The sequence below is a fragment of the Gymnoscopelus braueri genome (assembly GCF_963280865.1).
Source record: "Gymnoscopelus braueri genome assembly, chromosome: 3".
Lineage (NCBI taxonomy): Eukaryota > Metazoa > Chordata > Actinopteri > Myctophiformes > Myctophidae > Gymnoscopelus > Gymnoscopelus braueri.
In genome coordinates this window covers 7,785,993-7,858,081 of record NC_137612.1, presented here as the reverse complement: position 1 = coordinate 7,858,081, position 72,089 = coordinate 7,785,993, and the positions used below count along the sequence as shown (strand labels likewise).

At 41.0% G+C, this 72,089-nt stretch overlaps 2 protein-coding genes across 2 annotated transcripts in view; both read right to left on the bottom strand.

Moving 5' to 3' along the window:
- srgap3 (SLIT-ROBO Rho GTPase activating protein 3) overlaps nucleotides 1-2,922 on the bottom strand; it is a gene marked incomplete at its 3' end in the record, with an annotated part of 151,414 nt that extends 148,492 nt beyond the window's left edge. The window contains exon 1 of the mRNA XM_080423383.1: nucleotides 2,396-2,922. Within this exon, the coding sequence (XP_080279509.1) occupies nucleotides 2,396-2,459 (64 nt within the window). The 5' untranslated portion in view covers nucleotides 2,460-2,922. The remainder of the gene's footprint in view (nucleotides 1-2,395) is intronic.
- Nucleotides 2,923-30,094: 27,172 nt separating this feature from the next.
- On the bottom strand, nucleotides 30,095-60,592 carry LOC308081758 (sodium- and chloride-dependent GABA transporter 2-like; the record flags this gene model as incomplete). The annotated part of the gene is made up of 19 exons (XM_080423382.1): nucleotides 60,465-60,592; nucleotides 58,629-58,838; nucleotides 57,054-57,188; nucleotides 56,093-56,233; nucleotides 55,875-55,974; nucleotides 55,644-55,776; nucleotides 54,613-54,747; nucleotides 54,250-54,353; nucleotides 53,982-54,106; nucleotides 53,772-53,884; nucleotides 53,051-53,188; nucleotides 41,818-41,920; nucleotides 41,591-41,691; nucleotides 40,238-40,408; nucleotides 39,506-39,628; nucleotides 34,958-35,150; nucleotides 31,275-31,494; nucleotides 30,917-31,061; nucleotides 30,095-30,175 (listed from the first exon to the last, which is right to left on the bottom strand). Exons 2-19 carry the CDS (start codon nucleotides 58,834-58,836, stop codon nucleotides 30,095-30,097), a joined length of 2,469 nt encoding a protein of 822 aa, XP_080279508.1. The 5' UTR covers nucleotides 58,837-58,838; nucleotides 60,465-60,592.
- Nucleotides 60,593-72,089: the final 11,497 nt, after the last annotated feature.

Here is a 72,089-nt window from a genome sequence, read left to right as displayed (position 1 = left end):
CGCTCGTTTCCCTCCACAGAGCAGAGCAAAGTGTCATTTTCGTGGTCTCTTGGTAGCTAATTTGGGCGCCCTGCACTGCTGGAGGTCTCAGAAGTATGCAGCGTTTCCTTTTAAGCCCTGCTTTCAAGTGTTGTTTTTTTTCTCCACGGTGTTTCAACATTATCATTAATCTACTTCTACTGTTATTATGGCTCTGTAATTTAGACAGAATTGCAAAAATGCAGTTGCACACGAGATCAAATGGCACGGCTGAAATTACATCAGTCATAAGGTCATTCTAACCCAATACTGTGATAAACATGGTGAAGACATCTAGGGCAGTGGTTCTCAAACTTTATCATGTCAAGGACCCCCAAAATGTAGTGTATTTGGCCACGGACCCCAATCTCAAAATATTTTGTTACAGGGACCACCAGTAGCAAAGATTTGAGTTTAAAGCGAACAAATGTTCGCTTTAAAAATATATATATATTCAAAGATTTGAAAAAGGTTTCATGATTTTTCAAAAATAGCAGATCTGCTATTTTTGAATAGCCAAACTGTGAAATATGGTTAAAGTGGTTAAAATGATACTATATTAACTAATTTAGCTGGGGACCCCCTGGTACCCCTCCAAGGACCCCTGGGGATCCTCGGACCCCACTTTGAGAACCAAGGATCTAGGGTAATAGATATGTGCAACCACATCCATTGCCTGAAATGCCAAACTTAGGCGTGTGTCCATGCAATGAGGGTGTAGCCTCCACCATAAACCAAAACCGTGTAATGGCGTCTCATGTCAGGGTGGCTATGGCCTTAATAATAATATATATTTGTTTGTTCAGTCTCAGAGAGCAGTGCGAACCGGGATTGACACGTACAACTGTTCTCATATCATAGATGTAACAGAATAAGTTCAATAAAACAGCTCATTCTCCATCCTATGTGCCTCCCTCCTCCATGCACTTCAAAGGTTATTCCGTGCAGAGAGATCATTCTCTCTACCCAGCAACAAAACGTGCAGATTCGAGGAGCCAAAACAGCCTTAAATTCCATTATACAAGTGAAAAGTCAGAATCTAACATACAACTTCAGTCTCATTCTATAATCTCATAGCCCGTGGTTTTCACGAAAGACAAAGAGGAAAAGGAAGTATTAAGTATATTAGACCAGCGGTTCTCAACCAGTGGTCCGGGGACCACCAGTGGTCCTTGAGAGGGTTCCAGGTGGTTCCCAGTCTAAATGATGGAGAGTTGGTAACCAAATGGACCCTTATTAGATCTTTAACTCTTGACCCTTACGGGTCCATTTGGTTTCATTTTACGCTCTCAAGAGTTAAATTGTTTAACATCTGCATCACTTAATTAAATAATTGTTATTTTGATCAACGTTTTGCCTGTTATCTCTCCTATTGGTACCACAGATACAGCATGGAATTGTGGACAAAATATTATCCAACGACAACAAAATGTTCTAAGTCTTGGGTCTGAGAGGCTAAATCTCATCAAATGGTGGTTCCGCGGCTCAAATGCCGAATAAATAATGGACCTTGATATGAAAAGGGTTGAAAACCACTGTATAATAAGGCTATGTATTTGCCTTATATCTTCTCCTTGACATTGATTGACACAGCTGTACCTGTCAAATGAAGGTTAGCCAGACAGTAAAAACTCATGGATGAATGCTCAAGTGTGTCTACTGGAATCATATGTACAAACAGATTAATATTGTGTAGTATATTATGTGTAATGATTCATGATAATAATGGAGACCCAATGGTCATTCTCAGCAGCAGCAGAGACAATGCCCAGAGATCACACAACACAACTGATATCATATTCAATACCCCACCTTTGACTTGAGCCCCATATTCTACTGTAACCACGTATAAACAGACTGTATTATATGTGTAATAATGATTCATAATAATAATAAGGGAGACCCAATGGTCATTGTCAGCAGCAGCAGCAGCGACACAATGCCCAGAGATCACACACAACACGAGACACAACTGATATTATTCCTTTTCACACCCCACCTTTGACTTAAGAGAGTCTCACATTCAGCAATGATCTCTTAATAATCCTACTGAAACTATGTATACAAAACAGATTAGTATTGTGTAGTATATGTGTAATAAATGATTTATGATAATAAGGCAGACCCATTGACCCATCATGGTCATCAGCAGCAGCAGGCAATGCCCAGAGATCACACAACACCAACTGATATATATTCATAAACCCCACCTTTGACTTGAGTCTCATATCCTACTATATGTATAAACAGATTAATAATGTGTTATTGATAATAATAAGGCAGACCCATTGACCCATGGTCATTCTCAGCAGCAGAGACAATGCCCAGAGATCACACACAACACAACACAGCTGATATATATATTCATAAACCCCACCTTTGACTTGAGTCTCATATTCAGCAATGATCTCTTTATCCTTCTTGCATTTTGTAGATGACATTGTTCCAGACCCTGAGGAGTCTCTCTGCTTTGAGAGAGGGGTGATGATCCTCTGTTATAGTTGCAACGTTTTACCCTTTTTTTCCTCTCTTTTCTTTAAATGTCTGATCATGAAACAAATCCTCTGGCAGACAGACAGCAGTATAGATATAGGCCTGTTATTATTCCTTCTCTTCGACAGTTTTATTCAATAGAACCATTCACAGAAACAACAGTAGTAGTAGTCTTTCCACCTGCATTGTTTTCTGCTCTTTTCTTGCAGACTACTACTCTACTCTTTACGATAGAGGAGGGTCGTAGGTTCGGTTCGATATCCAAACTCAAAAAGCTTCTTCTGCAGGAAAAAAACGAGCTCAAAAACCTAGAACATTGCGAACAACGGTGACGGTTTAAAGAAGACTGTCTGCAGCCATTATTCCAGTTGGTCTTTTCTCCTTTCACCCTGTGCGTCCAAATGTAACGAGGGCGGCTCTCTCTCTCTCTCTCTCTCTCTCTGCTTGCTACGGACGGACCATGCATTCACAGCCTCTATAGAGGAGGACTGAACTGAACACTGAAACATAGCGCTGCAGGGAAACAGGAATTGAAACCCAGCGTTGCCAGATTGTGTGAGAGAATTAAGCAACCAGACCGGTAACGGTCAGGTGGGCAACAAAACCATCTGGCCACCAGGGATATAACTGGGCACCAAAACCATCTGGGCACTAGGGACATGTGGGGCACCTGGTCAACTGGGCACTAGGGACATGTGGGCACCTGCTCAACTGGGCACTAGGGACATGTGGGCACCTGGTCAAATGGGCACTGCTAGGGACATGTGGGCACCTGGTCAACTGGGCACTAGGGACAACTGGGCACCAAAACCATCTGGGCACTAGGGACATGTTGGCACCTGGTCAACTGGGCACTAGGGACAACTGGGCACCAAAACCATCTGGGCACTAGGGACATGTGGGCACCTGGACGAGTGGGCACTTAGGAAAACAAGCCCAAAAGAAGCGGCCACATGTCTAGCCTACGGTACTTTAAACATCGGCTATTTTAAAATAGCAGATCAACAAGCCCACACCGTGACACGATGCGACGTGCTCTGAGCTTGTAGATCTGCTGTTTTTTTTTTTTTATCTTTAAGAAAATGTGAATAATTTGGAATTTTTTTTGTAACATTTTAACAATACAAATCTTGTATGGGTCCCTGGCATAAAATGTTTTCAGATGTGGGGTCTGTGGACAAATACATATTAATTTGGGGGTCCTTGACATGAGAATGTTTGAGAGCCACATGGTTTAAACAACATTCAGGAAACAAGCCCAAATAAGCAACTACACTTTAGACAAATTCGCTTATAATAAGCAGACATGGCAACACTGATTGAAAGGAACATCACGTGAAGGAAGGCCTGGACACTTCGTCGCGCGACGGTGTGGCGCGCCAAAAACAAGCGATCTACAAGCTCACGATGCCTCGCGATGCGACGCGTCGTGCGCTTGTAGATCGGCTGTTTTCTCACAGTCTCCTCCCTTTGTCAGTCCCCGTTGGATGGGGGCCCCCCACCACCCCAAATCCCCGCCCAACACACACACACACACACACACACACACACACACACACACACACACACACACACACACACACACACACACACACACACACACACACACACACACACACACACACACACACACACACACACACACACACACACACACACACACTTAAATTTGATCATTTATGAGGTGTCTCTCACTCAGAGAGCCCCTTTGTTTTATATTATAAAAATGTAGATGGAGCTCTTTTATATGATCTACATGGCTGGCTAATCGTGGCTATTCACAGAAAGAAAACAGCATGAGCCATGCATTAATTTACGACTATAGGCTGAATCATAAGGTTACTTATTTAAAAGTATAAATCTGGCTTCATTAAGTAGGCTAATTGTTTAATTGGTTCTTGATTAACTGGTTTTCCACATGCACAATAAAGTGTTGGTCTGGACTCTGTTATAATTTATCTCATTGACAAGCCATGTAACCTATACAACACCTATCTTTTTTGCTTTAGGAAGAAACACAACTGTGCAGCAACCTTCTCTGAAGTGTATTAATCAAACCCAGTTCCATGGTGCAGTACACCAGGAATAACTTATGTAGCCTACATTAAATGTAAGAACATTTTTCTTCACGCTTTTTATACTTAGGTTAGGTTGTATATAGACCTAAGCTACTTACAATTGCTGTATTTGCAAAACGGGTATATGGGCCGATTCAAATGCGTCAGATTAGAATTTTCCTCAAATAAGGAAGCATTCACATCTCTTCCTTTGCAAATATCAACATTGCAGTGTGTTGTTTATTTTGGAAGGAAATGACAGCATGCAATATAAACTGACTAAGTTCAGTAGTACTATGCTTTATTTATTGTATTTGTGCCATGGAGTAAATTGCCAATTTACAAATGTAAAATGTGTCACAGTATTCAGAAGGCCATTGGTTCTCAAAGTGGGGTCTGGGGACCCCCAGGGGTCCTTGAGAGGGTTCCAGGGGGTCCCCAGCTAAATGAGGGATAGTTAGGAATCAAATGGACCCTTGTGGGTCTGTAACTCAGAGAGTGTACAAATGGAACCAAATGGACCCTTACGGGTCCATTTGGTTCCCTTACCCTTACGGGTCCATTTGATCCCATTTGTACACTCTCAGAGTTAAATTAACATTGATTTTACAATATAAATTGGGGTCCCAGAGATTAAAAAAAGACCATTAAATGAGGGTCCGTAGCCTAATGCATGTTTAACTGGGGGTCCTTGAAATTAAAATGGTTGAGAATCACTGCTAGAGCCGTACAAATCTTCTCTTATACTGGGGGTCCCTGGCATATATTTTCAAATGGGGGACCGTGGGCTAATAAGTGTCAATTTGGGGGTCCATTGACACTCCTTGAGTGTCAGTTAAGTTGCTACATAGCATTGCCTTTCCATTTTGGAGCATGCATGATGACAGAGGTTGCACACATGCTCTTCATTTGGCACCAAGCTTCATACAGCTCATTTACACTGCAGACTGCATGTTCTACAAAACACTACCCCCCTCTGTTGACCATCTTTGGTACATAGGCCATGAATAAAATCAGATAACTACCCTAACTATAGCATAATGTGACAAAGACTGACTTGACGAGTGTGTGTGTGTGTGTGTGTGTGTGTGTGTGTGTGTGTGTGTGTGTGTGTGTGTGTGTGTGTGTGTGTGTGTGTGTGTGTGTGTGTGTGTGTGTGTGTGTGTGTGTGCATACAGTAGTATATAGCCTACTGTGTGCGTGCGTGCGTGTGCCGTTTTCCACTCTTTTCTGTCCATTGCCATAGGAACCTCACTCACACCTTCAGTTGTTCATTACCTTTACCATGGCTACCGTTAAAGCGACGTGCCGAATAATAAGTAGTCACAGTTCCCTCCCTAAGGGAGGAACTGTATGACGGATAATGTCTGCCTCTGCTCTGTGGCCTTTGGCAATTATGTGGACAAGTTTGTTGTTGCAGAACACACACTAGATATAGCAAAGTGCTGGGACTTGTGAGTTTTTTTGTGCATACATTCTTAATATGTTTGTGAAATGATCACAGGTTTAAACCACATGGTACAAAGTGTTCCCTGACAATCACTGACATGGTTGTTCAAGTTTTGTTTTTTAAATGAATGCACGCAGTGTCGTGTTGTTTTGACATTATACCCATTCTCAGGTGATAAGATGGCATGAAACCAACAAATGCATTTATTAGATGAGTTTAAAATCACCTAAGCCTTGTTAAAAAAAAAAATCTGATCTACATAAAAGCTTAGAATGTGAGTGACGCGTTAAGCTTCTAGATCTGCTATTTTTGAAATATTTAGAAAACATTAAATGTAAATTTTTGCCTATATTGACATGCCCAAAATATAGGGACACCAGGGTGAAAGTGGTCAACGTACTGGTCACTCAGGAGTGTCTAATTTCTTTTGGTGATTACAATTTACAATTCAGGCATTTAGCAGAGCAGAGCATTAATCCAGAAAGATCTGCAGTATAAGCAAGGAAACCACAAGGTAATACATCAAACGCATAGAAATAGTGATCTAGGATAATAGGTAAACCAATAACCTATCATCAGTCTAACAGTATAATATCAAAACATCTATAATCTGTACATTGAAGCTATACACACTAGGATGCCAGGTCTACAACTGACCTGGCATCTGTCCACATAACAGATGCCACAGTAGGCTCTGCATAAGCCTGCAGGGGCTATAGGGTAAGTGCTACTACGGCCCAAGGTGGAGTCTGAAGAGGCGAGTCTTCAGATTCAGATTACACAGAGAGAACTTCTAAATCCCTTGAATAGTTATTCATGCAAACCTAAGGACACGCCTAACCTAACCTGGCCTTGATACTTTCTCTGGGAAGATTAGATGGGTTTTTCCCAGGTCCTCTATGCGGTCTGCATGTTTCTGACTGATGAACACATGCCTGAGGTGTGTGTACGTGTACGTGTGCGTGAGAGAGAGAGAGAGAGAGAGAGAGAGAGAGAGAGAGAGAGAGAGAGAGAGAGAGAATCTTACTGCAACATCCTCCACTACAGCAATCACCTAGTGCACTGGTTCTCAACATAGGGTCCGAGGACCCTATGGGCGTATCAGGGCAGGAGCCCCCAGCTGAATAATTGATAGTTATAAGAACCAAATGGGCCTTTAATACAGTGGTTCTCAACTAGCAAATAGCGATCTACAAGCTTGTTTATGAGGCGTTGTGAGCTTGTAGATCTGCTATTTTCACAATTCTTATCTGTGGAACAGAGTTAAACTAAATGTAATGCTCCTACAATTCCAAGTGCTTGTCGGGGTGGGGGGTCCCCAGTTCAAATATGATTATTTTGTGGGGTCCCCAGTTCAGATATGATTATTTTGGGGGGTCCCCAGTTAAAATATGATGGGTCCCCAGTTAACATATGATTATTTGGGGGGTCCCCAGTTAAAATATGATTATTTTAATGGGGGGTCCCCAGTTCAAATATGATTATTTTGGGGGGTCCCCAGTTCAAATATGATTATTTGGGGGGTCCCCAGTTCAAATATGATTATTTTAATGGGGGGTCCCCAGTTCAAATATGATTATTTTGGGGGGGGATCCCCAGTTTAAATATGATTATTTTGGGGGGTCCCCAGTTCAAATATGATTATTTTGGGGGGTCCCCAGTTCAACTATGATTATTTTAATGGGGGGTCCCCAGTTCAAATATGATTATTGAACTGGGGGGGTCCCCAATTCAAATATGATTATTTGGAAGGGGTCCCCAGTTTAAATATGATTATTTTGGGGGGTCCCCAGTGCAAATATGATTATTTTGGGGGGTCCCCAGTTCAATTATGATTATTTTGGGGGGTCCCCAGTTCAATTATGATTATTTTGGGGGGTCGCTGGCTGAAAAGGTTGAGAACCACTGCTTTAGTAAGCTGCCTGTCTGTGTCTCATCTTCAGGAATGGAACTCGGAGCGATGACGATGACAGATGGGACCCATGATTTACTGGTGACACTCACCAGCTGTGACAGACGGCTTAGAATCGGGTGCAGGGCAGAAATATTATAGTTTAAAACAGCCTTAAAAACTCACCTTTCAGGAGGCCAAAAGCGGAGGTAGTACCATTTCCCCTTTAGACAGATGAACCCCCCCCCCTTTTTGTACAATTATGTTTTTTGTTTTTTCTCTGCAAGTTTTTGTTTGTACATATAGTGTTATTTTTTTCTGTATTAATGTGTTGATTCTGAACTGTTTGGTTAATACTATATATGTCTATGAATTGAATACCAAGGACCCCAATGGAAACAAGACCGCAAGGACCTTTTTGGACAGACCTTTTAGACAAAGTATTATAAATGTAATTGTGCTGTTTAAATTTTTTGCCTAATACAATATTCAATCAATCAATCAAACCCCTAATCCCTTTGAAATTGTAAAGGTTACGACGTGCAATCTGGATGGAAAGAAAAGTGTATAAATAAACCGTGTTACTATTCTTTCACAATATTTGAAGTACTTGGAGATAGAGCTCTTCACGGGCTCCCCGATTCCGAAAATACCCGATAGGACCCGAGACCCGTACGGGTCTGAGTCGTGTTTTATCATGATCAGTCGGGGCCGGGGCGGAATCGGGCAGCATTACCTCGGAACTCGGGTCTGTCTTTCATTACAGTATGTGTAATACCCGAGTGGATCCGGAAAAAAACCGAAGTGTGCGTGCGACGTGTGTGTGTACTTTCTGTGCTTTTTTTTGGGCAAACTGTTAATAAAGTATTCAATCAAACAATAAATCTGTGTGTGCCGTGCGCTCTGCTCCTCGCTCTGCTTTGTGTGGCGTGCCGTGTGCACTAAACGCAGTGCTGGCTGCTGGTTAACTTGTGTGATGCTTTAGGGCTGACCTAGGATCAGGTTAGTGCAGCAGCAAGCCAGCGACATGAATGGCTGTGTAACTTGTGTGATGATTATGCTGGTTCAGGATCAGATTACTGCAATGCTACCCAATGCGCATGCGTACAATGCAAGCCAAGCCAAGCCAGGCTGATTTAAAAACACCGGCGTGCAATTTTGCAATCATGGACCCGTCCGAGATTATCCTCAGCGAGGTTAAATCAAAGCTCAAATCAAACGAATACAAGGAGGTTAAAGTTACTGGTAACTCTTCTGCGTGGTCTCACTTCATGCAAATCGTGGATAAAGACGAGAGGAAAGTAGGAGCTGTTAAATGCATTACGTGTGGCGCGCTGCTAAAATTCAACTCGGTCAAGACAGGCACATCGCATCTGCTAAAACATGTCAGGCTATGCAACAAAGCCAAATGTCAATGACATAATTTGTCAAAACGGGTTCAGTTCCGAAAAGAACAAAGGACCTTGTCTTAGAAAAATGCACAAAAGTCTGGGTGAAGGATTTAAGGGCTTTTAGAATGTTTGAGTCCCCTGCGTTCAAGGAGTTGGCTCAGACAATACTGGACACAGGAGCACAACATGGTCAGTGTGATGTGAAAGACCTTCTTCCCTCTGGTGTGACAGTGTCTCGTTTCACACAGACAAAATACGACAGTGTCAGAGCAGAGCTCCTGCCAGTGATTAAGAAAGCCTTAGCCAATGGACTGGCATGTGGAGCATCCACAGACATGTGGACAGACGATTTTAGGAAGGTCAGCTATACCTGTATCATGCTGCATTACATAGATGACAATTGGGAGTTTAATAGTAAGATGATATGTACATGCGCATTCCCACTCGGTGAAAAGAAGACGGCCGTAAACCTATAGGCGGAATTGCTCAAGCAACTGGGTGAATTTGGTCTATCCACAGAAGAGATCTTGAGACTGGTGTTTGTCAGTGACCAAGCAGCAAATATACAGTCAGCCCTCGGCCAGTGGACGCACAGCAGCTGTGTCGCACATGTGTTGAATACTGTGCTGAAGCACACATTCAAGAAGTGTGATGAGGAGGAGGAAGAAGATTTGCAGCAAGTAAGAGCCTGTATTGAGCAATGCAAGTCTCTGACAACCTTCTTTAAACACTCGGGATTACAACTCCGACTCAAACACTCTTTAAAGCAAGAATGCGAAACGAGGTGGAGATGATTGATTCTGTGCTCCGTGGATTTGATCAGATCCAGTCAATTTTGGTCGAACGGGCAGAGATGCATCGCATGAATAGTATATCCAAAGACACACTTTTTTTTTTTTTTTTTTCATTCAACCTTTATTTAAGATTCTCGGAGAGATCAATTGAGGGAGACCCTCATTTACAATGATGCCGAGATTACACACATATAAATAACATAGGAGTAACAAGAAAACAATAAAGTTGACACAAACCGTTAAAACAATTGCATGTTAACATCAATTAGTTAAAACAGTTGCATATGGGTAAGACACGGTTATTATATAGATTCCTAAAATGGCCAATAGATACTAGGGTATTCAATTTAAGCTCTTGTTGCAAGAGGTTCCAAGACTCAGGTGCACCAAAGCTGAAAGCAGCCTTTCCCTGTTCTGAATTGACAAAAGGAGCCAACAGGATTAGCCAATCGCTGGAGCGGGTTAGAATGTGATTAGGTTTCAGACGTAGCATGGATGAGATATAAGGTGGTAATTTACCAACCAGGGCTTTATAAATAAAAAGATGCCAATGACTATTGCGTCTCTCAGTCAGAGAAGACCAGCCCACTTTATCATACAAGGCACAATGATGGGTGTTGTAGCTATCACCAGTAATAAATCTCAGAGCTGAGTGGTAAACTGTGTCCAGAGGCTTGAGTGTGGAGGCGGCTGCATGACGGTAGATTATATCTCCGTAGTCTAGTACTGATAGAAATGTGGCTTCAATAATCCTTTTCCTACAGAGTATGGGGAAGCTGGCTTTATTCCTATATAGGCAGCCAATCTTTTGACAGAGTTTTACAACGAGGTTATTTATGTGATGTTTGAAATTAAGCTTGTCGTCCAGCCATATACCAAGGTATTTGTATTCTGTGACTTTTTCTATTGATGATCCATTGGTGGTGGTGATAAGGAGATTGGAGTGGTCTATGTGTTTGGATTTGGAGAAGATCATGAATTTGGTTTTATTGTCGTTAAGTGTTAGTTTAAGACTGGTAAAGGAGTGTTGTAGGGAGTTAAAGGAGAGTTGTAATTGTTCTATGGCCAATACAGGGGAGTCAGCGGTACAGTATAAAATTGTGTCGTCAGCATAGAGATGGATTTGACAGCCACATAGTGAGGAAACAATATCATTAATATATATAGTGAACAGGACAGGGCCTAGAATGGATCCCTGTGGTACGCCGGATTTAACCGGCAGGAAATCAGACTGCCCACCTCCCAACTTCACACATTGACGTCTGCCACACAGATAATTTGCGAACCAACTGCAGGCGTTCTTATCAAAGCCTGAGACGAGTAGTCTATCTAAGAGTAGGGAGTGGTGTACAGTGTCAAATGCTTTGGCAAGGTCAATAAAAATAGCTGCAGCATGTTTGTTTTTGTCTAAACCAGTAATTAAATGATCCAGGACTAGGGTAACAGCTGATGTAGTGCTATGATTTGCTCTAAAGCCAGATTGATGTGGACTTAAAATTGACTGTTGTGTGAGGAATGGTTTTAGTTGGTTATTTACAATGGATTCCAGGATTTTTGAGAGACAGGGCAGTTTTGAAATTGGCCGATAATTATTGGGATCATTACGGTCACCACCTTTGTGGAGTGGGACTACGTAAGCTGTTTTCCAGACACTGGGCACTATTCCTGATGACATAGATAAATTAAATATAAAAGCAATATGATCCGCAATAAAAGGTGCAGCTAATCTTAAAAAAAAGGGATCCAACTTATCCTCACCAACAGAGGATTTGATGTCAATGGCCTGCAGCGCTTCCAGGACAACATTAGTGGAGACAGGCTGAATAGAGAACTGTGACCCAGGGCTAACTGTATGTATACTGTCATTGTTCGTGGGGACGGTTCCTGTGTGTCTGTCCTCGAAAAGGTGAGCAGTAGCAGCAAAATGTTGGTTGAATGCTGTACAGATTTCATTTGGTCCAGAAACCATAGAACCATCTATTTTCACACTTGGGGGGAGAGGGGTGGTGGACTTTTTATTTCCAACAGCCTTCCAGAATTTGGTTGGATCTGAGTAGGAGTCTGTAACTAAGTCCAGGTAGTAAGTAGATTTGGCCGCTCTTACTGCAGCTGTACATTTATTTCTTATGCATCTAAATGATGTCCAATGTGTCTGGTCCCCAGTACGCCTGGCTAATAACCAGGCTTTATTCCTGTCCTTAAAGAGAGCTGACAGGTCTGGGGAGAACCAAGGGCTTAGCCTATTTTTTATTCTGACCTTTTTTAAGGGTGCATGTTTGTTGACAATGGGGAGAAAGGATTTTTGGAAATGTTCCAGAGCTAATTCAGTGTCTGGGATAGCTGAGGTGTAGTGGATATCACTATAAAATAAATCATTAAAAAATGCTTGTTCATTAAAATATTTAAAATTTCTCTTGGTGATTATTCGTGACTGTGTTCTTTTTTGTTTAGTGCTTCTGACACATGCTATTGGGCAGTGATCGCTGATGCCCTGTTCAAAAACACCAGCAGCAGTGATTTTATCCTCTCTGTTACAGAGAATCAAATCAATCAAAGTTGATCTGGTGATATCTTTTTTATTTGGTCTTGTACAGTCTTTAATTAATTGTGTTAAGTTAAGGTTATTGCATATATCTTTTAATTTGTCAGATACTGGAGCTTGCCAGTTCCAATTAAGATCACCTAAAACTAGGAGTTCTGTGCTTGAGAATTTAGCCATTAATTGAGCTAATTTATCTAGGGCAGAGGGGTCTGCAGAGGGAGGTCTGTACACACCTACTACTGTAATTGAGTCATTAGATCCTATATTTATTTTTAAAGCAAGGGTTTCAAGGCAAGATGGGATAGCAGCAGTATGCAATACTATGACAGGGAATTGGGTTTTTACATAAATGGCGACTCCACCTGCCCTTCCAGATCTGTCTTTCCTGAATAGGTTAAAACCACTCAGAGCTACCTCAGAGTCATTGGTAGACTTCTTCAACCAGGTTTCAGTTAGCACTAAAATGTCAGGGTCAGCCTGCTGAACTAATATTTTCAGGTGGTCTAACCTATCTGGGCAAAGTAAGCTTCTGATATTTAAGTGAAGAATCCCAAGCCCATTTCTGGATTTAAATGAGTGGGGGTTGTTAATAATATTTGGCATGGGCCGGGAATCAGGATGTTCAAGAGGTGTGGGGCATGGGGGGATTGATATTAGATTTAATGATACTACAGAACGTGTGAGGTATTTATTATTCAACCTGGGAGTGATCCTAACTGGAATATGTGTTGGACTTGGTACAGCAATTTGGGAGTGCAATTTTACCCCCGACCAGTGGGGGGTGTTGATGAGCTGAGGTGGAGAGTAGTGGTGAGCTGGTTGGCCTGAGGTGACCGGGGTAGAGCCAGTATGTCAACAGTGGACAGCGTGTTGAATGTTGTCTGCTAGAGCTTGAGAGCCCGAGAGATTGGGATGCAACCCGTCTCTTTTAAAAAAGGGCACGCGGTTCCAGAAGAGATTAAAATTATCAATGTAGCCTAGCTTGTGGACTCTACACACGGATTGTAGCCAGGTGTGGAGGTAGAGAATTCTACTGAAGCGGCCGCCTGCACCGCGGGGCAGTGGGGGGATGGGGCCAGAGAAGAGGGTTGGGATCCCGGATTGTTTTATGACTTCGAAGAGGGCTTCGAAGTCTTTTTTCGTTCTTTCTGACTCCTGCCGTGATGTTTCATTACAACCAATGTGGACTATCAGACGCTTAATGGTGGATGGGAGAGATGGTAACAACTCTTGGAGTGATTTCTGAACGATATTTACCGTGGCGCCAGGGAGGCAGATGGTGGTTGCATTAAAAAAACGCACATTTCTGATTATGGAGTCACCGATTATCAGTGTGGTGGGAGAAAAAAGTGGACGGGGGGGGTGAACGGTTCCAGAGGACGCCGGTGCCGGAGGCACTGCACCAGGACAGGGGGTAGAAGATGGCTGAGTGGATCCAGTGGGCGTCGGTGCTGCTTTCTCAGCACCAGGCTTGAGGGGAGGGGGACCCCCGACCTGTCTGTTTACAGCTGATAGCAACATTCTTCGTCGAGCAGAGGGGGGCTGTTCCCTCTGCCTAGTACCTAGTTCACAGGTGGCCTGTGCAGCCGCTGGCACCGGCACGGAACCGAGTCTGGGGGACAGAATATGCACCTGAGAGCGGAGATCAGCGACCGGGGCGGACGGGTTGGACATCAATGCGGGGTCGGGGGGTGCATGGGAAGACGAGCCCCCCGATTCTGGCGACGCAGAGGGAATATTGTGCCCAGGGAGTGTGGGAAAGTCCTGTTCGCCCAGAATGGAGTATCTATTGGAGGTGGAGATCAGTGGGAGTGGGACCTGATGGTGAGATGTATTCGATGTATTGGAGCGATGACAGACTGTTGACCAGGGGACAGGAGTGGAACACGACTGAGGTCGGGCTCTGGGCCCAGCTCCGTCCAGGGCCCGCCAGTCAGACGGCACCCCCGGGACAGTGAGGTCCAGGTCGCGCGTCGCCCTAGTTGAGGCGACTGGACCTGTGCGCACCTCCATTGGGACAGTGAGGTCGAGGTCACGCACCGCCCGGGATGATACGGTAGGACCCATGCGTACTTCGGGGTCGGACGAGTCCATTCCTGGGGCTGAGGTGACGTCATCAGTACATAGAATATCAAAGATCGTCTCGTTGTCCTTGATTTGGTGTAGTATGGAAATCCTTCCCCGAAGTTCGTCCACTATCTGGGACAGGAGGTGGCAGCTGTCGCAGTTAGATGTCGAGGTAAGTGAGGCCATCATGGCGCTAAGGGAAAAAAAAGCTTTGACCAGTAAAAGTGTAACTGCAATGTAATTAGATATAGCAGGCTAGGTGAGAAGTTGGCTGCCACGCAGCGGTGTAGCTCAGGAGACGTACCCGCAAGGGCTACACAACGGTAGCCCACAGCGAGGAGTAGACACAAAACATACAGCACAGGGGGTTCCGACCGGAACGAAACTCACCGGCAAAGGCCCAGAGACTGGGCCTATTGCGTTGAATCCGCCTAGTATGAATCAGTGCCGCGGTCTTCTTCTCGGTGGCTGGGGTGAAGTTCTCCGTGCTGCTAGACAGCTGTCAGCTGTCAGCCTAGCAGCCGGCTAGCGCCCGGTAGGCTAGCTGTCAAACTAGCCCCAGGGCTAATGCCGGTATCAGTCCAGACCGACACGGTCTGCACAAAACTACATAAAAAAGACTTGATCTGTGTATCCGATTGCCTAGATTAAAGTAAACAGATCAAACATGACTGGTAAAAAAGTGGCTAAAATTGTAGTTATAAAAAGGATTGATTTAAAATGAGCTGCCGACAGAGCAACATCGAACTTCAGATGCTTGTACGTTTTCTGCAACCTTTCAAGCAGGCTACCGAAGAGTTAAGTGGCTCAAACTATCCTACTATCAACTTGGTGGCCCTCTGGAAAACCACGCTGATCAACCGCTGCCAAATCACCCCAGCCGATCCACTACCTCTTGAGATATTGAAGCGCAGCTGAGATGTAGCCTATAATATCCCTTTTAATTTCTAACTCATTCCAAATGTATTTGTGTGTTATTTGGTTAATTCTGTCTACTCTACAGGTGTAGGACTGGGGGACTATGTGCCTATATAATTCTAATAATTCTATTATTAATAATAATAATAATTATGTTACTTCTATTCTATTCTGTAGGTGTGAGCCACTTCTGACCGGACGGATAGTTCTGGGACATCACGAAAAGCTTGGTGTGTTCCTCTGACCCGAATTCAAGCAGCTTCGGATGTTCAACTTGGCTGTGAGAGGGAAGACGTCTATCAATATGCATGCCGAGAGGCGGCCATTATGGCGTTGGTGTTTATTGTTTAAAGAGCTGGTGCCATGTTTTTGCACTTTTTCTGTTTTTCATGTGTCTATGAGGTTGATAGAACTTCATTAAGCCCCCAGGTGGTGTTTTTATGGTGTTTTATGTCTTCTCTGACTATTTGGAGTTTCTTCCTGGAGGCTGAAACCTTGAGGGTCAAACGTGCCAATAGAGAAACAGCACTTTAGTGACATCACAAAGCCCACACCCTCCCCCTCATTATCATAACACAACAGGTGTGGGCATGAGGAGGAGGAGGGACTAGGACAGGTGGGTGGTGCTAAGGTGGTGGAGGAGGTGCTAAGGTGAGAACCAGGTATACTTAATGCACTGGTGGGTGTGTCTACATAAAAACAACATTTTAACACTTACTGTACACTTTTTTTTTGTTGAAAAAAATCCTTACATAATAATAATACCTTATGATCAGGTTTTAGGGTTGAAAAATATCATGGCACTCCATCTTTAACATGTTCGAAATAAAGCATTCATTCATTCATTCATTCATTCATTCAATCATTCATTCATTCGTTCATTCAGCAAGAAGAGGACGAGGTGGCGGAGATTGCGGACGCTGGGCCAGCACCAGAAGCAGCAGCAGCACCAACCAGGGCCGCTGTTCAACCAGTGGGCTGACATTCAGGATGGCAGCATCGAAACGTCGCAAGCCGAGGTTGACCGCTATGTAAAGCACAACGCCACAATGCCGAATGATGGAGACATTCTTGACTTTTGGAAACATAACGAAAATCTGTTTCCATACATGGCACGAGTGGCACGAAAAATCCTTTGCGTGCCGGCATCAAGTATGAGCAGTGGTGGAAAAAGTACTCAAATTCTTTACTTAAGTAAAAGTACCAATACTGCAATATAAAAATACTCTGTTACAAGTAAAAGTCTAGAATTCAAAATTTACTTGAGTAAAAGTACAAAAGTATTGGCATCAAAATGTACTTCGAGTACCAAAAGTAAAAGTACTAAATATTTGAAAATAGCCGATCTACAAGCTCACAACGCGTCGCGATGCGACGCGTTGTGAGCTTGTAGATCTGCTATTTTCAAATAGCCTAGGTATAAAATAGGGTTAAAGTGGTTAATGTATGTTTCATTATATCATAGTTTATATCTGAAAAGTAACTAGTAACTAAAGTTTTCAAATAATTGTAGTAGAGTAAAAAGTACAATATTTGCCTCTGAGATGTAGTGGAGTAGAAGTAAAAGTACTGAAAATTGGAAATACTCAAGTAAAGTACAAATACCTAAAAATTGTACTTAAGTACAGTACTTAAGTAAATGTACTTAGTTACTTTCCACCACTGAGTATGAGTTGTGAATCTGCGTTTAGTACCGCTGGTCGCACGCTGGAGAATCGTCGGACCTGTCTCAGCACTTCAAGTGTGAATGCCATACTGTTCCTTAACAGCAATATGTGAATTGTGTAGCTACTATATAGGCAAACTAATGGTTTCTTAATAGTTTTTGATTTATGTAGACCTAGGGCAGGCTACATTCAAGAAGCGGTGCATGCTTTAGCCTCTCTGTAATATTTGTTTGCTTCTACTTTTTTATTTACAAATGAGGCAGTGCAAACTGCGCATTAACAGTAACTTTTGATTAAAGACAAAATATGCCCTCATTAATGAATATTATAAAGCCTCATTTGAAAAATCAAGTATACTTTATAATTCGTCACTTTATAATGTATAAAGTGACGTACCGTTTTGGCCTGTTGGGTGTTGGCTATACATGCGAAGTATGTTTTTTTTTGTAAAGATTTATTTATTGACAGAGTACATCCTTCCATTTTACATTTTTATACAAGGCAAAAAAGTCAAAGAATTAAGACTAAAAGCATGCTGATTCGTTTATTGTCTCCGCCAGGCCGAAAGGCATGGCGAGAGAGTATGTTTTACCCCCTGTCCGTCCGTTTGTGTGTCCGTCCGTCCATCTGTCTGTGAACAGCTAATCTCAGGCACCGTTGGCCCGGTCACTGTGAAACTGTGCACACACACTCCCTGGATGCCAATTCAGAACCTCTGCCCCCAAATTTTCACATGGGCCTGTTATAGCGCCACCAGGAGGCCGATTTGTGCAAAACCCTTTTACTCCTACAGATTTTATCCAAACGTCATGCAAATCGGTACACACTCAGTATCTCTATAGTCATGTGATCAACACGGATCTGTCCGATTGTCCATATTCCATCCTCATTGGCTAAGGTTGGCTTCCAAAATTAGCAGGATTGGTCCGTTTTGAACAAAATGCCTCAAATCATGAACGCAGCTTGCGCTTTCCGTACAATTTCACACGCAAATTCCCACTAGGCCGAGGAAGAAATGCCAGCCTTTTCACATTGGCCTGTTATAGCGCCACCAGCAGGTCTAATTTAGCAAAACACATTTTTGGAAAAAAATGCCTCAAATCATGAATGCAAGGTCTGATTGCCGTGAAAGGCCCAAGAAGAAATGGCACCCTTTTCACATTGGCCTATTATAGCGCCACCAGGAGACCATAATAACCTACCTAACCTGGCGGAGACCTGTGCTCCGAGGAGCACTTTTTCTAGTTGTTTTATAGTTTTTTTGTTTGTTTGTTATTAATGTTATTGTTCGTTTTTTATGTTATTGCCAGGTGTAGTTAGTTTATTGATGTTTACTGTGATTAGTTTATTGCAGAAATGCAGACAGATTGCAGACAATGGATATTTTCGTTGTGTCTCTTTTGTCATTGGGATATTTGCGACAGTATGTGCTACAATGCAAGTTTTTACAAAATGCATTATAACACGAAGTTTGACTTTGCACTTTTGTCTAAGAGAAGGCCTATTTGTTTTGTTGCTGGCCATCAATAAAATTGTCTTTGACATGAAATTGCGTGGTTTTATTTAGGGAACAACAACCGCTATATCTATGATTAACAGCACAGCCAAATCCTCTGCATATAACTCAGACTGTGTAAAATAAAATGGTCCGTTTGGCAGTGGTGGAAAGTAAGTAGGCCTACATTTTGAATTCCGGACTTTTACTTGTAACAGAGTATTTCTATAGAGTCTTGATACTTTTAACACCACTGCCGTTTGGTTAAATACCTACAAAAATGCACACTGAGGATTTAACTGCGTTAAGAGTTTCTAGCTTTATTCATGAAATGGTGATTGTTCAATAAGTCCGCTATTATTTATTAAAGTACACATTTATTTACAAAGAGAACCTTTTGTCACGCATATTAAATTGATATCTCTGCGGCCGGCTGCGCATATTTATTTATTTTTGTATCGTTTCATTGATGCGCTTTTTTGAAGTGGTGTCTACAGGGTCGGGTTTGTGAAATCTCGGAAATAATCGGGTTTCGGAACACATTTCACCGGTCCAATTACGGTCCGGGTCTGTAAAAAAATTATAATAATCGGAACGGGTCGGAATCGGACGAAAATGTCACAGGGCCACTCGGGTTTGGTTTTGTTATTTAAAAAAAAATCGGAACGGGTTGGAATCGGACGAAAATGACACGGGTCCACTCGGGTTTGGTTTTGTAATTTGAAAAAAATGTCGGAACGGGTCGGAATTGGATGAGATTTCACATTTCCATTTCGGGTTTGGTCCGTTTTTTTTTGGACCCGTGAAGAGCTCTACTTGGAGACATAAGGAATTTCAAACAGGGACATGTTGCCAGGTTGCCCTGACCAAACAGGTAACATGAGTATTGTCAGTAAAGGGAGTTCAAGTTTTTAGCTACAATAACTGGATTTTGTCATACCTACTTGAAATTCTGTTTGTAACACAATCATGTTTCATTTAATTAGGCCGTAGACAGGATCAACTGATTTCTGTTGGCACTCTGCCATCATGTGGAACAAGCAAGCTGCATTGGGATGATTGGAGATGATGAAGACAGTGTTAATTTTGACAGCAAATTTTGATTTAGTTTAGTCAGTCTTTTGAATACAATTTCTTTATTTTTTTTGTCGTATTTTAGTCATCTGAAATGTTTTAGTTTTATGAAATCTGAAAGGTTTTAGTCTAATTTTAGTCGACTAAATATCATAAGAGTTTAGTCGACTAAGGGCAGGTACACACTGCAGGATATTTGGTCCGATTATGCTGTCGGGGACCATTTTTTGGCGCTCGCCGACAAAACCTCCCGATCTGACGAAGATCGGCCTTTGATCGGCGAGATAATGCTCGCTGTGTGTGAAAGGCTCTGCGAGAGGACCTAATCATCGCGCTCTGCGATGGCTTCCCGACCGTTTCAAATATCTAGCAGGTTAGATATTCAGCTCTGTCGCAGACTGCAAATCATGCAATGTGAAAGGGGCTCCGATCAGCACTGCGAGCAGTGAGTTGTTTCAACCAATGAGAGCATAGAGTCGCTGGATCTGACCACAACAAACAGTCCCTACCGCAATATTACCGTCCAGTCCTGTATTAAGTTAAACATTATAAAACTAAATCAGAGAGTGAGCGAGCGTGCTCGAGGGGGGCTGTTTATTTTAGAGGAATTACACAGGGAGAGAGAGAGAGAGAGAGAGAGAGAGAGAGAGAGAGAGAGAGAGAGAGAGAGAGAGAGAGAGAGAGAGAGAGACAGAGAGAGAGAGAGAAAGAGACAGAGAGAGAGACTGAGAGAGCGAGAGCGAGTGTCTGTGTGTGATGCGTGTACCCGACAGCATTGCCAGATTTTGCGAGAAATAAGCAACCAGGTTTGTGAAAACAAGCCCAACAAAAGCGACTATGAGCACGCACTTTAAACCTATATACAGATACATTGGATATTTGAAAAATAGTCTACAAACTCACGCTGTAGATCGGCTATCAAAGAAAAATCTTGAAAACATTTGAAAATTGTGGCATATTTTCCAAATCCACACAGATCTTGTATGGGGGTCTATATGGCACACCATATTTTCAGAAGGGGGAGGTCTGCGGGCAAATATTAATTTGGGGGTCCTTGCCATGAAAATGTTTGAGAACAACTGGTTCAAACAACATTAGGAAACAAGACCAAATAAGCAACAACACTTTCAAGCAACAGAAAAACAATCCCAAAGTCGCTTACCGGTATAATAAGCGGACATGGCAACACTCACTGCTTCTGCGTACTTGAGGAGAGAGAGAGAGAGAGAGAGAGAGAGAGAGAGAGAGAGAGAGAGAGAGAGGAGAGGGAGAGGGAGAGAGGCATATATCACGGGAGACGTCGATTAAAATGAATTGGAATAAAACAAATGTATGTATTGGGTCTGACTCTGGATAGCATCCTAGTTAACTATCCTACAGTGTAACTGCCATAATAGGTGGTCATTTGTTATTTTTTCATTTCTCTATTGTAATATCATTTATTTGTCATGAACTTGGGTTTACCATGTATTTGTTGTACCGGAAGGTCTAATTGTCTGGATCAAGCCGGAACGCTTATAAGGTGTGGTTTCATGCAGATTCACAAGCGTGTTACACTGATACACTTCCGCTCACTAAGGAGCGTATTGTTGTTTGAGCGTGTACGGGACGGAATAAGGTACTTGTCTTTGCTTTATAAATGTGTACATTTACGTTCCTATCAAGTGTCTTCTTTATGTTGATTTGATGTATTTTGTTCCAGTTGTGCGTTGCTGTTGTCGACCATGGATTCTCACTCATTCCCTTTGGTTTATGTGCAGTCAGCGAGGTGTGTTTGTGTTTCAGTCATGTTTTCATTACATTCATGTTGTTTATACTTTAATGTTCCATTATTTATGTGCGTGTATTGTTTATGCTTTGTTTTGTACAGTTTTACGTTGTTGGATTGTTTGCCAGTAAGAGTGCAATAAATCTACCAGTATGAAGAACAACCTGAGTCGTTCTTGGGACCAAAGGCAGTGATAGTAAAACTCAATGCCAGAAGTAAAACTCGAGTGCAGGATCCACGCATTCCGAATGGACTGCAAAAGAATCCACAGCAGTCAACCTCGGCACCTGTAAATCCACGGCAGTCAAACTTGCTGCGACAAGGCAGTCAAGCAGAGCCTGCGTGGAGTCTACTCTGCAGCCACTTCGGAGCCGCGAGAAGCCGTGCCGAACGGAAGGAGTTTTGACGCGCACTCGCAGCACCCTTGGGTGTCCCCGCACGGGTGGTCCTCATCATCTCCACGCTCACTTGGTGGTTCTCTAGCAGAGGTGGACAGTAACGGAGTACATTTACTTGAGTACTGTATTTAAGTACATATTCTGAGGATCTGCACTTTACTTGAGTATTAGATTTCTTTGATACTTATTACTCTTACTCGAGTACATTTCCAAGACAAATATTTTACTTTTACTCAAGTAAATTTCAAGGAAGGCTTAAAAGTACTTGTTACTTTTAGGTAACGGGCGCACACAGCCAAACGATGGAGAGAAAAAAACGCTGAAATCTGTCGCGCACAGAAAAAAACATCCACGTGTGCTCCACTCAGTCTGTGTCAATGCAGGCAGATTGAAGGCGTGCGCACGTTCGTGCTTCGGTGCGTGACACACACACACAGACACATGCGCACGGCACACACATTCCCTCCACATTTCAATCGCTCATCTTGTAGACTGCTCACAATATTGCCTCGTTAAAAAAAAGAATCCAGCAAACAGCCCAAACAAAGTAGTCCATAGGGACAACACTTGGTGTCGAGGTAAGCACAACGTTTAGATCCCTTTAGAGAGTTTAAAACTATCAATTTCACCTGAGTTTCGGCTAGCACTAGTATTAAGCACAGCGGTTCTCAAACTATGGATCGCAACCCAAAGTGGGGTCGTGGGAGGGTGCCGTTGGGGTCGCCGGTCACGCATTGGCAACCAAAAAACAAGATATTGTTTTATCAAGGAAAAAAAAAAGTTTCGACCAACATGAAGGGGACTGTGATGAATGCAATTAGTATTCATTGAGTACACCCTTGCAGTAGACTAGTCAGGCAGGGTTGTTATATGATGTCAATATGAGCGGGTGGTATGAAAACATGGATCACGGGTCCATTTGGTTCCATCTGTATCAAGTAGTCACAGAATATTTATCTCCAGTATGATCCCCTGATGGTTGTTAATCACGGAGGGTTTCACTGTGCTACCGCAAAATCATCGCGACCTCCCGTTTGCTTGCTATACGCCGTTAGAATAACCATGTTTCATTAACATGCTACACAACATTAAAAAAAAGAAGAAAAACACAGGAGCCGAGATACAGGATTTTGAAGTAATAAGTTAACGGAATGGATGGAGCAGTAAATCTTTGGATCATGTTATCTCCTGGTTCTATGTGAAAAAAATACATTTATAATTATTCAAAAACTTGTCCAAACTCGTCGTTGGCAGTGTGGGCAACGGCAGAATTAGACGAGTTAATTCGTCCATGGCAGTCAATGAGTTAAGGACGTTGAGTTCATAAAAACAAGTGCTCCTCTTACCCAACACCCCGCTGAACGTGGAGTGGTGTTGTTGTGAATGGGTATGGTGCAGCAGCTTAATATATTAGTGTGGACACTATAGTTTAGTTCCGCATAAAAAAAAAGAAATGGGTTCTATCGGTACGGACCATCCGGTTTGGTATGGGGCCGGTACACCGGTGTGGTTTGGTACTTTACACCCCTACTAGGAAGAGTTGTTTTCTCTAGTGTGTCGAACCGGCTGAAGCTGCTGTCACACTGTTTATAGTTTTTCTCCAGTGTGGACACGCTGGTGACTTCTCAGGTGACATAACTGTCTGAAATTCTTATCGCACTGTTTACAATAGAAGGGTTTTTCTCCAGTGTGAATACGCTGGTGTATTTGCAGGGTGCCAAACTCAGTGAAACTCTTGCCACACTGTTTACAATGGAAAGGTCTTTCTCCCGTGTGGATACGCTGGTGTGTCTTCAGGGCGCCTAACTGTCTGAAACTCTTATCGCACTGTTTACAATAGAAGGGTTTTTCTCTAGTGTGGATACGCTGGTGTGTGATCAAACTGCTTAACTCAGTGAAACTCTTGCCACAGTGTTTACAATGGAAAGGCTTTTCTCCCGTGTGGATACGCTGGTGTGTCTTCAGAGCGCCTAACTGACTGAAACTCTTGCCGCACTGTTTACAATAGAAGGGTTTTTCTCCAGTGTGGACACGCTGGTGACTTTTCAGGTTACTTAACACAGTAAAACTCTTGCCACAGTGTTTACAATGGAAAGGCTTTTCTCCCGTGTGGATACGCTGGTGTGTCTTCAGGTGACCTAACTGACTGAAACTCTTGCCACACTGTTTACAATAGAAAGGTTTTTCTCCCGTGTAGATACGCTGGTGTGTCTTCAGGTGACCTAAACTAAAGCTCTTGTCACATTGTTTACAGATGTGAGTTTTCTTTCCATGTCTCTTTACTTTCGATTGCGTTAAAGTCTCTGTAGACTGTTGACTACTGTAAGGTCTTTCTTCTTCTGAGTTTCCTTTCTGCAGGCTCGTTGTCGGTAACAGTGGGTTCATCGTCAAAGTTTCAGCTATGCATGGGCTGTAATGGTCCAACTGTAACTGTAACTAATGATGTGTGACCTTATGATCCAGGATTGGATACAGGGCAATTACCAGATGAATATCAAGTGTATGGATACCCGCTAATAGCTCCTCTTGTAGGGGTTGAATGTTTCCTCGATGTCTCTCTCCATGTGTGTCATTCACACTGTGCAGTCTGGTTTTAAGCTGAGCTGATTCAAAGCTCATGTCATCATTATGTTGTCACTATGATGTCAGTCATGCCCAAATATGGAGTTCCATGTCATTTACTGAGATAAAGTTTCAGCCCAGTCAAACTTCAATTGTCTTCCAGTATGAAATGAAGTTCTAAAAAGTGATGGAAAAGATAAGCTAGAAAAGTGTGCTCCTCGGAGCGCAGCCAGGCCGGGTTGCCTACCAAGGGCGTGAAAACTTTGGAAGGCAGAGTCATAGCCAATTAGAATGGAATCTGGAAGTTCTGAGTTGTGATCAAATGACCCAAGATAGGCGCTCGGGTGGCACAGTGGTAAAGTCCCTGCAGACCACCGCAGAGGTTGTGGGTTCAAATCCACCGTGGCGCATCCGACTTTGTCGAACGTCCATTTATGAACGCAATTGGCCTGTGTTGGGGGAGGGAAGCCGGGTAAGGAGGGTTATATTTGTCTATGCACGTACTCTTATGGGCTGGGGCGGCACCTGTAAGCAGAGAGTGTTAGGCGGGGAAGAGTAGGACGGACGTAGTAGTAGTATAGTAGGTAGTACGTCCTCCCGTTGGGGGCTCCTCACTGGCAGGTGAGTCAGTAGGATACAACAGCAGAGAAAACACACACATGTGTGTGGTGAGGAATCAATTGGCATAATGACTAAATTGGGGGGGAATTGGTAAAAAGCTAAATAAATGACAGCAGATATTATGTGTAACGATATGTAGTTTTGGACATGGTCTGTAGTAGTAGCAAAAAGTGTGTTTTGAAGAAAACACTAAATTCCGTAAAATCAGCCAGTTAGGATGCTCTCAGTGGTTCCTCTTAGGATTGGGTATTGCCTACAACCTCATAATACAATACGTACAGTATCAGGATATAGAGGTCACAATATGATATATATCGCGATGCACGTTGATTTTCATTAATAACCATGGCCCACATAATTGTCTACTACAGCACTTCTTTATTACTAGAGGTTCGGGCCGCTACGCGGCCTTCACACCTATACGTTTTACTGCCGATCCGACCAATATGTCTGAGTCATAGTGTTGGGGGCTTTGTCAGAGTGTTATGGTTTTACCTCCAATGCATTGGCATGGTTCGTTCATTATCTCTCAGGGAGACAACAGAGAGTCTTCTTTAATGGCAGCTACTCAAACTGGAACACTATTAACTGTGGGGTTCCGCAAGGTAGCTGTTTAGGGCCTTTGTTATACTCCATTTTCACTAATGATTTACCGTTGTGTGTAAAGAATGTTAAAACTATTATGTATGCTGATGACACAACATTATACAGTGCCGCAACATCTGAGCAAGCTGTAACTGACTCTTTAAGAAGTGCCTTAATAGACATCTATAAATGGATTGAATGCAACAAGTTGGTGTTAAATATTTCTAAGACAAAGGCCATTGTGCTTGGATCTAGACACATGTTGGGTAAGAATCCTCTGTTAAAACTGTCAATTGGTACCACACAAATTGAACAAGTGAACACAATAAAACTTCTGGGAGTAACTATTGACAGCTCTTTATCTTGGTCTAAACAGATAAACAATATTGTCATCAAAATGGGAAGAGGAATAGGGATGACTAGGAAGTGTTCTGGTTTCATCACTCCCTCTACAATGAAATCAGTTATTCATTCTTTAGTTCTGTCCAATTTAGAATATTGCCCTGTAATCTGGTCGTCAGCTACAAAATCTGATTTGAAAAAATTACAGGTTGCTCAGAATAAAGCGGCTTGTCTGGCACTAGGATGTTCATACAGGACAAGTATAAGCTATATGCATCTGGCATCTGGCATGGCTAATGGTTGAACAGAAATTATCGGTGAGTCTTCTAATGCTACTGCGGAACATTATTAGCACCAATATGCCGCCTAGCTTGGCTAAACAGTTACACATGACTTCAGAACATGGGTACAACACCAGAGGAGCAGCTTCTGGTAATTTAAGAACAAAAACAGCACCAAAAACGAATTTTCTAAAACTCACTGGTATATATAGGTCAATAGAACTCTGGAATGCTCTGCCCCAAAACATCATGTACAATCCATAACAAAATTACTTTCAAAAAACAAATCAAGAGATACCTTGCAAGTAACTTGTCAAGTATGTAACTGTTATTTGTTCAATTTGACTGGATTGTTGGATTTGATTTTAAAATGTTAATTTGTCTTTTTGTATTCATTTTTATTTGTCTTGTTTATTTTTATTATTTTATTTTACTATTATTTGTATTTTTAGTTGTACATTTGTATCTATTTTCTTTGTTCAGGACCCCAGGAAGACAAGAGGCTCATTCATGTGACTCTAATGGGGATCCTTTAATAAACATAAACATAAACATAAATGGAGATATCTGTTAGCGATACTCGGACCCTTATTATTTCTTATTTATATCAATGACCTTGCTGCTGTATCCTCATCCTTTACGCCGATTTTGTTTGCTGATGATACGAATTTGATTTTAACTCACAAGAATTTTGATTCACTCATTAAGGAAGCTAATTCTGGCATAGCTATGCTCTCTGAATGGTTTCTTGCAAATAAGTTATCACTAAATGTAAAGAAATCCAACTTTATTGTGTTTACAAGTAAAAACAAAACATACTGTCATCATACAGCTAAGATTTCTATTGGTGGCTTGAAATTAGTCAAGTTTCATCCACCAAATTTCTAGGGGTCTTGGTGGATGAAAAATTGTCTTGGAAAGAGCACATACTTACAGTAACCTACAAAGTTTCAAGATCACTTGGTATCATCAGAAGAATCAGGGGCTTGGTTCATCAGGCTTGCCTCTTAACCCTTTATTACAGTTTAATTTATCCATATCTCATTTACTGCAATATTGTTTGGGCAAGTACATATCCATCTAATTTACACAAATTACTCATTACTCAAAAGAAATTTGTAAGAATAGCTACGACTTCTAACTATTTGGCTCCATCTGCTCCTCTGTTTAAAAAACTATATTTAATGTCTATTTATGATATTAACACAATTCAGTCCTGTTCTTTCATCTATAAATGCACCTACCTTTCAAATATGCTTCCTACACCTTTTAAAGATTATTTTAAGACCAACTCGCAAGTTCATAATTATAATACTAGACAATCTGATAATCTCCATCCTCCCTTCAGCCGTACCACCCACAGCCAGTTCTCCATTAAAGACAGAGGTTCTTTACTCTGGAATACACACATTCAACTCCTCATCTTCACTCAGTAACTTTAAACATAGACTGAGGGCCAGCCTGATGAATCAAGCCTCTTCTACTATATAACGTAGCTTTCTGCATACACAACCACACACACATGTGCAGACACGTACACACACACACACACACACACACACACACACACACACACACACACACACACACACACATACACACACACACTCAACTGCACACTAGATATTTGTTGTTTGTAATGTCTTATGTTTGATTATTATGTTTAACTTGATTATTATGTTTAACTACTTGTTTATTATTTTTTAGGTGAGAACCCTTTATAAGCCCTTTATGGGTTTCTTTTTTCTCACCTGCACTTATTTCTGTATTGTTTTTAATAATGTTACCTTTGTAATGTTTATTATTGTGCGAAAAAATAAATCAAGAAAATCAAAACCTTGTCCCTTTTGTATGCCCATATATATGGATGTTGTCACATCTTTGTGATAACTGGATAACCGAACTACTCGACGGCGAGCACCGCACTCCCTCGAGTTCTTGCCGCTGCATGCCGTGTTTTGAGTCGGTATGCACATGACTATATATGGGCATAGCGGCCGGATCTCTGTATCTGTCAGTCCTTGTCCCTTTATGCCCATATATGGAGATCGCTAATGTCATCAGTACATGCCCATACTGCATATGGGTATGCCCACTTTTGCGCCCATATATGGAGCTGAATGATTTGTTTGCGCCCTGATGCCATGACGACACATTGAGGTTAGACAACACACTCCATATTTGGGCGTAGCTGCGTATGGTTATGGCTGTGTCAGAGTGACGTCAGAGGTCCGCCCGTCTGCTAGTCGGCCCTCCCATTAGCCAATTTTAATAAAGGATTCTGTTAAACAGCAAATGCAAAGCCTTAAGTATTGAACAAATTAAAACACTTCAATCGCAGGCGCAAATAGATCTTTTTTTTCTTTTTTTTTTTTTTTCATTTTCTTGCACTTATAGTCTTAAGTTTCTTAAGTCTGTAAGTATGGCCCGTTGTTGTGCCTTCCTCACCACTTGTTCGGTGTGAACATCCCTGTGATGTGGACACCAAGCAGTGGTGGAGGAAGTACTCATAATCACAAAATGTGATCCTGATCATGTGAAGGTCATGACACCCACTAACTACATTGAAAACCTAACATCACTGCTACTGCTTAGATGAGGAGTTATTTTGTTGCATTGGAATTGCTGAGGTTTTAGACATATTTTAGTTTGTTCAAGACAGTATATTAAACAGTATATTTAAATGTAATATGTTGTGGTTATTTGGTTATTTTGTGCTGCGCCACTAGGCTATAAAGATATTAATTTAGTTTACTCGTTCTTAACCAATGCTGCTCTAATTGGACTTAAAAACCCATATAAAAAAATACAGCAATTCATTGATGCAAAAAACAAGAAATTTTCTTTTACTTTTACTTGTACTTAAGTATTTTTAAAAGCATGTACTCTTGAATACTTAAGTACATTTAAAAGCAAGTACTTTTTTACTCTTACTTGAGTAACATTTTGACTGAGCTACTTTTACTTGTAGTGGAGTAAATTTAACCAGGAGTACTCTGTACTCTTACTCAAGTACTGGGGTCAAATACTCTGTCCACCTCTGCGTAGCAACTGCTGGCCTTGTATCCCGTAAGTGGGGGGTGGGGCACCGTCGCCACTATCTCCCTCGTCCCCCATTTTAATAATAATAATAACAACTAGAAAGTACTGTTCCTGAAGAAACAGTGTGGGATCGCTAATGTTGATAGTATCACACTGGAAAGTACTGTTCCTGATTAATTCTGTCTTACCTATTTATATATTGTGATGTCACGTGAAACTTGACCAATCCGAAAACGGGCGGAATAATAATAACTAGTGAAGCTGAAGCGATCCCACAATGAAGATAACATTAGTGTGATCGCTGAAGCGATCCCACAATAATAAATAATAAAGCTTTTTTTATATAGCACCTTTCGAAACAAAGTTACAAAGTGCTTCACAGAGATAAAATACACCATACAGTAGGAGAGCACAAAAATATGAAAACATTAAAAGAAAAAAAAGAAAAAAGAAATTATGCAGCAATACAGTAGGACACAATGGGTAAAAGTCTTTAGGTAATAAAATCGACTCAATATAAGTAGGTTTTCAGGAGGGATTTGAACTGGGGCACAGACTCTGCAAGCCTGATCTCTAAGGGGAGGGCATTCCAGAGAGTCGGGGCTTTAAAAGCGAAGGCCTGATCACCTTTTGTTGTTTTATGGGAGAATGGGATTGCGCTCTGGTTTATATGGCTTGAGTAGGTCGGAGATGTATGAAGGGGCCAGACCAGAGATGGCCTTAAAGGTAATTAATACAATTTTATAATCAATTCTGAAAGTGATTGGGAGCCAATGTAGGGATGCTAGAATTGGTGAAATATGATCGTACTCTCTAGTGCCGGTCAGGACCCGGGCGGCAGCGTTCTGGACCAGTTGTAACCGTTGAATTGATTTGTTAGAAAGACAGTTAGTTACAGAAGTCAAGGCGTGAATAGATGAATGCATGAATTACTTTAGTTAAATCGGGGGTGGATAGGAAGGGCTTGATTTTCACAATGTTTCTGAGGTGGTAGAAGGATATCTGAATGACCTTTTTTACATGGCCTTCAAAATTGAGGTCAGGATCAAAGGTGACCCCCAGGTTCCTTACGGAGGGTTTCAGGTTTGGAGCTAAAGAGCCCAGGTTTAGACCCAGCAGGTCTCTTTGCTGGGGCGGGCCAAATACTAGAACCTCGGATTTAGAGTCATTCAGTTGTAGGAAATTGTCACACATCCAGAGTTGATGTCAGCTAGGCATGCGTGAAGTTTGGGTATGCTGGAGGAGTCGATTGGACAGATGGGGAGATATAATTGGGTGTCATCGGCATAGCAGTGAAATTGGATGTTGTGACTACGGATGATGGGGCCAAGGATCAAACCTTGGGGGACGCCGGAATGTAGGGGGGCTAAGGATGAGGTTGCATCACCAATGCCAATGGAAACAAATCTGCCGGGTAAGTATGATCTAAACCACTCAAGGGCGGTGCCTGAAATGCCCACCCAGTTTTCCAGCCGGCTGATCAGGACTGCGTGGTCGATCGTGTCGAAGGCCGCAGTCAAGTCCAGTAGGACAAGGATGGAACAGTTTCCTAAATCTGCGGCCATGAGGAGGTCATTGACAACTTTCAGGAGAGCCGTTTCCGTGCTATGGAGAGCACGGAAACCAGACTGAAATTTCTCGAAAAGGCAGTTTCCACTCAGATGGCCCACGAGCTGAGTGAAAACTACCTTTTCTACAACTTTGGACAGAAAGGATAGTTTGGATATAGGTCTGTAGTTATTCATGGCGGAGGGGTCAAGGTTTGCTTTTTTGAGGAGGGGAGTGACTAGTGCGGTTTTAAAATGGGTGGGAACGGACCCAGAGGACAGTGAGCTGTTCACTATTGATAGAATATTGGGACTGACGGTGGGTAGGATCTCCTTCAGAAGGCTGGTGGGAATGAGATCTAGGGGACATGAGGTGGACTTCATGTGGGGCGACGGCGTGCTCAGGACGGTGTGCTCAATTGTCCTAAAGAGAGTTCTGGAGTTTTGATAGTTCTTGGCAATGAGATTGTAATTTGCTCTGGCATCTTTAACTGAATTATTGTAAGATTTCATGAGATTTCAAGTTCTCTTTTAAGTGCGCGGGTGTGATCATTGAGCCAGGGTGAGGTGACGTTGGGTGTGTTGGTATGGGTTTTAAATGGAGCGACAAGGTCAAGGGTAGTTAGGCAGATGCTGTTAAAGTAGTTGAGCTGATTGTCAGTAGAGTGAGAGAGGGCAGGAGGAGTGGCAGAGGAAATAAACACAGAACTGAATTTGGCGGAGGTTGAAGGGTTAATGATGCGAGAGCGAATGGGAGCCCGTAATTTACTGGGGGGCGGAGCAATCAGCATATAAAAAATGATGGACCACTCCGAGGCGTTGTTTACTAGGTTGACAATGCTCATGCCAGAAGACATCACAAGGTCAAGGATGTGACCTTTAATAAACTTTATTTGTTTAGCACCTTTCATGACATGAAATGTAGCTCAAAGTGCTTTACAGAGCAAGAATACAATTACAGTTACAACCAATTTAACAATAAAGCAAAAAAAATGAAAAGCAAAAGCATAAAACAACATTAAAATAGGCAATACAGTGAGGACTTAAAAATCAACCAAAGAATCAGCTAAAAGCAAGAGTGAAGAAATAGGTCTTGAGCTGTGCTTTAAAGCTATCGACAGAGGCTGCCTGTCTTATAGTCAGGGGATATTAGCAGAATATTTTCCAATCTTGGAATAAATTCCTTACCAAAAAAAATCTTCGCCAATGTGTTTGTAAAAGTGTCTAGTAACACATCTCACAAAGACTGAAATGCAGTCCCCCTAGGAGAATTTTTGACAGCTCCTTAGGAGCATTTCACCCCTGGAAGAAACTGCAATCACTCAATGGTAATAGTATTTGTAGTAGATAACAGTAGCACAATTTAAAATTTGCACCCTATGGCCAGAAAAATAATGAAATCTGTGTGTTTGACTAGGGTTTGACTGGACTGCTGCATTACTACAATGACCATAATGCTTTGGTGCCTTGTGGCAGGGGAGGTTCCATGTGGGTGTGATCTCCAACAATAACATCCAAACAGCATGCCAGTGTCGCCATGTCTGCTTATTATAAGCGGCTTCTTTCTAAAATGTAGTTGATATTTGGGCTTGTTTCCAAATGTTTTGATTGTTGTTTAAACCAGTGGTTCTCAAACATGTTCATGTATTTTTCCACAGACCCCCATCTGAAATTATAATTTGTGCCAGGGAGCCCCTAACAAATATGTGTCAAAAATATTCCACATTTTCCCCTTATATGTTTGTATTTGTATGTTTTGTATGTTCGGTTTGTTTGTTAGTAATGTGCTAGTCTTTTCTTTTTTTGTGTATGTTTGTTTTCATGTTCTGAAAAATCCAATAAAAAGTTAAAAAAAAAAAAAAAAAAAATCCACATTTTGCACTTTTTCCCCCCTCAAGATTTTTTTGTAAATAGCAGATCTACAAGCTCACAATGGGTCGCGAAGCGTTGTGAGCTTGTAGATCGGCAATTTTCAAATATATAATATCCCATGTCTAGGTAAAGTGCTCTTGGCCTAGTTATCTTCTTTTGGGCTTGTTTTCATAGACCTGGCTGCTTATTTCTCTCACAATATCTGGCAACACTGGCTGTACTCGCGCACGTTCATCTAGTTACATATATGTCCAAGGATTCGTTAGTGATGTCATATCACTGGGACATCCTTGGTATCTTTCTGGTGTTCTACTTCCGTGTCGCATAGTATTGACATCACTGTCGAATCCTTGGTATTATGATCCTAGCCTTTGCGACGGTGTTTGTTTACCAGCGCTGCCACTCCACGCTGTATTTTTTTTTCAAGCTTGCGCTTATGAAACACTACACAGGATTATTATTTCATGTCAACATTCAAGTACAACTATCAGAAGATAACTCAGGTAAAGTAATGCCTCACTCTGCAAGGGGGTTTGCCCGCTGGCCGCGGCTAATGGGAGTGGCCGAGTGGCGAAAGAAGGTTGAACAAAGTGTTACGGGGGCTGTCGTTTGGAGCTGGTCTGACTGAGACGCGTCAAGACAACATGTAGTGCGGAAAGGAATGAGACATATCTCTCATGACGCAAATAACGTCACGAAGAATGCGAAGATTACTAGATATCTAAAAACACAGATTATTCACCAAAACAAACCCAGGATCTTGTTTCTTGACTCCTAAACTTCATTAAAAGACCGAAAACTTCTTCCAGGGGTGAAATGGCCCTTTAAAGTTGGGGTACCCACCATAACCTTGGTTAAAAAAAAACATTTAATTCTGTTTTAAGTAGCATGTGAGGGGTCAAACTAGGGTGTTTTTATGATTCTGAATCCATTGCAAGCATTTGTTTTGCACCAAAACCACTCCTTGGGCTAAAAACGGCCATAGCCATCCTTTTCCAGGTATACTTTTTGTGTAAAAAGCCCATTGAGATTGGGCCGTTTTTAGCCCAAGGAGTGGTTTTGGTGCAAAACAAATGCTTGCAATGGATTCAGAATGATAAAAACACCCTAGTTTGACACCTCACATGCTACTTAAAACAGAATTAAATTTAGATTTGTTTTTAGATTTTTTTTTAACCAAGGTTATGGTGGGTACCCCAACTTTAAGGAGCTGTCAAAAATTCTCCTAGGGGGACTGCATTTCAGTCTTTGTGAGATGTGTTACTAGACACCTTTACAAACACATTGGTGAAGATTTTTTTTGGTAAGGAACTTATTCCAAAAAATGTTTAATATCCCCTGACTATTAGGTGTAATGGGAGTTTATTCCACGCTGTCGGTCCGTAGAAGCAGAATGCTGCTTCACCGTATTTTTTATATGTCATTGTAGGCACCTCGAGCAGGTCAGCACTTGAAGACCTGAGGGGCCGGTTTGGAACATATCTCTCTAGGCAGTCATAGAGGTAGGAAGGTGCCAGACCATTTAGAGCTTTCTAAACTATTAAAATAATTGAAAAATCAATCCTAAAAACAACCGGGAGCCAGTGTAGTGAAGCTAGAACTGGAGTGATATGTTCTCTCATCCTAGTTTTAGTTAAAATTCTGGCTGCCGCATTTTGAACAAGTTGTAATCTGTCAGTTGTTTTCTTTGGCAGGCCAGAGTAGAGTGCGTTGCAGTAATCAAGCCGAGAGAAAACAAAAGCGTGGATCAACGTTTTTGCATCATCTAACGACAGATAGTCTCTAATTCGCGCAATATTTCTAAGATGAAAGAAAGCAATCTTGGTAACATGATTAATGTGTGTATTAAAATTCAATTCAGAATCGATAATAACCCCCAGGTTCTTTACTGTGGTGTTACTTTCTACAGCCAGGTTACCAAGTCTACTTATTATTGATTCTCTCTGCTCACTAGAGCCAATTATAAGTAGGGCCAGTTGGCTGAATTATAAAATCAAAAGTTTGTATTAGGGTGAGGAATTCTCTAGCCAACGGATTATTGGGGCAGCAGATATGGACGTTGTAGTCCCCGAGCAGGGTCACCCTGTCGTAGTTGGGCATGGATAGGGAAAGTGTCATTCATCTCTGCGACAGGCACCGCTGGGGCCGATCCGATGGACACCTCGGAGGCGTCCGAGACCAGTCCGGCGGCTGAGGCGATGAAGGTATCAATGAGGAGCTCGTCGTCGCGGATCTGGTGGAGCCTGGAGATTCTGCATTCCAGCTGGGATACTTTCTGGGTCATACGAAGGCAGCTGTCACAGGTTGAAGATGAGGTAGGTCATGGCGTCATTGTGGTGGGTTCTGAGGGTAAAAAACAGCTATTGTTGCATTTTGATCATTTGGTTAGTGGAGGTCGTTTGAGTCAGGGGAGGGAGGGTTGGTGGAGGTAAGTCTCAGGACCAGCTGACTGAGGCCGGCGACTCTTGCTGATGTTCTCTTCTTGGCATTTTAAGGCTTGGTGATGGTAGGTGGTTGGGTCACATTCTCTCTCTCTCTCTCTCTCTCTCTCTCTCTCTCTCTCTCTCTCTCTCTCTCTCTCTCTCTCTCTCTCTCACACACACTGTGTGTATCACACAAACACAATCACATGCCCCCCAAAAAAGATGATTGCATCAAATACTGTAAATGATAAATGTCCAGTCAAACGTTTTGAACTGAACAGAGGGAACATGTCGCTTAATCTCAGTTCTTATGACATCCAGACCGACAGAAAATGCAGTAAACAGACCAGCAGGTCTCACTTTGTTCCTCCTTGACAAACATTTCATACATCAGAGGAAGAGGCTTCAGCTGGATAAGTAACCTGCCTGAAAACCTGTACAATACAATATCAACAAAAGTCTTCTGATAGAAAATAAATCATTGGGGGAACTTATGTATTCATTGTGGTAACTAGTTTGACCCACATGTGCAAAATACCATATTATCCACTGAAGAAAAGTCCCCCACCATGGAATACACTGATAATCACCCTCTGGTGTCTGTACACTCGCTTGAAGTGCTATGTGTTATCTTGGCCAGTAGGTGGGGGTAAAAGATTGGACCCTATAATAAACTGCATTCTATCAGTTATATTGATGGCAGTGTACTTGAACAAGGAATCAACTTGGAATGAACAAGGAAGCTTACAAACTCTGGCTGAAAAGTACTTGCATCATGCAAAGTACTTGCATCATGCATTGCTAATAAGCATGACCAGATAGACAGACAGACAGACAGACAGACAGACAGACAGGCAGGCAGGCAGGCAGGCAGGCAGGCAGACAGACAGGCAGGCAGGCAGGCAGGCAGGCAGACAGGCAGGCAGGCAGGCAGGCAGACAGACAGACAGACAGGCAGGCAGGCAGGCAGGCAGGCAGGCAGGCAGGCAGGCAGGCAGGCAGACAGACAGACAGACAGACAGACAGACAGACAGACAGACAGACAGACAGACAGACAGACAGACAGAAAGGCAGGCAGGCAGGCAGACAGACAGACAGACAGGTGTCATAGCAGCAGTGAAACACAGTATAGGCATCAACTATATATATTTTCAATAACTTTTAGTTCTTCCAAATCAAAGCTAAATAATGTTCTGTTTGCCGCTGCCTTTTACTTAATTTTTTGATATAATAATTTCTTCTACACTGTAATTCTTGGTAAAAAAATAAATAATAATAATAATGTTTTACTTTCTATTTTTATTGCACCCTCTTAATGCTTCATGTTTTTTCTAAGCACTTTGAATTGTTGTTGAAATGTACATTACAAATAAACTTGTCTTTCCTTGCCTCTGCCTTACTACAGGGCAGGTAGGCTACTGCAGGAGTGTTTGCACTGCCCTCTTGTGTGCAGCCATATTACTACACTTATCACCAGTGCTTACAAGATATCAATGACAAAAACACATTTTAATTTACAGCTTCGAAGCAGTGATTGATTGTTTCATTGAATACTTTATTAATAGTTTGCACAAAAAAAAGCACAGAAAGTACAGTTTAATACAAACCCAAGAAAGCACTGACTTGTTTCCATTGGGGTCCTGTGTATTCAATTCATAGGAACATTTAGTGACAGACAAATATACAATACTATGCAAAAACATCACATAAACGAGTTGTAATCAAAAAGAAAAATATGTACAGTGTTGTCAATTTGACCAGCAATTTTATTTTCATTCTGAGAAACAAGCAGCACTTACTAATACGGACTATACTTACTAAGTAGTAGTATGTCTACTACTAACTAATTATTAGCTATACATAATTATCTAACAATTATCAACTACCTAACTATTAAGATCCAAATGAATTAATGAAATGATGTTGCAAACATAATGAAAAATACAGTGGTGGAAAGTACTTGTACTCAAGTACTGTACTTAAGTAAAATGTTGAGGTATTTTTTACTTTACTATTATTAATATATCCAATTTGCTTTTACTTCTACTCCACTACATCTCAGAGGCAAATATTGTAGTTTTACTCGACTTTAGTTAGGCCTACTAGTTACTTTGTTGATTTTGATTATTATTACAAAACACACATTAACCACTTCAGCCCTATATATACTTCTATTTGAAAATAGCCGATCTACAAGCTCACAACTTGTAGATGTGAGTTTGTAGATCTGCTATTTTAAAAAGACTTTAATACATTTTGAAAACTTATGAAATGGGGCATTCTGCATAATGAGTACTTTTACTTTTGGTACTTTAAGTACATTTTGATGCCAATTCTTTTGTTCTTTTACTCAAGTAAATTTTTAATTCAGGACTTTTACTTGTAACAGAGTATTTCTACATTGTGGTATTGGTACTTTTACTTCAGTACAAAATGTGAGGATGTTATCAAATATCAAATATCATGTTAGAAAGAGTAATCATAAATATTACTCAAAGTGAAACCATGCAAGGACACGCAGCAGCTTACAATAGTACAGAACCATGTGAATATTTTACTTTGAATTAAATGTATTTTCTTTAATATTAAAATCATGTTACATTGATGCAGATGTAGTTAAAAATTGAAATTGTACAAATAAATTATCACAAAATTACAAAACTTTATAAAAGAAAGTTGCATAAAAGAAACGTTCAATCCAAAACCACTCAACATTCAGCCCGTTATTTAAATAACAAAATAAATCCCCTTGGGTGAGGTTGGCTCTCATAAATTTGTAAACATATCATGTAAAGCTTAGAATGTATTGTAATTCCAAGAAACATAAGTGTGCACAAAAAGCACACTTCTAAAACAACACCATAATAAACAACTTGGATTCAGATGACGATAACTGTAATGCCATTTAGTTCAGTTAAATTTCCCATACATGAAAGCACTTCAGCGGTTCTATGGTAAGTGCCTCACATCCTGCTTTCCACATTGACATATGCATGTCATACACTTTACCTGTGTTTCCCCATACAGGTAGCTATCTATGCATATCAGTATCATTAGTTCTGTTTGAACAACTGGGAAAATGTTGCATGTTACTCATCATTGTTTAATGCTTATTAATCTGACAATAATATTTCCATTTGCTTTCATGCTATGACCTCTTACAGTTTTCATATTACATACAGTACAACAGATCTAAACGTTCAGCTAATTATGGGGAATGATGCTTTGACCTTTCTAAGCAATATTCTTTATAGTTTTCGAGACAGTGCATTATTTATCAGTGGAATACAGTGGAATAAACTCCCCATTGCAGTCAGAACTGCAGACTCACTAACAATTGTCCGTCGTAATCTTCAGACTCATCTCTTCCGACTCCACCTCACCTATAGCCCTTCACTCTTCCGGTACCCCTTTTTGCCACCTTCTCTCTCCATCGATGCTAACGAATGACCAAGATATGGCCACTATCAGGCATAACTTGGTCATTCGTTCTCACGTTTTGTTTCTAGGGTCTGTTTTTCTTGACCACAAATGTTAAGAATGCATTTTAGATGCACGTTCTTTAGACAGACGCCAGGTTCCTTGTGTACCTGGTATCCTACAGTATCAATTTAGATAGCGATTTAGATAGCATATTGTTTGGACAGATGCTAGGTTTCTTGAGGCACTATGTATGTGACTATTTACCTTCCTTATTGTGAGTCGCTCTTGATAAGAGCATCTGCTAAATGCCTAAATCGTAAATTATCACTTACATTTTTTTTATACCCAGCTTATTTGAGCTTTATACATTTCATTTAAAACATTATCCTATACGGTATAATTTCCATTTGGCAAGCACACGCATTTTCTCCATTAAATACTGTAGGCCAGTGGTTCTCAAACTATAGGTCGCGACCCAAAGTGGGGTCGCGTGAAGGTGCCGTTGGGGTCGCGCATTGACAAGCAAAGAAATACTTGATTTATTATCAAGAAACGGTAAAAAAAAAAAGAGATGGGGTCGCCAAAAGATTTCCCTCATAATATGGGGTCATGGTATAAAGAAGTTTGAGAACCCTTGCTGTAGGCTATATGTAACTTGTTCTAGGTTCACATACAGGCATTCTCCTGCATTTGAGACAAAGTCAAGACATGACAGAATGACTTGCTTTTCCAATACCGTCTCAGTTTATCCGTTGTCAGTTGTTCCCTGACTTCCGTTTCCTACTGGAGTTTCGCTCATGCGCAGCGTGCACATCTCTGTGAAAGTGTGGAATGCCTCAGAATTGAGTGCCTTGTTTGTTGATGGATTAGGTAGGTCCTTTGCTGGAGTGCACAGTGCTTTTACTCGCTGTCAAAGGAGAGTAAGATGTTTTTTAATTTTGCATTAATTATTGAAATAATAATTAAACTTACATTTTCTTTCTTGAAAAACATTTCGGAAATAGCGAAAGTAGCACATCTACATGCTTGTATAGATCGGCTATTTTCACAATTTGTCATAAGACAAAGTATACCGTAGGGCTTAATTAGTCAAATTGTCAACAACCATTTTTGCAATGCAGTTATATTTTCATTGTTGTATTAGCATCACAGTATGTGTAACATCCTCATACTGTAAAGGAAGCCTCCAATGCAGTTGCATCATGGCACCAAATGAACCCAGCCTCTTTTTTTTATCACATCATTAACAAATTCTTAACAGAAGTCAGTATTCAGGTGTATTCTCTCATTGGCAATGGATCCTTTGATCCTTAAAAGGGTTTGTAATGGTCATCACTTCATCTCTGCTCTGTGTTGCCATGGTCATTTTCTAGTTTTCTTACTGTTAAAATACAGTTCAAACATGTGAACATAATGATAATAATAATATGTGCCATTTACAGTATATAGCGCTTTTCTAAATACTCAAAGTTGCTTTACAAAACAGATAAAATGTTGTTGTTTTTTTAGTGAGTACCTGTCGCAGGGTCCCTGGTGTGACACTCATACTGTACACCATCCAAATTGGAACCATAAGTGTTGAAGAGAGAGTAAAGAATCCACCGATGGCATAGCCCCACCAGGGGTACTCATACACGTTGTTGAATTTCAGAGGGGTGTATTTGACCATGGAAAACAGAAAGATGCACTGGAGAAATAACAAAAGATATACAGGGATTCAGACATGGAGTAAGAAGAGCAAGAAGCAAAGATGAAATCACATACTGGTGACAAAGGACATTGCAAAAGGGCGTTCGTGCCTATGTTGTGGTTTATTCAACGAAAGAAAAATTCAAGCTAGATTAATTTGATTCTGCTATTTCACTTAACCACATGAACCCTAGGTGTCCCTATTCTGGGGGGACGGATGGACATAGAAGGACCCCTGGGGGACACTCCGGTCAACTAAGTACATGCAGTTTAAACACTTAAACCATATATAGGTAAATTAGATATTCCCTATACTGTGCTTCGCCCAATCTTGCATAATCCTCAAAGTGTAATATCTTTTTTTCTATCGATTACTCACCCCATAGAGATTTGAATTCATGGATTCATGGAGATTCTTTTGTTTTTGTCGCATTCCTATAAGCCAATAATTTGATGACCGGCGGCGGCTCCGGTAGGAGACACAAAGTGTCAACTTTGAGTCTCCTTCCGGAGACATTAGCATCTTTCCGCTGGTCATCAAATTATTGGCTTAGGAATGCAACAAAAACAAAAGAATCTCCATGAATTCAAGGCTTCATATGGTGTGTAATTGATAGAAAATAAGTAATTCTTTGGGTGAACTATCCCTTTAGGAACACTTTTGTCCCACCAGCAACTAGGCTCTTTAACTCCACGACCAGCCACTATAGGCTTATGAACTGGACTACTAGTTTTTTGTTATTTAAGGGTCTGTGTGCACCATCTTGTGCAACCAGGCCTATGCACTGGACTAGTTATAGTTACAGATGGGCTATGTGCAATAGCAAAGGATTATTATTCCCAGTGACACCTTTTCAAATGCTTTACGCTTATTCATAGTATATTTTTGTATTTGTCTTCTCTCAGTTTTAACCAGCTTACTGTATGCCCGTATGAGCTATGGGATACCCTGGAATTTCCTACGGGAATTTATTAAGTATCTATCTATCTATAATCCTCCAAAGGGAACCCCATTAGATTTCCCCAAAAAAATGTAACATTTCATGGCTGCCATTACACGATGGGATTCTTATGAATTACATGGGGATTTATTCTAATAAGGGTAATACATTCATCTGCGTCATTGATTGTGAGGTTTTGTTGAGTAACCAAGCTTAAATACAAAATAAAAAATGCTTACTATGCAGATAGCTGGCGTGAAGTACTTCCAACAGTATTTCATGTAAGGCCATGGCCGATAGCCAATCATGTCCTTTATATTATCATAGTGACGATCCCCACCTTGAGGAAGTAATGAATGTAATGTCAGTCTCATGCACTCATTGTATTAACATTGTCATTAACTTTTGCCATAGTGTTGTGTAATTGACATTATTTCATATCATAAATATGAATCTTGCTTCTCACCATATACCCATCCCACACAGGCTGACTGCAAAATGGCAAAAACCAGTAGTGTCATTCCACTGCAGGCATAATAGTCGAACAGCTGAAACACATAAAGTCCACCCTGTAGAGAGAGAGAAATGCAGAGAGTATTTTCAGTAACGTCCCTTGTAAAAATCTAGGGCTTTGTCGTTATCATTGTATCAACTGTAACACTGCCCTGCATGTGATGGTCAAAATACTGATTGACCATAACCAGTGGTGGAAAAAGTACTCAAATTCTTTACTTAAGTAAAAGTACCAATACTGCAATATAGAAGTACTCTGTTACAAGTAAAAGTCCAGAATTCAAAATAAAAGTACAAAAGTTTTGGCATCAAAATGTAGTTAAATTACCAAGCTGGCTTGTAGATCGGCTATTTTCAAATGTATAAAAAACCATTACAGTTGTTAATGTATGTTTTATAATGTAGTAATTTATGTCTGAAAAGTAACTAGTAACTAAAGTTTTCAAATAATTGTAGTGGAGTAAAAGTACGATATTTGCCTACAATAAATAATTGTAGTGGAGTAGAAGTAAAAGTACTGAAAATGGGAAATACTCCAGTAAAGTAAAACATTTCTCAAAAGTGTACTTAAGTACAGTACTTGAGTAAATGTACTTAGTTACTTTACACCACTGACCATAACTGTATATTCGCATGGCGGCCATGTTTTCTTATACGTCACATTCAGGGGTGTGAAACATAGACATATAAAGGTAGACGCCTCCTCTGGCTCTGAAGCGTCGGCACGGCGGGCGCGCTTCCGCTTCCTGGGCAAGGAAGCTTTTGTTCCTGGGGGACAGCTGGAAATTTCCGCGTGCGTCACAGAAGGGGGCGTTCAGTAGGCCAATGAGAGGCAGGTGGGGGCGGGTCAACTAGATTCTGACAAGTCCTGGAAAAGACGCGCTGTGATTGGCCAGTGCCCGTTCCCCCCATTTCCGGGGGGGACGGGCACTGGCCAATCACAGCACGTATGGCGGCCACCATACCAAACAGGTCGCTCCAACGAACTGCAGAGGCCAATGAGGTATCTAGGTTTCTATATCTATGGTGTGAAACCCTCCTCCCAGGTATGACGTATACCCGAACAAGAAAGAATGACATAGATGTCATGGTGAACGAGCGTTGGCAGTGGCTGGATGTTTTTGAGATGCAGGTTTGTGAGGGCAGGCTGGTATGGCAGATGGTGGATTGTTGGTATGTGTGATGTGTGTAATTTGTGGTATGTATTGTTGATTGATTGTTGTGGTTGTTATCGGTTGTTAGAACATTTTTGGGAATGTATGCAAATGTGAGCAAATGAGGGTAGTTAGTTGAGTGAGTAGGAAATGGAAACAAGCTAAATGTGTGGAAGCTAAAGTGCAAGTAAGTGAAACAAAAGAAGAGTTGATTTAGATGAGTTGTGTGTAGATGGTTTTTATTGAAATAGCAGAGCAGTTACATTGTACAGGTGTTGTTGGCTCATGAAAGTAGCAGTACATTATTAGTTGCAAGATACATTTGTGTAAAAGCAATGGGAAGTACGGAAGTAAGACATGTTTAATTGTATACGCAGAATTCAGCAATGTAAAGGTGGTTGGGGTTCTGCAAGTTAGGGTAAAGGCTTTATTCTTGTTTTGTGAGTGTAATGGAAATGGGTTCATGGTCAGAGTAGTAGCAAGTGTGTATTTGGATGTTTGTGCAGGTGTATTGTGGAGTTAAACGTATGTATATTTGATCGAGGCATCTGCCATCCATGTGTGTGGATGTAGGTGGTAGTATGGCTGGTTGGAAGTTGTGGTGTTGTAAGAGTTGCTTGAGTGGATGGTTTGGGTGTTGTCTTTGGCAGAAATTGAGATCTCCCATGAGAATGTGGGCTTTGGTGTGGTCTTGGATGAAGTCGGCAAAGGTATGTAAGAAATGTGTGTGAGTTTGTGTAGATCTACAGATGTTTGTGACAATTAAGTCATTAGATGAAATGGAGGTAATTTGGAAAGTGTCATGTGTGGTGTGTTTTAACAAGGCAAAGTCTGGTGGAAAGTATGTTGCGATGCCTTTTCCACGGCCTGCGTTATTGAAGTGTTGTTGTTTATGTTGTAGTGTGTAAGGGAGAGTTGATTGTGGAGTTGTTGGGAGCCAGGTTTCTTGTAACAAAATGAGCTGTGCAGACATGAGCTCATAATGGGATTTTATGTCTTGTATGTGGGCTGGGAGTGAGCGTACATTCAAGGACATTGAATCATGGAAGGTGTGTTATGTTGTTGTTGGGTGATGTCAATGAGTTCGAGCCTGTTATGTTCTGTATGAGCAGAGGGCCATGGTTTAAATAGGTCTTTATTTTGTGAAAGTGATTCTAGTATGAATAGTTGTGAGATGCACTGTACGCGTGAGAGCATAACGTATGGCATTGAATGCTCAAGCCAACAGTTAAAGTCAAGGATCAGTGGGTTTGGTTTTGTAACAGTGTGGCCTTGGATCTTGTGGGCAGTTGTTGCCCATGCAAGTCTAAGTGGGAAGTTGATTGCAGTGGCAATTGACGTGCTGTTTTTGTGGAGGCTGAAGTCAAATGCAACTAATGCAATGGCAGTGGCATTCATTGTAGGATATTGCGTTTCGAAGTTCAGTGTTTGTCTTCTGTGTTTGACGGAATCTGGGTCATTAAATTGTACCATTACGTATTGCACTTCTTTGAGGGAATTGTATTGAAAGTCAATGAATTGTCCTAGGCTGCCATTACTGAGGATGTCTTGTATATCAATGTTGGATGTTAGCATGACTTTGGCTCCGATTTTGAGTTGTAGGCAATATGGTAATGGTGTGTTTTTTTATCATGCCTGCAGTGTCAACTGGTGGTGTAATGCGTTATTTTCTTTTCGTGTGTTTCTGTGTTTTATGCAGTTAAATAACCTGCAAATGTTACGCCACAACTCATGCTACAGTAGCTAGCAGCCATATCACAAGAGCTAATGTGTGTGCTAGTGTCGCAAGGCCTGGCTGATGGAAACCGGTACTGTGTGGTACTTAACCCGTGTATGTTAATGTGTGAGTGTTCATAAATAACCCAAAGTCAGTATCAATGTTGCGTGTTTTGATGTGTCGTAGTCGCGTCAAGTGATTGCCACCATTTACTACATGAATACGTCCCTAGACAGACAAATAGATATTGAGTTACTGTTGAGCTCTAGATATCTGTTAGCCCCATTAAGAACCTGTGAACATGATGCTGCTAAAATATTGTGCATAAATATTTAAGAATGTCAGATTGTATGTAATTGTTTTGTTGTGAAACTTTTATATAAAGTACACTGTGTTTGAGCAAAGACACACAGAGTGTAATTCATTCATTCACACGTTGTCCTTTTGCATAACATTTCACAGTAACCAAGAAGCTGTCTATGTGTTGTTTTGCTAAGAAATGTACTTTGAGATTAAAGGTCCTTACACACCGGGAACAGTGTGGCCTTGGATCTTGTGGGCAGTTGTTGCCCATGCAAGTCTAAGTGGGAAGTTGATTGCAGTGGCAATTGACGTGCTGTTTTTGTGGAGGCTGAAGTCAAATGCAACTAATGCAATGGCAGTGGCATTCATTGTAGGATATTGCGTTTCGAAGTTCAGTGTTTGTCTTCTGTGTTTGCCGGAATCTGGGTCATTAAATTGTACCATTACGTATTGCACTTCTTTGAGGGAATTGTATTGAAAGTCAATGACTTGTCCTAGGCTGCCATTACTGAGGATGTCTTGTATATCAATGTTGGATGTTAGCATGACTTTGGCTCCGATTTTGAGTTGTAGGCAATATGGTAATGGTGTGTTTTTTTTATCATGCCTGCAGTGTCAACTGGTGGTGTAAAGTGTGTTCTTGTGGGGCTTGTGACTTTGGCCTTTAATTCAATGAGTGTGCCTGGAAGTTTTTGTAAGGCAGTGATATTGACTGTATTGACTATTTTGTTTGTTCCTGTTATCAGAAGTGCGTTTTCAGGTAAATGTGGGCTATTTCTGGGAAATACGCGGGTTTGCAAAAGTGTCAGATCCATGTCGGTTGGTTGGCCTATGCGAATGCGATTGAGTAGGTCTGCATATTGTTTGTCTGCACCCTGTGTGCAAAACATATCAAAAATAAAATCGGGGCTTTATTGTGGCTTAAATAGATTCAAGTCGACACTTATTAATGTTTTGGTGCATTCTATAATTTAATAAAAAATTCTGATGCCTCCATAGTCTGTCTACTTCTCTGCAGTGCCTGTAGGCAACAATGGCCGCCGTTCAAAAAATTTCAGACCAGAGAGGGGGCGTCTCCCTGCATGAATCCAAGTTGCAGCAACCAATCGGTGGCAAACAACCAATGATGAATTATGTTTTTGTGATACTTTAGACTTGACTTGAATGCATATATTTTGTATCACATGTTTACTAGTTTTCACGGAGCTTCAGAACCTGCATCTGTTTGAAACTCCACTGTCTCATCATTATCATACTTACCAAGCCGCGAGGGGAAGTTATAGCCTCTGCCAGTTCATACTTTTTTTTTTGTACCTACCTAACTTCATTAGGGGGAAGACATGATTAATGAGTGATTATGATAAGCGTACATTTCATATACACCATACAGTAAGAACTCCTATAACTTTCACCAGCAAAAATATATATATATATTAAAAACAATATTGCATACTGTATGATATCATAATTTAACATAATGTCACATTTTAATATGACAATGGGACAATATATTGTGACATCCTGGGGAGGGTTTTCTCTGTTTAATTGTATCACTTGGGGAAGGTCATTGTGTTTTTTTATTTTCTTTTAACGACAGGTCGTTAAAAGAACGACCTGTCCTTAAGTATTTGTATGATGTATTTATTTTGGCCATCAGTTATTTGTGGGTCATTTCCTTATTTTGTGTATGAGTGTGGGTATGTTTAAAACCGTTCAATACTTGATCTATAGTTCTGGGATCGACTAGTGTGTTGTTTTGGTGAGTCTGTGATCGATTGCTTTGGTCCTCAATCCTGAAGAGTGCGTCACAGTTGATCCTGCGCGTGCGCAAATGGTTGTTTTGATCAGTTAACTCTCAGCGCCAGAGAAAGCATTGCATGTAGATGGTTGGTAAGATGAATGTGCATGACTAATGGTTTTTCTGTGGGATAAACGCCTTTATTGTATTTGTGTATGTTGCTTATATATTTATGTATGTTTTCGTATGATTGGCGTTATTTTCTTTTCGTGTGTTTCTGTGTTTTATGCAGTTAAATAACCTGCAAATGTTACGCCACAACAACTCATGCTACAGTAGCTAGCAGCCATATCACAAGAGCTAATGTGTGTGCTAGTGTCGCAAGGCCTGGCTGATGGAAACCGGTACTGTGTGGTACTTAACCCGTGTATGTTAATGTGTGAGTGTTCATAAATAACCCAAAGTCAGTATCAATGTTGCGTGTTTTGATGTGTCGTAGTCGCGTCAAGTGATTGCCACCATTTACTACATGAATACGTCCCTAGACAGACAAATAGATATTGAGTTACTGTTGAGCTCTAGATATCTGTTAGCCCCATTAAGAACCTGTGAACATGATGCTGCTAAAATATTGTGCATTTATATTTAAGAATGTCAGATTGTATGTAATTGTTTTGTTGTGAAACTTTTATATAAAGTACACTGTGTTTGAGCAAAGACACACAGAGTGTAATTCATTCATTCACACGTTGTCCTTTTGCATAACATTTCACAGTAACCAAGAAGCTGTCTATGTGTTGTTTTGCTAAGAAATGTACTTTGAGATTAAAGGTCCTTACACACCGGGAAGATTTTTTTCATGCGAATAATACGTTTTTTTTTTAAACCTTATAAAGTCAATGCAAGCTTCCACACCAGTTTCGCGGAGCGAAAAAAGCGTCTTTTAATTATTCCGAACGAGTCAGAATTTTGCGTATATTCGCCGGTGTGTAACCGCCTTAAGTGTTGTGTTTTAACGCATGTTGTCAGCTATGTGAGTTAAGTAACAAAGGGGCTAACAAATTACAGGGATGTACTTAAATTCATTATTATTGTACAATTCCCATGGTGGAGCTCTACCCTTCAACGTCAAGTCTGGCCCCTGTGATCTGCACTCCAGTCCACATAGGCCTACTGTCTCCTTTAACCACGACCTGCTACGCCTGAGATCTTCACTGTAGTTCAACTTTGAGCAGAAATTAAGCAATATTGACCATGATTTAATAAGAGTGCGTGGCTCAGCTTTGGGGGTACTATGCGTCTGTACGTTGATTTGAGTCATTTCCCATCGTCAGAATCAATTGCACAGCAGTGTCATTAGATGACATTGTCATATGTTTTGATCGATGTAAATGAGGCTATTCATAATAAATGACAGTTTTGATTGGCCACATTCCATATGCTAATGCTAATCTACCAAATAAATCTACGAAATCTTTGTAAAATAATATGTATATATGTCTGTAAAGGTTGAGTCTCCTGTTGGTGGTCTTGTATCAGTATCCCTGCTTCATCTCTCTGTCAGCTAAGGGGTCCTTGGCTGAAAAAATTGGGGCCTGTGCCCTGGTACATATCAAACGGGGGTCCTTAAAATTAAAGAGCCAGAATCACTGGACTAGATAGTCATTTAGGCTAATGACGACATAGTAGACTATGTCTTCCTAGCTTACCAATCACAGCATTCAAGTAACACAAATCTACAGGTTGATAATGTTTCATTTGTTCTTACAAAATTGTGGCCACAAGTAGCCTATGTTATATCAAGTTATTGTTATGATGGTTATATGAACATTACAGGTCCACAAAAGGAACCCACGACAACAGGTGATTTAGCCTTATATATATATATATATTAGCACATTTTCGTCATGTAGGCAATAGAGGGAAGTTTATTTATTTATGGTCAACATGTACTTACTGGCAGTATGGACGATCGGTAGCTTAGCTACCTACTTAGCATAGTTTGGATCTGCTATGGTGAAATATAGCATTTCGGTAGCTTAGCTACGTACTTACCATAGTTTGGATCTGAATGAATACATTGGATATTGGATAACATATTATCCAGTGAGAGAGTGTGTGACGCGTTGTGGGCTTGTAGATCTGCTATTTTCAAAAACTTGACAAAATGTGAAAAACGTGCAATGTTTTTGCAAACATTTTTAGACCACAAATGTTATGGTGGTCCCTGGCACTAACCTCGTGGTTGGACATACAGTCAGTGGAAAAAGCATGCAAATTTTTTACTTTAGTAAAAGTATCAATACTGCAATGTAGAAAATGTAAAATGACTATGTTATAAGTAAATGTCCGGCATTAAAAATGTGCTTGAGTAAAAGTACAAAAACATTGGTATCTAAATGTACTTAAAGTACCAAAACTAGAAAGTAGGCTACTCATTATGCAGAATATCCCATTGCACAAGTTGTCAAATGTGTGACATCTTTTGAAAATAGCAGATCTACAAGATCTGTGAGCTTGTAGATCGGCTATTTTCGAATGGACGAAATGTTTATAGGGGTGAAGTGGTTAATGTAAGTTTTGTAATAACAATCGAAATCTACAAAGTAGTACTGAAGTTGTCAAATAAAAAAAGGTAGGCCTACTGCCACATAACACTACAGGCCTTCACATAATGAACATAGGCCTACTGTAGTGTGCACATAACACTATAAATAGCAAGGTTAACATTAGCCTAGTACTGTAGTAGTTCAGATGACACCTTGTCAAAACAACTATACAGGAAAAAAGCAACATCACTGTGGGTGGAAACACGATCGCATCGTCCGTCACCAGCGTCATGGCCGAACTTCAACCTGTTTTTTGCACTTTCTCCATTACAACCAGAGATGGGAAAAGTACTGACATTCTGTACTCGAGTAGAAGTACAATTACTTGTGTAAAAAACGACTTTGGTAAAAGTAGAAGTACTCATTCAAATAATTACTCGAGTAAAAGTAAAAAAGTACAGGCTCTGAAATTAAAGTATTTTTACCGGATATTTCTGTGCAAAGCCAATTTGTACCCCAAGGTTATTAAACTTAAAAGATCCCCAGCAAACACACGTCTTAAAACTGGCCCAGGATTGGTTTCCAAACTGTGATGTGACGAATCATACAAGTAGTCGACCCAACTCTTGGAATCAATAAGTGGTTCTCAACCTGGAAAATATTTGCTTCTCCAAGTAGGCTACCACCATTATGACTGATGTAACTGATGTTACAGTAGCGTAGTCCTACCCCATCCTATTCAGCTATACTACAGGATACAGATAGGTGGGCACTAGGGACATCTGGGCACCTCGATGTAAAATTAGGTCCAAAATGTTAAAAAATTTAATATTTGAAAAATGGTCTAAAGTAAAGTATACATGATGTGAACATGCACGGTACATCATTATCAGACTTAATTTATCATTCAACTTCTAGTTTATGCGCCAAAATGACTAGATATACAGGTTTTGTAGGAATTTGTAGCTATTGTAGAAATATTAGACCTTAATAGTCGAATGTTTATGCATGTTCTAATCATATAGACTTTACTTTAGACCAGGGGTCTTCAACAGGGGGTCCGGGACCCCTAGGGGCTCCTCAGAGCTACTATAGGGGGTCCGGCAAATATTTGTGTGATAGAATGTTTTTTTTTTACATTAACCACTTGAACCCTATTGCATCCCTGTTCTCAGGGGAACATTAGCCGAATATAGCCGATCTACAAGCTCACAACGCCTCGCGCTGCAAGGCGTTGTGAGCTTGTAGATCGGCTATTTTCGGCAAAGAGGTTTGGTGTAGGGGGGAAAAGGAGCAAATCAAGTACTATGTAGCCTATTGAAGGTTTTAAGTGGTCAAATGTCTGAAATTAATTTTTAAAAAAAAACATTAATTTACACAACACTGATGACAGCCTAAGCTATTCTCTGAAATCTATGAAAATGTTTAATCTGCAACACAATTTTATACAATATGTAGTAGGGGTCCCTGCTTCATCTCTCTCAGCTAAGGGGTCCCTGCTTCATCTCTCTCTCAGCTAAGGGGTCCCTGCTTCATCTGTCTCAGCTAAGGGGTCCCTGCTTCATCTCTCTCTCAGCTAAGGGGTCCCTGCTTCATCTCTCTCTCAGCTAAGGGGTTCCTGCTTCATTTCTCTCTCAGCGAAGGGGTCCTTGGCCTGAAAAACTTTGAAGACCCCTGCTTTATAGACCATTTCCCCCCAATTATTTTTTTTACAGTTTGAACAAAATATTTTACATTGAGGTGCCCAGATGTCTGTAGTGCCCACCTATCCTGTTACTGTTACTGTTACCATACAGACAGACAGACAGACAGACAGACAGACAGACAGACAGACACAGCAAGAGATGGCATTAACAACTGTACTGTACTTCATTCAAACACAGCAAGTGAGCCCACTAGACAAGCCTACTTCGAAGTAAACGCACACGTGTGCTCGCGAACGCGCACGCGCACGCGCACACACACACACACACACACACACACACACACACACACACACACACCAGGCTGACATTATGCCGCTCGCTCGCACGTTATGTGCTTGATTTGTCGTTCTATCGGCACTTTGTGTTTGGTTGTTGTAGATGAACTCACCTAATGATGCTGCAGAGGTTGAAAGAGTTTGACAAACTTCTAGCCTTGTTACAACTATGACCGTCTTGATCCAAGGCTACCGCACTTCCACAGTACAACAATGTTTAAGTCAGAGGAGCATGGTTTGGCCAAAACCTGCGATTAATCCACGTGTTGTTGTTTATATTCGTCTCACCCGGTACGCACGCACGCGCGCGCGCACACGCACACACACACACACACACACACACAGGTCTCAGACGCGATCAGACCGACGGTCATAACAGCTCGTGATCAACAGAAACTAACTTCCCCTAAGGACTTCAAAATAAGAGCCACTGGTAATGATTGATTAACTTAGTTTTATTTTGGTGTCTACTTACAAGAAGTATATAGCCATTTGTAGTAACGTGACACACAGAGCTATAAATAATAACTCTTGCGCTTATTTTCGTTTGATCTGCGCGCAACATTACAACTAAAGTAAGAGCCTGTTTTGAAAATGTACTGAGTAGAAAGTACTAGTACTTGTGTTAAAATGTAACGGATAAAAGTAAAAAGTAGTGCGAAAAATAAATACTGAGTAAAGTACAGATACTCCAAAAAAGTACTTCGTTACTTCCCATCTCTGATTACAACCCGTACATCTACATAAACGTTCAGGTTTCAAATATAAAGTGCGTACCCCATGGCCATGGATGTTACAATTATATACGGGCCGTCAGAAGTACCCGTGTCTTCCTTATTGTTCAATGAAAAGCATTCTAATTCGATCAATGGCCTCTTTCTCCGAATTTTCTCCATGCTTTCAACTAAGCGACCCTAGCGGTTGGGAGGTGTATTGCACTCTGATACATTGTAACTGTATGAGGAAATGGCCGTCGATCGGATTAAAATGCTTTTTATTGAACAACACGGAATAAACGGATACTGTTGAGGAACCGTACATCATTATAACGTCCGTGACCACGAGGTAAGTACTTTATATTTGAAATCTGAACGTTTATGTAGATGTAGGGCCGTAAATGGAGAAAGTGCAAACACCAGGTTGAAGTTCATCAATGACGGTCGTGACAGACGATTGTCTTAAGATCAGTAGTATATCCATTGTCAGACAAACCAAAATACGAAAATATGTCTGGCAAACACAATAACGCACGCTGCGCGAGCGCGCACACACACACACACACACACACACACACACACACACACACACACACACACACACACACACACACACACACACTCGCGCGCCACGAGGGAGGCGGCATGTTGTGGAACCCTGTGTGGAACCTCATCCAGGAGTATAACAGGAGGATAGATTCCATAGCCCGAAGGGACAGTCATGTGTTTGATTGGTTGTTGTTGGTTGTCAGGGCAATATCACAACCAATCGGTGGACGGACATTTAATGATGACGCGTTTTCAGACCCTTTTTTAGCAAACCCGCCCCCTTTTTCCAACAGACCAACCAGACTTACCCAACCCCGCCCCTTTTTCACCGACGCCCTGCCTCTCTTTAAATAGCTTCAGAGGTTAACTCCCCGTTTTGGCCATTTGCCTGTTATCTGTGTGTTGGAACGTGCTATCGCTCGTTCAAAAATGGTCATTGTGTGAATTGTGATAAATGATAAATCATCTGATGTTCTTACCTCGGTCACCATCAGAAGGCCAATAAGGAAACTTGCTACACTGATACCAAGAAGAAGAAGTTTACGTCGATAGCCGGGTTTAAAGAAGGATGGATACATGTCGGAGATCGCTGTGACCAAGGCCTCATGACACACAAACTGTAATAATGAAAGAGGTTGTTTTGCTTACAAATCAATTTCATGACAACTTCATGACAGATGAACACATATCCAGTCACATTACTGGAGTGCATGCTGCTGAACCAAAAGCAATATCATAGGAGGCCATGACTTTTGTATTGTGTATCAGCATGGCTAGCTGCATGTGATTCGGTCAAAGGTAATCAGAGCCGTGCCGATATTCAGTACAACAGCACAACCTCAAGTGTGATATTGTGTTTATACAACAGTTCTTCTACTACAAAGTATTTATCATGTAATGGGAGACAACATTTTAAGATTTGGTTCATTATTTTTATTTTTTTACTTGACTCCACCAACAAATGCTGTAGTTCCTTAAGAACTCCAACAACATGTCACTAAGCAACATACAGTATAAATGTTCAGCACCCACTAGATGGTTAAATTACAGGTAATGTAAACTACTCTAGAATACATTACAGTAAACAAATCCTGTGCTGTTTTACTGTATATTCAGCACTCATGGGATGAATTTGTCCAATCAAAATATGCAACCAGAAGTATTACATTCAATTTCAAACAACTGGATTTCTAGTTTTACCTCACTGTCTAATCCTAGCAAGATGATCATGACGAAAAAGAAGATTGCCCATAGCTGAGGAACTGGCATCATAGCCACTGCACGAGGGTAGGCAATGAACGCCAGGCCAGGTCCTGCAAAGGGTGATTAGATTATGCCATTACACCATGACAGTTGTATCCCTTTTGCTTGCTAGTCATGTTTATATAGTGTATTAGTGTCAAATCCTACCTGATTCAGCAACCATTGAGATATCCATACCCTGCTCATATGCCATGAAGCCAAGAACGGAGAATATGGCAAACCCAGCGATGAAACTAGTTAAACTGTTTAGCAGGCACAAGTAAACACAGTCTCTGTAATTGAAAAATAAGACAATCAGTAAATCACCACGTTAAGGTCCACCAAGTGGAAGGTAAGTACATTGCATTAAAGTAGAGGTTAAATGAATTATTTAGACAATCATTTAATTCATGTCAATAACACCAAAAGGGAATACCTGTAGCAGTTGTTGCTGTATTTGTTGTAGCTACCTAAAGCTGTCAAAACCCCTGTGCAAACTCCATAGGAGTGGAATATCTGGCTACCAGCATCCATCCATACCTGAAAATGTTGGAAGAAGTTAGTTTTGTAAAAATGGTATAGGAGATAAATGGTAAATGGTGCATTTATATGCGCTTTTGTCTAAAGCGCTTTACATAGATTGTGCATTACATTCACCCATTCACACACACATTCATACACCGATGGCGGAGGAAACCATGCAAGGCACCAACCTGCTCATCGGGAGCAATTAGGGGTTCAGTGTCTCGCTCAAGGACACTTCGACACTAACTCTAAAATCTTTGTTTAACTGTACCACCTCTGGATCAGTGAGGCGGGATGGATCAGGGTACAGGTAGAATATGATCCCTTCTTTGGCTCCTGGCAACGTGCACCCACGGATAAGCAACACCACCAACATCAGGTATGGGAAGGTTGCAGTGAAGTAAACCACCTGAGAGAACCACAATCTAATTTAATGTCTGTGTCACATTTAGAGGTTAATTGTTTTGTATTTTGAGCTCATTGCTTAAATCATCATTATCATTTATTTCTATTTTAAAGCAAGACTTCCATTGTTCTGTACCCTTTGTATGCCAATTTATGTGACAATAAACTAAAAGCTTACATCACATGATATAGGTTGTAAAAATAAAAATAACTAGAAAAAGTGCTCCTCGGAGCACGGGTCTCCGCCAGGTCAGGTAGGTTATTGTGGCCTCTTGGTGGCGCTATAAGAGGCCAATGTGAAAAGGGTGCCATTTCTTCTTAGGCTTTTCACTGCATTCATGATTTGAGGCATTTTGTTCGAAAAATTTGTTTTGCTAAATTAGACCTGCTGGTGGCGCTATAACAGGCCAATGTGAAAAGGGTGGCATTTCTTCCTCAACCTAGTGGGAATCTGCGTGCAAAATTTCACGGAAATTGCATGCTGCATTCATGATTTGAGGCATTTTGTTCAAAACGAACCAATCCTGCAAACTTTGGAAGCCAATATTAGGCAATCAGGATAGAATATAGGAAATCACATGACTATAGAGATACTGTGTACCGATTTGTGTGATGTTTGGACAAAATCTGTAGGAGTAATATCCAAAAATGTGTTTTGCGCAAATCTGCCTCCTGGTGGCGCTATAACAGGCCAATCCGAAAAGTTTGAGGGTCCTGAATTGGCATCCAGGGAGTGTGTGTGCACAGTTTGGCAGTGACCGGGCCAACGGTGCGGACAGGGTGCAAAACATAGTCTCGGCCATGCCTTTTGGCCTGGCGGAGAATAATAACAACAACAACAACAACAACAGCAATAATAATAATAATAATAATATAAACAATGCAAGGATTCTGCCTTACCTTTCCTGTAGACTTCACTCCTTTCCAGACACAAAAGTAACAGATTATCCAGGCAAGCAGTAGACAAAGCGCTAAGTCCCATCGAACACTGCCAATTTCTTCAATCCCACCAGACAAGCCCAATATTCTTCTCCTGCAATAAAAGTATGTTTAGGATTTCAACCTAAACAGTTGAAGCACGGAAGAAACGTCCTCAAAAGTATACAGTATACTTTCATTATTTTAACTTACTCCCAAAATTCTATGACTGAAGATGTTCTGGGTGAAGATGCTGTACTTCTAAGGAGGTGCTCATTAGTTGATTGATTCTTGCCAGTCTCGAAACAGCCGTCTTACATGACAAAATAAAAGGATATGCTTTGATCAAGTTAAGCAGAATTGGTGATGGACAACAAAAAGAAAACAAAAAGTTTAATTGTTCATAGTTTTTGGTAATTAATTGTGATTACCTGTGTTCCAACTGTTCCGGCAGTTTGCCCAAGGCAGCTCGGCACTGAATGAGAAGAAAAGGAAGAGGAACGCCCAGGCCAGTATGATGATGTAATACACTCCTGTGTATAAAACAACCACTTGGCTTCCATATCCCAAGCCTATTGAGAAATACGTACATCATATCAACATGGGCCATATTCACACTGCAGCCATTTTGCTGTTACAGTACGTCATACTAGAGGGGTGGGGAAACGCCACCCTGTCCCACCCCCCTTGTTTTGTATGACATTCCAACACTATGGCCGTCATTTGAATGTGGTCAATTATACAGGACAGCTAGAATGTGCCTCCTAGTGATATACTGATTTTGACTCAGTCCTTCCCAAACCTGGACCCAAATAATGACTAAATACACCCTAACCGAACACTTTTAAAGGAAATGCAAACTGAAATAAACCATCACAGCTTGGATCGGGTGAATTATCATCATGATCCAGAGCTAACAGTCTGTCTAAAGGCAATGGTCCTTAACCACTTGAACCCCAGCATCCATATTCTTGGGGTAACACTAGCCAAAAACAGCAGATCTACAAGCTCACAATTACAAGTTTTTTGGTGAAGAGATTTGGCGTAGACGGAAAGAAATCGGTCCATACATCGGGAAATATAGTAGTTGCTCAGTAGGTCACAGCTTACACTCCTGAAAGATCTTTGATCTAGAGCGCAATGTCAACAAATTATTTGATAGGCTACACATTTTACATTCGGTTGAGCTGTTTAAAAGGTAATAGTGATATATAAACAGCTAAACAGGGTGAATGGCAGTCGACCAGAGGAAATTGCCGATACATTTCTTGCCGCATGCACAAAGCTCTTTCATTAATAGTCTGTAAATAACTTTAACATTCAATTATGTATTAAAATGACTATATTGTTCTGGTATCATCTGAAGTCATGCTGAAGAGATTGAAATGTTACCTTCAAAGAGTGGGCATATTTTCCTCCAACATGTTATTCCACCCTGACTGGTGTACTGACCCAGTGATGTCTCCAAGAAGAACAGAGGGATGCCACAGGTGAACAGGAACAGAATGTAAGGTATGAAGAAAACACCTGGGAAATGTCATATAGCCGGTAAATATGAAATATTTTCAAAGATATATATTTCTAAAGAATAATAATAGCTACAGTATTTTTTTACTATAGTCACTATTCTTGCTAAAGAAGTGTAGGGCTTAAGTGGTTAAAATGAAGCCTGCTAAACCACACCGGTCGCAGAAATCACATTTCATTTGATGGTCTGGTTTACCAGGCTAGTTAAAGGAGAATTCCGGACAAATTAAGTGTTATCTTTCATGTCTCGTTACTCACCTAGCGACGTAAAAAGTGGCGTTCTTTTTTTCCATATATTCCCCTGTCGTCATTTTTTAAACACCCTCCGTTGTTATAATGGGAGCGAGTGGGTTAGTGAAGTTCGTCTGGCAACACGAGTTGCCAGGTTCTGGAAAGAAACAAGCATCCAGTGTTAAATCGTTCGCCATTAACGGCAGGCTCGCAGGAATTTTCAGCGCATGTTTGACTATCATGAGACTCTACAATGAATCGTAGTAGAGAAAAAAATAACATTGCGTCGGTTATAATAGACGAACTTCACTAACCCACTCGCTCCCATTATAACAACGGAGGGTGTTTAAAAAATGACGACAGGGGAATATATGGAAAAAAAGAACGCCACTTTTTACGTCGCTAGGTGAGTAACGAGACATGAAAGATAACACTTAATTTGTCCGGAATTCTCCTTTAAAATGGGGCTCACTGACAGGACATTACAGTAAGTGACGAGTTTTATAATGCTTATCATCTAGAACACCAACCAGTGAGTCATGACTCATGATGACCCAAAAATAGGTTGTGAGAAGTTCTTCAAAGGTCGTGAACCAAGAGCAACATAAGTGAACACTATCTGATCTAGTACACTGGTTTATCACTTCATTGGTGCTGAGCGTCCTGGATCAAACCTGTTGAGAATCACTAGTTTAGATCACTGGTTCTCAACCTTTTCAGGACGTGACCCCCCAAAATAATCATAATTCGAACTGAGGACCCCCAAAAATAATCATATTTGAACTGGGGACCCCCACCCTGACAGGCACTTGGAATTGTAGGAGTTGAGGCATTACATTTAGTTTGACTCGGTTCCACAGATAAATATATTGTGAAAATAGCAGATCTTGTAGATCGACTATTTTCACAATTTCTGCCTCCCCCCCCAAAAAATCCTGTGGGGACCCCCCTGGGGGAACCACTGGTTTAGACAACTCATTTTCCAGTCAGTAGTCCAGAGTTAATACAGTTCCAAAGGTAGGCTGGGTATGACAAGAGATGGGGACCGTAAGCGGGGAACATAGAACCTAACCTAAACCTAACCCTAACCATAACCTTAGTGGGGGAACATAGGTCCGGGGAACATAGGTATGACCCCCAAGAGATGTATGAACACCATATTCAGGATTATATTCTCATCAACATTTTGAGACAATTATAATAATATACCTCCTCCATTTTTGTAGCAAAGATATGGAAACCTCCAGACATTTCCCAAACCAACGATGTGTCCAGCTACTGCCAGGAAGAATTCCATTTTGTTGGCCCATTGGTCTCTCTCCTGAGGTTTGGGCTGAGGATGGCCCACACCACTGCCAGGGTTCATCAGCTTCATGCTCACCTGCTGTGAGTCACATCTCTTCTCCATGTCAGCCATAGCTGGAGTGGAGGATTGGGTCAGGATTTACAAAATGTGCTATATATTTTTTCTGTTATGTATACATTATTTATTCATTGCAATCTTTTTTCATGCCCAGCGTTCTGCAGTACAAAAGTAAAAGTACTCATTATGCAGAATGTCCCATTTCACAAGTTTTCAAATGTATAAAAATCTTTAGAAAATAGCAGATCTACAAGCTCACAATGGGTCGCATCGCGACGAATTGTGAGCTTGTAAATCGGCTATTTTCAAATGGCCGAAATGTATTTTATATAGGGCTGAAGTGGGTAATGTATGTTTTGTAATAATAATCAAAATCTGCAAAGTAACTAGTAGAAACTAAAGTTTTCAAATAATTGTAGTGGAGTAAAAGTATAATATTTGCCTCTGAGATGTAGTGGAGTAGAAGTAAAACTACTGCAAATTAGAAGTACTCCAGTAAAGTAAAAGTACCTCAAAATTGTACTTAAGTGCAGTACTTGAGTACATGTACTTTGTTATGTTACTGTAATGTAAATGTTACTTTACACCACTGGATCCAAGCTCACCCACCACTCAACTGTACCATCACTCTCCACCCTTTCATAAGCAGGGTTAAAAGTTTTCCTGACCTAGACAGATATTATCACCTCGACGAATTTAGTCGGTATCTCTTTAGAGCAGTGTTACAAAGTGGTACAGTATGCAGTAATAAAATCAAATATATGAAAATCTAATATAATTCTTCTCTGCGTAATTCTTACCAATGTCGGCTTTCAAATTTGAATCCACAATGCTGAAATACCTAGATATTTAGGGCTTGTGTATCCTCAATGTTCTATCACTGTCTGCAGTTTGAGAGTTGAAGACGAGATTAGTCTTGAAGTAATTTCCTTCTCTGTCTCTCAGCAAATAATGCATAATATTCTATACTTTTGGTGTTTGAGTAATCAGTAGAAAAAATATATTGAATTGGGATTATGTTTATTATTGCTATTAGATTAGTTTGCTGCGGTCAAACTGCCTGTTTGAACTCTGTGCACTATGTTAATAGCACTAATAAACATTTTTGTTCAGTTCAGTTTGGAAGCCCTCTCCCCAGTGTTTTTCCTAGTAATAAGTGGCCCACATAATAAGCCTTAAGGCCCTTCTTTGCCATATTGTCATGATGAGATGTGAAGGTTGTTCTAAAATGTAATGGCAAACCACCTACATCTAACCTACATTAAAACATAATTTGATAGCAGTATGAGGACTATTGTGGCTGTGACAAGTGGGCTTTATTTCCTCTATGAAAATGAATCTCATGATGTGTTTTAAAAATGTGTTACTTCTTACTCTGCCCTCTGAGAGCTACACATGTTTTAGCTAATGACATTCTATCTTTGCATGTCCTGATTTGCATCCTCAGGCTTTTCTCTACATTTATGTGCTCAATTTTCAACATTGCATGTGCACAGGGAGTTTGCAAATTCTAATCTAGCTTGTAAAAACCTGCATGTGCTCATTAACATTTGCTTGACTAACATGATTGTAAAATATAAATACAAAGAACAACTTAGCCTACTTTAGACACGCAAGCAACTGTTTTTACTTTATAATTTGCTTGATTAGATCTCAAACGGACAAACGTTTCTTTACTTTACCTCATGTAACTGGAGAGTCCTCTTCAGAAATGGTGTGCAAGATACTCCAAGCAAACAAGAGTGAAACTGTGATGGCTGGCCGGTACAATCTCTGTGAGGTGCAGCTATTGAGGCCTCCCAAGTCTTCACTTGAACCCAAAATAGAGAATGACAAAAGCACACTGAAAGACACACACAAACAAACAAACACACACACCCACTTTCTCGCTGTCTGTCTGTCTGTCTGTCTGTCTGTCTGTCTGTCTGTCTGTCTGTCTCTCTGTGTGTCTCTCTCTGTGTGTGTGTGTGTGTGTGTGTGTGTGTGTGTGTCTCTCTCTCTCTCTCTCTCTCTCTCTCTCTCTCTCGCTCTCTCTCTTGCAGAGCCTCAGTGTATTTTCATGTTAGCTGAGATAAAGGAGATAACCACTATGGGGTTAACGGCTTCTATTATACACAACATGGGAGGGCTCTAGTTGTTAAAGGTAAAAGACAAGTTGCCTGAAAAACATAATGGCATTAGATCATCCAATATTGTTATATAGAGTTGGGAAGTTTCAATACGTAACTGATACAAATTAAAGTAAGTGTTAAATAGCTCTATATTCTCTATGCTCTGTAGACTAGAGTGTTTGTTCAAGAACACAACAGTATCCCCACATTTACATTACATACATTTCAGGTGGCGTACCAATTTTATTCAATCAGGAGAGAGAACTCTTAAGCTCCTTACACACCAGGGGCGTATTTTTTTCATGCGAATAATACGTTTTTTTTAAAAACCTTATAAAGTCAATGCAAGCTTCCATGGAGCGAAAAAGCGAAAAAGCGAAGCGAAAAAACGTCTTTTAATTATTCGGAACGAGTCCTAATTTTGCGTATATTCGCATAATCGTCGGTGTGGAATGACCTTTACAGGACACAGGATAAATAAATGAAATTGAAAGTGATGACATAAGGAAGTGAGCAGACAGAATTGAAATTGGAAGACTATAACATTTAAGCTGATAAATGGGGGTATACCCTCTCCTGATTGGCTGAAGTTGGGAACCCACCTGAATTGTTTTCCCTGTGTATTAGAGACAGGGAGACCCCTGTTAATGAACAATCACTCTAACATTGATTACTATCAGAAAATAGAGTTTTAACTTTTTAACTAAAAACCTTTTGTTTTTAACCAAAGAATATCACTTTACACTGCCTTTAACGGTACAAATTAAACCCCAGCATATTCTGGGAAAACCTTGGCAGAAAATAGCAGATCGACAAGCTCACAACGCATGTAGATGTAGAGCGAAAACAGAAAAGTCACTAGTACTGAGCCCTGAGGGACTCCGATCAACAACGTATGGGGTTTAAGTGGTTAAAGGTTAAAACAGAGTTTGGTCTGCGGAAGTTGAGGAACAGCAAACAGGTTTTCTTCTCTCGTTGACACCCCCATGGCATTACGTTTCATGATGGACAAAGCACGCAAATACTGGATTAGGTTTCTCACTGCGTTGTAGTGGTCTAGATCAGTGGTTCTCAACCTGTGGGTCGGGACCCCAGGGGGGGTCCCCAAATGATTTTTTTGGGGGGTCCCCAGATGATTAGCTTAATTTTCAACATTGTTTTGATACTCAAAAGTAAACAAACTAACATACAGTATAAGTGCATACTGCACATTTCTAAAGTGACAATTTAATGACTTTTAAGACCTTTTTAATACCAAATTGTCAAATATTACATAAGTAAGAGGCAAATGTTGTGAAAATAGACGATCTACAAGCGTTGTCAGCTTGTAGTTTGGCTATTTTCACAATATTTATCTGTATCTGTATAAACTAAATGTAATGCCCACAATTCCAAGTGTTTGTCAAGGTGGGGTGGGGGGGTCCCCAGTTCACATATGATTATTTTGGGGGGTCGTGGCCTGAAAAGGTTGAGAACCACTGGTCTCGATTTTTGTGAATCGTCTTTCCACCCCAACATTTCACTGCACATGCATGTACAGGATTAGAATGAATCTTGAAGATGACTTTTTGTGTCATTTAATGACTACTTTAATCGACAAACAGCAACTTCGCAAGTTTTCACATTCAACTTGCACATTTTTTTACTACTATTACTACCACCACCACTACTACTACTACTTCGCTCATATTTATTTCAGATAAAAACAGCTATGTTTATGTATTTATTCATTCATTCATTCAAATGGTGCAGGCTATCTAAAGTTGCAGTGAAACTCTAGAGTTAAACCATGTGATACTAAAATGCCCCATTGAAACCAACACAAGGTATTCCTTTGAAAGGAAAGGGTGGGGTGGTACACCTTGGAAGGAGGAGGTTCCACCACACACGTAAAACTGGTAAAACCGTGGGTAAAAACACCTATTGAATGGGCACATTAGTCAGTGGTTCTCAACCTTTTCAGGCTGTGATCCCCCAAAAAATAATATTTGAACTGGGGACCCCCCACCCTGACAAGCACTTGGAATCATAGGAGTTGAGGCATTACATTTAGTTTGACTTGGTTCCACAGATAAATATTGCTGAAAATATATTTATTTGACAATTTTGCCAATGTTTGACCAGTTTTTATAGTAGAGTTTGTTGATTACTTTTGATGCAGTAATGGTCTTTTTTCATCTAATTTATTATAATTTTTTTGTTTAAAAAGGTCTTAAAAGTCCTTCCATTGTCGCTTTACTGTCATCTGGGGACCCCCACAATCATATGGGGACCCCCTGGGGATCCCAATTCACAGGTTGAGAAACACTGCATTATGTTTTGCAACCTGTCCGTCCGTCCGTCCGTCCGTCCGTCCGTCCGTGTGTGTGTGTGTGTGTGTGTGTGTGTGTGTGTGTGTGTGTGTGTGCATCTGACAGTGTACAGCTAATCTCTGGCACCGTTGGCTTGATCGCAGCAAAACTGTGCACACACACTCCCTGGATGCCAGAGCAGAACCTCTGCCACAAACTTTCACATGGGCCTGTTATAGCGCCTGTTATAGCGCCGACTTCTGTAAAACAATTTCATCCATATTACTCCTTCAGATTTTATCCAAATTTCACGCAAATCGGTAGACATGATCTCTATAGTCATGTGATCAAGACAGATCTGTTAGATTTTTTATATTCTATCCTGATTGGTTGAGATTGACATCTTATGATTTATTTAAATTGTTTTGGCTTTTTCTGCCTTTATTGATATTATACAGTAGTCTGACAGGAACTGGGGAGAGAGAGAGATGGGGAGCATAGCCGCGGGAAGACCTTTTAGGTTAGGGGTGCGGTATGCACACCTCATGCACGCGCGCGCATGAGGATAATTTCTTTTATTTTGATGGGGGGGGCGGTAGGGGGTGCAGTACCTGGGGGTAGGGGGGGCGGCCGCACCCCCAGCACCCCTACTTCCCGCGGTACTGATGGGGAGTGATACGCATCAAAGGTTGTCGTGATCGGGATTCGAACAGGGCACCTATAGGCATTGCAGCCTATAGGTGCCCGGGCCAAGCTTGACATCTAAACTTTGCATTACGTTGAGGAACAAATGCCACCCTTTTAACATTGCCCTATTATAGCGCCACCAGAACGCCGATTTTTTTTAATTATTATTTTTAATATTACTCCTACAAATTTTGTCCAAACATCACACAAATCGGTACACATCTCTATAGTCAAGTGATCAAGACATATGTCCGATTTTTCATATTCCATCCTGATTGGCTAATTCCGAACATTGCTGGCCCACAATAACCTACCTGACCTGGGGAGACCTGTGCTCCGAGAAGCACTTTTTCTAGTTATACAGTGTTATAAGCAGATTATAATGCAATATACTGTAGACATGGGATGCATAGCAAGTGTTACCCAAATTCTTTTCAGATTGGGGTCTGCGGCAAAATGCATATCAATTTGGGGGTCATTGATTGACATAAAAAAAAAGTTTGAGAACCACTGGCTTGAAGGAGTAGTTCACCCAAAAAAACTTATTTTCTATCAATTACACATTTTTTCCCATGAATTGGACCGGCTGAGTCCCCAGTAGGAGACTCAATTGAGTCTACTACTGGGCAGCCACCCTCATACAATTATTGGCTTAGGAATGCGACAAAAAAATAACTCCATGATGAGGTTTCATGGGGTGTGTAATTGAAAGAAAATAAGTCATTTTTGGTGTGAACTGCTCCTTTAAGTAGTTAACCTGATAACTGAATGTCCTCAGAGAACTGACCAGAAGTCCATAAAGGGGCTTGGTTTAGTCTATAGTGTCATTCTCTTATCAAGCTGTCCGCTGTCTAATGTCAAGTGTCAAGGATAATTGTCTTTTTTTCTCACTAGTATTGGGAAAAGAGTCATGAACCCACATGCTTCCATGAAAACATGTCCTCTTTTGTAGTCAATAATTGATCGAGAAGAACGAGTTTTTTTCTGTCAATTAAAAGTGGATCAATAGCTGAATCAGTTAATACCACAACACAACCACTTTTCTTTTTTTTTTCTTTTTTTTTTCTTTTTTTACAGAGGATGCATCAGATTAGACACCGTTTTTCCAATCTTCTATATTGTCCAATTTTGGTGAGCCAGTGCGAATTGTAGCCTCAGTTTCCTGTTCTTACTTACAGAGTTTGAATTTGTTCTCCTGCTATGCCACAAAAATGTGGAATGCCCTACCAAAAGCTGTGAAGGAGTGTAAAACGTACCTACAGGTGGCTGCAATTTGAAACTGGCCCCTGTGATAAAAGAAAAGTGCAAGTGTGGTGTGGCAGTAGGTGTTCAAGTAGGGGCTTGTGCGGTACCCGCAAGGGCCACAGAGTGGCCCACAGCGTTGAGTAAATATGACAGGTCCAGTTGTGGAGCGAAACGTACCCGCAAGGCCCAGAAACTGGGCCTAATGCGATGGGTTGGCCTCGGGTAAGTGAGAAGGTGGTCTCCTCTCTGCTGGTTGATGTAGATGGTGATTTAGCCTAGGCAGGCTAGCTGTCAAACTGTCAAACGCTGTGAGGCCAGCTGACGCTGCTAAACCGGCGACAACTGTCAGACAAGAGTGCCGGTAGCAGATGAGCCGGGGCCGGGCGGTCTTCGTAGGCATGTAACGAGCGATCAAAGTGGCCGATCGCTACGATCCTAAAGTGCATTTAGCGTAGACATGTCAAACTATCATGGCTTGTAGTTTTAACAGTGATGAACTGTAGCAGATCTTCATTCCACATTTAATGCGGACCCCATCTGCCCGAAAAGGAAATCTTTAAACCAAATGTATTTGATATACATGAACTCTCCATGAGGGAATCCCTAAACTCATGAGTGTAAAAACTACATGAAATATTTCAGGTGATCAACCATCATGTCCTTGAAATAATTATGGAGATTTATTTTTTGAAATACCTTTTTTGTCTTTAAAATGTATTTACAAGCATTTAATCTGCTCTGTAGGTTTGAAGTAATACAAGCAGGGTTATGATCTACGGGTGCACCCTGGTAAGTATCTTTTTAGTTAAATATCCTTTTAACTGTAGATATCCTTTTCAATTTTATTTATCTTTTAAATTGTAAATATCCTTTTTAACTGTATGGTAAGTATGAATATTTATGAACTATGGATCCATGACCTCAAATACCCAACACAGTATGAATTTACAATTAGATTCAGATCAACACACAATGATATACATCAATCCACTGTCAAGTGTCAATAACCCCACCATGAATCACAGAGGTGTGTGTATGTGTCACGGCCCTGCCCCTCTGCCTCACTGTTGGCTAGCCGGCAGCCTTGGTGATTGCCAGAGTGGAGCAGGCCGTCAGGCCAACTTGCTACACCTGCGGTGATGGGTGTGGCAGAGTATATAATGTCCTCTCCTTGAAATCTTTGGATCTCTCCATATCCTCTCTTGGGTGCCACCTGGCCTCAGCCCTTTTGTTTAGTTTTCCACCTTTCTCTACAACACTCACAGCACACTCCACACATTCACACACTACATACATAACTGACTACTGACTTATTCACACCTCATTCCATTCCTTTTGTTTATTGCTTTATTTCTTAAAGTTATAGTAAAATAAATAGTTAACATGTTTGCATCGTGTGTGGACTCCCTTCTTTTTCCATGTAACCCTAGTGCATGACAGTATGTGAGTGAGTCCACTGACAGTCCAACCACACTGTGGAGTTTAGTATTATGGGATGGATAATGTGCAGAATTCTGAGTTGTGTTTTCAGTTCATTTCTGTGACTTGTGCAAAGTTCTGTCCTACCACACTGGTAAAACCACAGTTAGTGCAGAGTGAGTCTCAGAGGAAAATTCAAAAGATGATTTTCACATGCAGTCTCCTGGGTTTGTAGCTCGCCATCCTTGGTAGACCTAGACTCTGGCCTCATCCAAAAAACCTGACCTGTATGACAAGCATACAGGACCACATGAAAAATTAACAGTATTTCTGAACAGCATTTCACAATAAGTGTCTTTCAATTAATTCAAATAAAATACAATCTCTTTTCAGTAGTACAACAAACTAATAAAATAAAATACATTCTCATCATGAAATAAAATAAGATGCATTGTAATAAAGTGCTTTTCTCACCAATGACATCCAAATAAAGTGCTCCTCTAGCCACCAGGAATGGTGGTGCAGACAGAGGGCAGCTACACCCAGCACACACTCAGCTAGGAATGAAAGGTGTGGAAAATACCCTTATTTAGAAACCCATTTTATCAAAAGCTAAAGCATGACAAAATGTACAAAAATGAAATAAAAGCATCACACAGTCATCTACTGTGGTGACATGAAACAGCTTTGTTCCATTTAGAGTGCAAAATATATCTCACATAAGTAACCAGGTAGGTTAGCTTGGAACCACAATGCTAGCCCTAGCCAAACAATTGTGCTAACTCTGCATTGGCATTGCATGATAAATTAGCCTATTAGCTGTAAACATGGCTAACAGCATGGCTGCTTTAGCTGTTAAGGTTGCTAACATAAAGTTTGTAGAAACTCACCAATGTTTATCAGAAAGGAACTCTTAGCCCTCTGGCAACACTGTGATGATGGGCAAGGTGTGTGCTGTCTTGTGTGGCTTCTATATAATTATTTTAGGTTTAAAGTATTAATTAGTTCTTAATTAAGGCTCTGTGGCTCCGTCTCTCTCAGGGTTGGTTCTGTGGGTATAGAGAGTGCGAACGCGTCGTCACCACGGGGGGGCGTGGCATAGTAGCGCAGACATGTTTGTTTTGGGCAATGTTAAGTCAACCTGGGCTGCGTCCGAAATCCCCTACTCATCCCCTACTCCCTACTCCCTATATGGGGATCCAGAAGTAGTTGACTATAGTAGTGAACTCATCAGCAAATTTCGGACACTACTTGGGTCGTCGTCTATTGCGTCATCGCTGTCGCACAATTAAAACGCAGATCGGATAGCTGTTGGAGCAATGAATAATTAACTCCACAATGATTCTGGATTGTAAATAACATACCAATATGATGCATGATTATTGAAATATATAGTATTCATAACATGTAACATGTAAATAGTTGTAGAAATAGTCATAGCATAGTGTGAGTAATGAATTCATATGAGAAATTCATATTTATTTTGAGAATAAAAATCATTAAATGATTTCAAATGTATTCTTTGGTTTTGCATGTAACAACATGAATTGAACTCTTTTACCCCTCTACCAAGTAAATTGTGTAAAGAAAACAATACAAAAAAACAATATAAAAATTGGGCTCTCTAACAAGAGGTAACAACCCAAAACAAACAAACATTGTGCTACATTTTGGCCACAATAAGTAGTGCAAGATAGAAACAGAAAACAAAAAAATACTTTAACTGCCATAGAAAGTGCAATATGAGAGTGCAATAGTCCTGAGTCACTTTGGACCTGAGAGTGCAATAGTCCCGAGTCACATTTTGGACCCGAGTCATACTAAACCAAACCACTTTGGGTTCAACCCATTAAAACGGGGAACGCAACTGTGTAACCACTTTAATCATTCTTTTATACTTAAAAATAAAACAAAATAGCTGATATACAAGCTCATAGCGCGGCACTGAGTGCCGCGCTATGAGCTTGTAGATCTGCAAAAAAAAATGTAATCGTGAACATTTTGTGCAAATCTTTGAATATATATATTTTTTAAGTTTTTTAACTCAAATCTTTGCTTCTGGGGGTCCCTGGAACAAAATATTTTGAGATGGGGGTCCAGTAGCAGCTTAGCAGAAGTGGTCAGGCAGCAAGACCAGCAGAGACCTAGAGAATTCGAACCGTATTAAAATGAACCTTGTTGCTAATGTGTGAGCTGTGATTGGAGTATGAGTACGTGACGTAATGACCAGCTGAGCTGTGAATGGGGAATAGAAAGCTGATGTTCACATCAGCTGACTGACCGCTGGTTACAGCTTTGGCGTGCACGACTTCCGTGTCCTGCATGAACTAACGCTATGCTTCATTTCAATCAGAAACACTCACGTCTTAGTAGATAAAGACCAAAGAGCCACAAAAGGAATACAGTTAAGCTTGGCGTTAAAGCTCCGCTCTTGGGAGAATATTCACTGAATTTTGTCGAAGCAGCCTGCTAAGCATATATTCAGAGAATGCTTAAGCAAATTCCCCAAACTAATAGATGCATACTCTCTGGTTTCAGCCAAGCGGCAGCTAGGCTACTCAGAGAGTGCATAACTGAAATCCCCCCAACACACGGAAGCCAACGCCAAGTCTAAAAAACGCCTTTATCAGTCATACTATATTATGTGAAGCAGCAAGCCTGCTACTGACTTTACTAGAAAGCGCATACATCCTGAAGTCATCCTACAATTATGTGATAAGAGACTATGTGTAACAGCAAGCTTGCTGTGGACCTCAGCATTTAATTATTAAGCTATACTAAAAGAATGCAAGCATGCATCTTAAAAGAGGTCATCCTAAGATTAATGAGATAAATAATATAAATAAGTTTAACATAGCACCTGTTGATCCTGAACTTCAGAGTTCCTCAGCATTTGATTGATAAGCTAAATTAACGAAATGCAAGCATGCATTTTAAACTATGTGTTCAACAGGCCTGATGAATCCAGTAACCTGTTGATTCCTGCACTTCAGGAGTCCTAGTCGGTATCGTAAAACGACGTCCACTGCTGTGCTGCATCGTGAATAGGATTCGAAAAGGACATTCTATTTCTTTACTTTTTAAAGAAATCTGATATAAATAGATATATGAGGTGATCCTATATTAAAATAAAATGTATTAGCCTACTATGTGTAACCTTTCCTATCCGCACAGATAAGAGGGATGCAAGCCTGCATCTGTAAAAGGTCAAACTATCTAAATCAGAATGTGAACGCAACGCCCCTGTAATCACCAGGCTGATTAATAGCAGCTGAACGCAGCCACTGGTTAGTTGGCGGTTGTCAGTCTTCCTGGTTACATAGTGTAACAGCAGCGTGCTGCAAATCTTTCCTATCCTCTCAGATAAGAGGGATGCAATCCTGCATCTGTAAAAGACCTATCTGAATCAGAATGAACCCATGCCAACCACTTTTTGAATACGACTCTTCTTTATTAACCGATCGTCTCCTCACAAATGCCACTCATTGCTTTTTGAGCCATAACAATGTCCTCTTTCCCTGGGCGAATGTAACGCTCATAAGCTGCTGAATACCAGCGACCCATAACTTTTAGAGTTGAAGCCGGGACCAGAGTGGCTGCTGAGGTAGCCGCGCCAATGCGGAATGAATGAGAAGTATATGGCTGTGGAGGCAGCCCGCATCTTTTGCAGAGGAGACGGAGCCGGGCCGTAAACCATGATCTTGACATTGGCTTTCCCTTGTCGGTCAGGAACAAGGGTTCGTCTTGCCTCGCCAGAGGACGTCTTTGCAGGTACTGGATCATAGAGGACAGAGGACAAAACATGGTTTTAATTTGGGAAATGATGACATCTGCTCCTTTTCCCTCCCTGTCTGATTTAGAATGTTTAAGATGTATGGAAAACATATGAGCCTTGACCGAAATATCAGAGATAGCAAGATCATGAAGAGGATCGAAACGTTCTGATTTAGATGTAAATTCCCCGCACCTGAGAAACCCGTAAAAAGCAGAGAAGAAAACCGCTTCCAGTAATGAGTCTGTATAAACACCAAAACCTTAAGTGAGCCACCAATTTGTGCACAAGAGGTAAAGTAAGGGGAAGGCGCTTATCCTTGGTCGGTGGATGCTCTTTATTAAGCCCGTTGAAGAGGAGGCGAATAGCAGGATTCCCGAGGAGGCTACATACAGAGGGATCTGTACATCTAAAATGAAACTGAATGCCTGCTACATAACCTTTGATGGAAGAAAGCTGCATTTTCCGGGATTCAAAACAGTGAACAATAAAAACAGTAATCATGGAGATATTAACAGGCATAACAGAAATAGAAAAAGCAGTACAAAATGAACAGAAATGGGACCATGCCAGATCATACATTTTAATTGTAGATTTTGCCAATCCTTGGCGCATGAAGAGAGCTGCAGAGTTCATGTAAGACTGGAGTTTTTGCTCTAATCTAAGATCGTTTGATCGAAGTCTGGGCAACGCAGCGGGCAGAGATCCCGGAATGCCTGAAATTTAAAGCGGGATAAACAATCAGCTGATTTATTTTCTAACCCAGGAATGTGAGCTGCGCGGAGCGTGAAGTTGCCCATTACACTAGACCAGGTTAGACGTCTGACAAACCTATTAATAAAGGGAACAGCAGAGCGGCCTTTATTAATAATATTGACTGTTGCTTCGTTGTCACAAAACACTACAATGTTTTTTCTTGACCATAAATCACCCCAGAGAATGGAAGCTACAACTATGGGATATAATTCCAACACTGCTATGGACTGTAGCTGAGGCGGCAGATCTGACAGTTCTTTTGGCCACTCCCCTGCAAACCATTGATCATTGAGAACACCCCCAAAGCTGCGTCTGTAAACAATTTGAGGGTGACTGACGTTTCTGTATGATCATTATAAAAGAATGAAATACCATTCCACTTATCACAGAGCAGTGACCAGAACCTGAGATCGGACCTACAACCCTCGTCTAAAGTGACCATATCTTGGAGTTTCTCTGCCGTTCTTGACAAATCTAGCAATCGTGAAATGAATGATCTACCCTGCATGGTGATTCTCATAGCAAAATTAAGATGGCCTAGAACAGACAACAGTTCACGTTTAGAAATTGTGACTGACTCCAAGATGCTTTTCATGATTTCTCTAATGCGCTCTAATTTTTCGAGGGGCAAAGATGCTTGCATGCGCTCGCTGTCTAAATTAATCCCTAAAAATTCAATTATTTTCAATGGACCTTGAGTTTTTTCTAACGAGAGAGGCACGTCCAAATGGTTAAACACCTGTTTCAAATCATTAATGCAACGACCTGGACAGGCGTGCGGATAATCAACCACAAGGAAATCATCCAGTAGGTGAATAACAAACGGCAGTTTGCAATTATTCAACAGAATCCAGCAAAGCGCTTCCAATAGCGTGTTAAATATAGATGGACTACTACGACATCCAAAGGTTAGTCTGACTGAAAAATACACTTTACCCCTCCATTTAATCCCGAACAAATGCCACTGAGTTGGATTTGATTTGAACATTTTATTGGAGGATAAACCCCTTGAGATGCAGCATCTCG